The sequence below is a fragment of the Mchenga conophoros genome, linkage group LG6, assembly GCF_057382185.1.
Source record: "Mchenga conophoros isolate Kocher_MC1m ecotype Shallow Benthic linkage group LG6, M_conophoros_male_GT1.1, whole genome shotgun sequence".
NCBI lineage: Eukaryota > Metazoa > Chordata > Actinopteri > Cichliformes > Cichlidae > Mchenga > Mchenga conophoros.
Window position 1 is genome coordinate 4,990,032 of NC_140531.1, and position 55,207 is coordinate 5,045,238.

General features: G+C 40.4%; 1 protein-coding gene across 1 annotated transcript; it reads right to left on the bottom strand.

The window, feature by feature from the left end:
- Positions 1–615: 615 nt before the first annotated feature.
- Positions 616–29,740, bottom strand: gtpbp2b (GTP binding protein 2b). Its single transcript, XM_085275933.1, has 12 exons — positions 29,344–29,740; positions 27,531–27,557; positions 23,026–23,210; positions 21,197–21,308; positions 20,781–20,978; positions 19,464–19,638; positions 15,326–15,545; positions 12,206–12,341; positions 6,085–6,143; positions 5,659–5,830; positions 3,322–3,486; positions 616–3,243 (listed from the first exon to the last, which is right to left on the bottom strand). Exons 1-12 carry the CDS (start codon positions 29,530–29,532, stop codon positions 3,055–3,057), a joined length of 1,827 nt encoding a protein of 608 aa, XP_085132059.1. The 5' UTR covers positions 29,533–29,740; the 3' UTR covers positions 616–3,054.
- Positions 29,741–55,207: the final 25,467 nt, after the last annotated feature.

The window sequence follows — 55,207 nt, forward strand, 5'->3', positions numbered from 1 at the left end:
CGCTCCTAATTTTCTTTTTAAAGCTGCTAAGTTGCAGCTAAATGTTTTATTTATTGTTTTATTTATATTAAAGTGGGTTGGTTTTTATTTTACTTTTACACAAATATAGGAAGAACTTACATAGGCCTACAGTTCAGTTTAAGATATGTCAAAGCAGGCCTACAAATGCACACTGCACTTCTGTTGTTTTATTTAGTTTTTAATTTAAAAAAAAAGATAAAAACTTAAAAGTTTACAAGTTCTGTTATTTTTTGCGGCTCCTGACTATTTTTTTTTGGGCAGATGAGGGGGCAAAATGGCTCTTTTGATGATAAAGACCCCAGGATTAGAAGTTCCCAAGTCCGGATCAGAATCAGAATCAGAATGGGTTTATTGCCAGATGTTGAGGTTTACAACATTAGGAAATTGCTGCGGTGCTTCAGTGCCAGGATGGAGGAAACAAATGCAAAAGACTACCATGATATGGAAATGTTATGGAAGATTTTTTTTAAAACGGACAGACTGACAGCCATAACTCAGAAAAGCTGAGAAGATGGAGAACAAAACCATTTTTCATAGTACGATGTCTAAAACAAACATCCTCTGTGTTAAAGTTGCAAATTGATGAAAGCAGAATTTGCATTTCTTACTGTTACTTTTTTATTTCTCACTAAAAGGGACGGTCAGTAAAAACTAATAAATTCACTCCATAACATTTAAATGTTCAGCTTTAGCATGTCACACCTTTCAGTACCACCTCCACGTTACACTGTACTGCAGAACTGGTAGTCTCCAACATGCAGAATCAAAATACAAAGTGCGAAATCAACCATCACTCCATTAAACAGCAATAAGATTGAAATGCTACACAGGATCAAGGAAAGTACATTCAATATTTAGCTTTACAATTGCACAGAACCCCAGAAAAATGAAGTTTACCTGCATAAACACTCCACCACATGTGTGTTATACTTGAAATGTGCGATTGTTTTTTAATCACTCAAAGGGCATGCAGGTTAGGTGTAGCTGCAAAAGCTGCCTGGCTTCTAAAATGTACAAACTTCTAATACAGCCAACAAATATGAATGGAGAGTTGGAACAAACTGGAAACCTAGTAGCAAATATTTCTGCCATTCGTAAATGCAGATACTGAATGTACAGGATTTGATGGTTAAGAATTTAATACCAGTTTCTTCTACAAATTTTTTTCACCTTCTTGAGGGAAAAGGAACCTGTCACACTCCTGGAACACAGTGACTTATGATGCATTTAACTAACAGCTTAACTCCGGACGAAAATATATATTTCATCCAACATTCAGAAAGTAAATCATCCTCAAAAAATAACTGTAATGAAATCACCTGGTCGTCCTGCAGAAATAAGTATTAGCATGAAGTATGTTTTTACAGTTCTGAACACAAACTAGTACAATGTGATCTCAAATCAAAAGACCAAACATTTTTTTGAATCATCAAAACATCTTAGGCTACGTTCACACTGCAGGCGAAAATGCATCAAATCCGACTTTTCTGACCCTATGCGACCCATATCCGATCACAGAAACTGAGGTTTTGGACTTGATTAGCATATGGGGAGACAATTCAAACAAGCGAAACGACTCCGTGGCCATATATACCTCTGCATGGAGCCACTGGTCCAAACGAGGCCATTGTTAAAGCACGGGCTCTCTTTTTTTCTCAGTGTCGTTCTTTTCCTAATAATTTTTCAAAATTATGTCGGTTATGACTGTGCAGAAATTGATAGACTGCTGAAACAACACCTACTAGCTCTGTAGCAGCCATTTTTACTTCTATAAGCAGAGCGTGTTGTGTGTGACGTCTTCTTTTGCGTCTTCTTTTGTGCATGCCGTGAACACTAGAGCGCATTTGCTGTTGCATTTTATTTGTAGTGTGAACAACCAGACAAAAAAAAGAGTCGAATTTGATCAAAAAATTGGAATTTAGCATTAAGACCTGCAGTGTGAATGTAGCCTTAGTCAACCATTCAGCACATATAGATCAGTCATTGCAATAATTAGTCCAGCAGTCCGCAACCCCCAATCTGTGGCAAAACGTCAAATTAATCTTCAGGCTTAAGTCCACTATGGTCATCCAGCTTAAGTTAAGACACAAATGTTTGTTGGAAAACAGCCTGAGTCATTTCGTACCGCGAGAGTTGAGGCTCGGGTGTGAAATTGATGGTTTTCAGGGTTTTCTATCATTAACTCAGTTAACTGGGTCTTTTCCCTTGTTGTAGTTGTGTGTCTTATTTGGAAATATTTACGCATTATCATAGCGACCAGTGAGCATTAAGGGTCAGAGAGGAGGATGTTACTCTCAATGTTGTTGGCGCATTTCGGGAGGATGTTGCTAATGAAGTTACACACTTCTGGTGATAATTTGAAATCACAAATTAATAGTTTGCCCACCAATGCTGTCAGATAATGGCGCCTGATTCATCCAATGCTTTGTGAAAAATACCCCAGTCAATGGCTAGACCGCGAAAAAACCACGGCAAGGGTCTAAAATGTTTGGCATCATAAGCAGACTCCTTAGAAAGGAATCCACCTAAGACTAATGAAAATAAAGTATGTGCTAAATATAATCTTCCCTCACCAAATTTCTTGATGAGTTTAAGCGTGCAAACATGTCTCTGAGACAGTACGAAGAGCGAGGTCAATCCGTCGTGCACATCAAGAGAAACAGAATTACACCTTCACTCCACATCAGCAATGAGTAAGCACTATTCATGCTTTTAAAATACTCCTGCTATCTTCCAATGACAGCGGCAATGATAAAAAGGAACCTTTTAATCAATCTGTGGCAAAACTTCAAATTAATCTTCAGGCTTAAGTCCACTTAATGGTCATCCAGCTTTAACTCAAGATATGAATGTTTGCTGGAAAACAGCCTTTCTGACATCACCGCAGGAACGGATGAGGACAGAAACATAGATCCAAAACAGGTGGGACTCCAACATGATGTGCATGGCTAAATTTGATCAGAGACCTATGTTCCCCAAGCAGTCATCATTCTCACTGCCTCAACATCTGTCTGTTTGATGAAGGAGCAATTTTTAATAATCCTGCAGGTTCTGGTCGTGGTTCTGGTTGTGATTCTGAGAAGGGGGCAGCAGGCAGGTGACATGGCCGATGCCTTTGGTGACGCCCTCCCTGAAGAGAAGCTTAGCGCCCAGGCGCAAGTACTCGGGGTGTTTGATAAAGCGGAAACGAACAACAGCTCTCTCGCCAGTACGCAGCTCATCCTGCAGCAGAAATCCAAGGTTACATGATGTGGTTACATAGAAGCTTGAAAAATAATCATGTATTATGTAATTTCAAACCTTTCCATGAAGGCACTCCACAGTGGCAGTCTGCCTGACATTACCAACGTGTATGGTGACCTGTGACCCCCGACGGAAAGTCTTGGCATGGAAGAGCAGGACAATGGCAGCTTCAAACTGACAGCAGATGGTTGGGTTCATCTTGGGACTGACCATCACCATGCCCTGTAACACCAATAACACACTGATGTAACCACAGGTTGTTATCAGCAGTTGTAGAATATTTGCAGGTCTTACAGGTATCAAAAAGCAGTCCTTTATCCATTAGTGCGCAACTTGTTACGAATAAATTGAAATTTTCCTACAACTTGGTTGTGCACACTCTCAGACATTTCCAGGTGGTAGAATCCAAAACTAGCTTCTATCATCCATAAGTTCAAGCTCACAAGAGAAATGTTTCATTTTTGGATAAATAATATGCCCACCTTCTAATACACAGGTTGGTATTTGAAGAGCAACGCTGGGTTCACATCCATCAACATATACAAGTTGTCAAAAACAAATGTATCAGCAATTTAGCATAAAAACATTCGATGGAAAGACAATACACTTTCCTCACATCAAACTATGCAAGTTAAGTGCAATATTGTCTCCTGTTGTATTCAGTTTGAATATTGATGATCTTTCTGTCAAGTTAAATGAATGTAAGACTGGGTGTATGGTGGGTAACCTCCATGATGATTTGGTCATTTTGTCTCCCTACAGTCCTGGTTTGCAGTAGTTACTTAGTTTGTGCTAGTTATAGTGCCCGGTATGATATTGCTTTTAACCCTAAAAAGCATGTTATTGTGATTGTTACAACTAAGGAGGATGACAAGGTAAATTTTCCATCTTTTCATTTAGCAACCAAGTACTGGATGTGGGGAACAACGTATAAAACTTGGGTCATATCTTAACAAGTGATCTTTGTAATGATGATGATGATGTGAAAAGACAGTGCTGTGAAGGTGTACGAGCAAGCTAATATCTTGGCACATACATCTGGCACTTTTTAAGCCTATTGTACTTTAAAAAAAAATACGGGTCATTTATGGTGTAATTATAGTAAAGCCATAACCAAAGCCAAACTGCAAGTGGCTTTTCAGGATGCATTTAGAATTTTCCTTAGACCAATTTGGACACCTGCAAGTCAAATGTTTTTCATGAGCAACATCCCACCTTTTCATGCCTTACTCAGGAACTATATGTGCCAATTTATGTGTCATTTGAACGAGTCAAGAAATTCAATAGTCTTGTGAGTTTTGTCTTTGTTGTTTTTCTTTTAATTATATGGACAAATTTTCTCTGAAAAAAAAAAATACAATACAAAGCTACATCATCTCTCTGAACTTGTGTTCTCACCACTTGTGGTGTCTGCAGTTTCACCAATGACCTTAAAAATGTGCAGAGACCAAAAATGTGAATTTCTGTTTGGATCTGAGGGCTCAAATTACGGTCAGAAAGATTTTTTTGTTTTGTAACGTTGTAACCCAAAAAATCTGAACATGTTATGTTTGTGCATCCATAGATAAGAATTTCAGTGTTTGTAAAAAATAATTACAAGTTAAAGCTGAAAGGAAGAAATTTCTGGTCAAAATTTGCACTTTTAAGTTGAAACTCACACACAAGCGAGGGAACTTGAGCACAGAGTTACAACTACGCAGTCTGATTTACAAGTACAAAATATTTATGGCCACAGTTAGAGCCCATAGTAATCTGATAACAGCAGCTGTACTGACAGCAGTCCAGAGGTGCATGAGGAGATGACCTACAAAGGTACACTGTGCAAATTTAAACTGAGTGAAGTTGTTGAGTTTTAGAGTCACAGAAGAAGTCACTATATCAAGGAAAGATAAATTGATTGAGACACTTTGTATGTAGGGTTTGCAGAGTTTTTACTTCCTAGACAATTCTTGCATGTACGTTAGAACATTTTGGGTTGTCGTCTGTCCTTGCCAATTATAGAGATCCTTTCCTCAACACATTGGGGGACAATTCAAAACAACCGTTGCTTCAAGTTACCTCTTTATATTGTAAGGTAAAGATCCTGAACTAATAACAGAATACTCTGTATTTTTAGCATGAGTCTGGTCTGTGTTTGCAGAGAAATTAAACACCATTAATAAATTTGAAAAACTGCGACCATGAAGGTCGACTGCGATCCTTCCCTCTGTGTTTTCCAAATTTTCAAAGGAACTGCAAAGTAACTTCCAGTATAAATAAAAGAGAGCAAACAAAATATGCAATATACACACACAGAGATGTATGAATTTGTGCAAGTTACATTTAAAAAAAAAAACCTGAATCCCCCTTTAAATCATCTCCTACATCCTTTCATGTCTTTAGGTGGCCTCTAACCTTGCGCAATAGTGAACGGTCAAAGTTTCCCAAAGCCAGCGTTGCAGCCTGTCCAGCCCTCAGCACTCTGCAGGCAGAGCGGTTCCTCTGGATACTGCCCACCTTCAGACGCAGAAAACGGCCCTCATCAGTTGGACCCACCACCAGCCTCTCACCCTCCCTACACATTCCACTGAAACACAGACCGTCACACAAACACAAACTGTTCTTAGTGTAATGCACGGCACTTTCCATGATTACAAAGACCTGCTCTGTGTCCAACCAAGGACCCGTAAAATGAAAAGCTGCGATATATTATCAAAGATTCTATTCTTATAAAAGTCATGTGTTATATATATCTCTATGAATATTTGGGGTTCCCACTGTTTCAAGAATAAAATGTAAAATAATATTGACAACATATTAAAGCAGACAGTGCTATCTCACCTGTACAGAGTTCCTCCAACCACAGTCCCAACGTCAGGAACTGAGTAGATCTCATCAACCTTCAAACACAGAAACGATTAAATGTCAGTCTGCGCTTTCCACACTCCAGCATGCAAGTCACACACACGTCTCTACCACATTCTATTAGGGGCTGGTGTGTGTGTGTGGTGTGTTTTTGTTTTCTTTTTCCTTTTTCGGCGCAGGGTAGGCAGGGCGGTGATTCGCAGGATCACCAGCACACCTGTGGCAAATCAGGCCGGAGCTTTTATAGGGAGCTGACATCTGGTGTAAGAGTATTGCCTCTTCCACAAGTAGTAACGTGCGAGTTCGCTCTCTAGATTGGCATCTACGACCTGCCGAGTGTTTTAAGATCTTATTTTCCTTCCACCAGCCTGCCTCGCTCCCCGACTGCCTGTCTGTGCCTCTGAAGACTGTTTAATCGGTCTGAACTGGGAATCACCTTGCCTACCAATTCAATTACATTCAAATTCTTAATTACTTATTCCCCAAAGGGGAAATTTGTTTAGCAGCAAGACAACAATAAGAGTAAACAAAACAATAATGTTAATAATAATAATAACAATAATAATAATGATAAAAAGCCATTAAGTTATTTGACATTAAGGAGATGGGTTGCACCGCGAGCAGCCCACACACTCCACCTGCCTCAGCCTTTGTTCCAGTTAAACTTCTTTCCGAGTCTGTAACTCAGTTTGTGCCAAGTAAGCTCACCAACTCTCCTCCTAACTTATTTTCATCCTTGCCTTTTGTGTTCAGTCTCTAATTCTGTTCTCCTCCCATAGACCGGTCGAGTGCCCTGCCAGTTTTCCTGCACACCCCCGAACTGTGTTTGTGTTTTCTCTCTCTGTCACTGTGAATAAAACACAGTCACTGTAAACACAACACTGTCACTGTGAAACCCCTGGTGTCTGCGTGTTCTGGGCCCACCACAGTTACTACCTAACACATTCTTTACCCTGTGCCAGGGGTCAGCAACCTTTAAGACCCAAAGAGCCATTTGGACCTGGTTTCCACGCAAAAGAAAACACTGGGAGCCGCAAATACTTTTTGACATCTGAAATGAAGATAACACTGTATATATTGTTTTTTACCTTTATGCTTTGTGTGAACAACTAAGGTGTGTTGCTTATGAAATCCATGAAGTGCTACAGAGAAAATTACATTTTATTTATGTAATTAACACATTTTGAACTCTTAAAGAAATATAACCAAAGGAAAGACACCCAGCTGAATGAAAATGATCCAAGTAGTGAACAAAAACTGCTGTGAGCCGCCACCCTTATATCGCCTTTGGGCTTTTGGAGCCTTGACCTGATTTTTAAAAAAGCACTATGCTGCTAAAAGAGGAAAAATAGATATTTGCAAAATTCTGCCTAAATATGTATTTTTCCTGGTTAATGTGTGTGGCGGGGTGTGGTCTGCAGCGCCGCTGCAGGAGAGGCCGACGCACCTGAGCGGCACCCACGATCACGCCTCACCGCCTTAACGTCTGCGCTATCTATGCTGTTGTGTTGTTGTTGGTATATGTCGGGCTGTGAGCTGAAAAGCTACAGCCGGCTGTATGCGTCAGCAACCGTGTGTGAAAAGTGGTCAATAAAGAGATGCTGAAAAGCATGTTCATGCAAACATCGCCGGGTCTGCTGTGATATGTTTACAATGGGACTTCTGCTCCTGAACCTCTGCGCACAGCGTCTGCAAATCGGGGCTGTACGAAGTCACTTTCATCTTTACGCAGGACTGTAAGCTGTCCTCTGTGAGGCGTGAGCGGTGTTTGTTTTTAACGTAGTTCACGGTGGAGCTGCTGACATAATGTGGATCTATAATTGGCCTACCTGGGGTTGAAAGTCTCGATAAATGCGCGGCGTTTCGGCGGGTACACCGGCTTCCGCGAGTGTGACGCTTATTTTGAGCGATGAAAAAATAATAGAATATAATTGTATTTTTATATTTCAATATCACAATAATCTTCCAATTAAAAAAGAACTAACATAAATAAATTACACTTCAGCTAAATACTTCTAATTTGTTTGCCCAAACCACATGGAGCCGCACTACAAGGACTAAAGAGGTTGCCGACCCCTGGCCTCTACTTACACTGTGGTAAACAGATGCTGCACAATGAAGAGTGGTAGTAAGACTGCGAGTGCAGCTGCAGTAATGTAATAATTCATCTGCTTGCTTTCCTGAGTGTTTGGCTGCTAGCCTGTTCGTTACTCCACTGCCACTTTCCCATGCTGTGAAACTCAGTACTGTCATCATTACACTAATCCAATCATCTTCTTGCCCGCCTTCTTTAAAGCCAATCAGCCACTCTGTGTGGTTTAAATCTCAGTGCTCTGTCATTCCCTTTTTCAGGTTCTCATTCGTGTAACCCGATCAGAGCTCCATCTTCCTCACCACAACCATCTAGACTGGGAGAGGTCTTATCCTAACTCTTGTCACGCCTGAGAATCTTTTCTGCCATGATGGTCCATCAGAGTCTAATCGCCAAATACATTAGTTTATCTGTCACAGTAAATCATGTTCATATCATCCAAATGATCTCTAGTTATTGAACTGATGTTGTGGGGAGACATATCTGTTTTGGTACTGTGGGAACTCAACTTCTTTATATACACACGTATATAAGGAAATAAATATTTCAAATGTCAAAATATCTGTAAGGGAAATAATTACATTTAAGTTCAAACTTGGTTTGGTGTACGGTTATAGGAGGTTAAGTTGTGAGAGGTATCTCAATTCCCCTCATATGGTCCCCAGGCAGCTAAACTGTGGCGTGAAGGCAATAAAGTAAAATTAAAGTTAAAGAAAAGTTAGAGTTAGGTTAAGGTTAGGTTAAAATTAATAAAGTTTCGGGTACTAGGGCTGTTTGATATAACAATATAAAAATGTCTATCGTTTCCTATTATGCTATCGTTTGTTTCGTGGTGTCGCAAAATAAACTGTTTATGGCAATATTTTCATGATTTTGATGGTCATTGTAGTGGCTATATCAATTTCATAAAGTTCTCTCTTTCTCTTATGTTTAATATAACCACACCACAGATGGACAAGCAACTGTTTTTACGCGTTGTCGTTAGCAACAACGAGGTTAAAACCATGGCGTAGCTCCACCATCCGCTTGTTTGTTTTGCACATAAACCTTTCACAATAAAGTTCAAGATCCTGTTGAGACTTTTCAAAATAAACTGAATCCCGTTAAAGAGTGTGCAGAGTGTTTACAGATGAGAAGCAAAAAAGAGCCGCCAGGTGCTAAAAAATAAACCTTAGACTCAAACGTTAGAACAGGCTTTTCCCCGCAGCACGCCGTGTAATAAATAAACTTAAACCTAAAAATACCAGAATAGGGAGGATGGTGTCATCCTCCCTATTCTGGTATTTTAAAGAGTACTTAGCGGAAATATTAAGCAACCTAACCTTTTTCAAGAATAATTAAATAGATTCAACATCTTTCTTCAACAAATTTGCAGACTGCACAGATGGAACCTTCCCAAAGGAAAAAGTACTTTGGCTTACTAGGGTATATTAGACTTAATAGTTACTATATACAGTAATGGACTTCTATACATTTTACATCACATTAAAACTTTGGGTGTATGATTCAGATAGTTATTTATTAAAAGCTAGACATTTTAAATGAGAATAAGACAGAAAAGCATTTCATTGTGCCCTCCTTTTCCTGTTAATGCCCTACCTGCCCCCCTGGGGAAACTTTGCTAGACCCACCCCTGCACAGTTACCAGCCATCAGCTACGCAGAAAAGGATCCTGGTGTAATATTAAATAAATTCTAAGAACAGCTTATCAAGCTTAAACCTGCTGCTGTTGTTTAGCCTCTTTCTTGCGCAAAGTGGGCGATAAAGAAACAAGAGAGACGGAGTCGTGACAGAAAAGCCGATCAGCCGATTATTGATCAGTTTCATGATTGAAGTAGTGACAGGAGAGGGAGGGGGAGAGAGAGGCAGTCGCTCCATATATCGGTTGTTAAGCTTAACGTGGGAATGCTTTACAAACATTCAGAGATGAACTTATGAACTTGCTTTACTTCTCTCTGGGATCACTTTCTCGGAGATGAAATGCCGGTTTGGTAGTGAGGCTCCAAATACTCAACCAGACCACTGAGAGGTCTCGCACGCCACAGCCGCTCTATCACGTGACGCATACTGCTCGACGTGCTAAGGCTATGAGCCGAGTTACGCCATGTCACAAGTTTTGTGAGGTGCTTTTGTGATATTTAATGGATCGGATTAAATTTTTTATTTCTCTCCGATATCCGATCCAGTAATTTAGGTCAGTATTGGACCGATACCGATACGTAATATCGGATCGGTCCATCTCTAGTGTCATGCATCGGTTAAACCCAATGACTATTGGGTTTAACCGATGCATGTTCAATAATGAAGTACTGGGTAGAGTTATACTGAGGATAAAGTAAATCTCAAGGAAATTAATTTAAGTCAGGGCTATGTCACCAGAAGTGATGGAAAAATGTTGCTATATATCACTGACCCTACTAAATCATTGCCAAAAATTATGACAGTTCTAACTGAATTTGGGAAAATTCCTGGATACAAAATCAACTTAACAAAAAGCATATTGTTTCCGATTAGTTCTTTAGAAAAATTTGATAGCGCTACATTGATCTCGTTTCCTTTTACAATCTCAAATATCTTCAAATATCTTGGAATAACTGTAACCCGTGAATTCTCTGGCCTTTTCAAACATAATTTTATTCATTTATACCATCAAACTGAACAGAACTTGGAAAGACTGTCTAAACTGCCCATCTCGCTTGCTGGCCGAGTAAATATCATTAGGATGAGCACTTTACCCAAATTTTTATTTTTGTTTCGATGTATCCCAATATTGATCACAAAAACTTTTTTTAAGAAAATAGACCAGTTAATCTCTCAGTTTATCTGGAACAAGAAGACACCCAGAATAAAAAAGATATTTCTCCAAAGATCCAAGATTACAGGAGGAATGGGGTTGCCTTGTTTTCAGTTTTATTATTGGGCCTGTAATATACGTTGTATGTCATTCTGGGGCGGGGAACATAGACCTGATTGGGAACGGATGGAAAGTATGACTTTTTTCTCTAATACTCTTAAATCTTTGGTTCATTCAAACTCAGATCTGGGTAAGCATAAATGTAAAAATCCAGTAGTGTCTGACTCACTAAAAATTTGGTCTCAAATTAGAAAGCATTTTCATTGGCGTCAATGTTCAATCTTTACACCATTAATTCATAATCAAGCATACACATTGCTCTCAGGATTAACATTCCAGCTATGGACTTCCAAAGGGATACACACAATCAAGGATCTGTTTATTGATAATCTTTTTCCTTCGTTTCAACAACTTCAGCAAAAATTTTCCATAGAAAACAGAGATTTTTTCAAGTATTTACAAATACGTCATTTTATTAAAGAAACGTTTCCATCCTTTCCCAATGAACCACAAAAGCTAGTTTCAGATGATCTGTTCCTAATGAACCGGCTAAAGAAAGGAGCCATTTTTAGGATCTACAACCAACTTTTGCAAATAGACAGTACAACTACATTGGACCACTTGAGAAATGCTTGGAGTGAAGAACTGGCTACTAACATCACTAAAGATCAATGGACTAAGGCACAAGAACTGGTTCACTCCACTTCTGTCTGCTGCAGGCACGGACTACTACAATTTAAGGTCCTGCATAGGCTCCATCTGTCTAAATTGAAGGTTTCAAGGATGTTTCCAGGGGCTGACTCAAGATGTGATCGATGTGGCCAGAATTCTGCCTCATTGTCACATATGTTTTGGACATGTCCTAATATCGCTACCTATTGGTCTAAAATATTTAAAACTTTGTCTGATATTTTTAAAAAACAGCTCCCCCCAGACCCAGTAATGGCACTATTTGGTGTAGCTACAGTTAAATACTTGTTTGCTTTGGGGTTTTTTTTTTTCCCCTCTCCCCCTCCTCTGAATATACTTATTTAGGTATATAAATGTGTATGTATAGACATAGATATATGATTGTTTATAAAAAAAAAAAAAATGAAAAAAAAAAGAAGTGATGGAAAAAAAAGCACATGTGTGTACGTGGGTTTGGATACCTGAAACTCAGTGAGCTGCTGCATCAGCTCTTCCTGCTCCTTGCTGTTGCTCAGTGGAGGAAGGATGTTCAAAAAAACCTTCAGGAGGTCCAGATTCTCACCAGACACACTGGAAAGGGTGAAGATGGGTGTAATGCTGCAAATGTGCATCCAGCCAAACACACACACACACACACACACACACACACACACACACACACACACACACACACACACAGTGAAGTGAAAATTCAATTAAGTACATCATTAAGTGTAATATTTTTCCACTGTGGACATACAGATAAGTGAATTCACGATCATGAATAGATTGTGAATTCACCAACACAAAACCGTTCTTAATAGAAATACAAGTTGATAATGGGATAATACAGATACTACACACAATGTTACACCTCAGACACATAAAAGTTGTTGTGGAAATCTCTGACCAGTATCAATGGAGAACAAAGTAACTACAAGCTCCTGCTCCTGCAACAGAACACAAAGTGCTGTAATCAAATACTGAGCCACAACAAAAGACATAAAAGTATTTCATGTATGAATGACTTTTACTTTTAAGATTTACAATACAGTTTAGTGCAACTACTACATAGTCATTATTTTCCTGTGTAAATCGTTGGTTGTTATAATAAAAAATGTCAGTTGAACATATCATATAGCAGACACACACAGTGATATTTGAGAAATTACAGCCTCTAAACGCTTCCTGTAGGTTCCAATGAAAGTCTGGATTGTGGTTGAAGTTATTTTCGACCATTCCTCTTTATAAAACATCTCTAGTTCATTCAGGTTTAATAGCTTCCAAACATAGACAGCTCTCTTTAACTCACACCACAGATTTTCAATAATATTCAGGTCTGGGGACTGAGATGGCCGTTCCAGAACGTTGTACTGGTTCCTCTGCATGAATGCCTTAGTGGATTTTGAGCAGTGTTTCAGGTCGTTGAAAGATCCCGGCGCAGCTTCAGCTTTGTCACTGATTCCTGGACATTGGTCTCCAGAATCTGCTGATACTGACTGGAATCCATGTGTCCCTCAACTTTGACAAGATTCCCAGTCCCTGCACTGGCCACACAGCCCCACAGCATGATGGAACCACCACCATATTTTACTGTAGGTAGCAGGTGTTTTTCTTGGAATGCTGTGTTCGTTTTCCTCCATGCATAACGCCCCTTGTTATGCCCAAATAACTCAATTTTAGTTTCATCAGTCCACAGCACCTTATTCCAGAATGAAGCTGGCTTGTCCAAATGTGCTTTAGCAAACCTCAAGCGGCTCTGTTTGTGCTGTGGGCGGAGAAAAGGCTTCCTCTGCATCACTCTCGCATACAGCATCTCCTTGCGTAAAGTGCGTCGAATGGTTGAACGATGCACGGTGACTCCATCTGCTGCAAGATAATGTTGTAGGTCTTTGGTGCTGGTCTGTGGGTTGACTCTGACTGTTCACCATTCATCACTTCTGTCTATCCGAGATTTTTCTTGGTCACTTTCTTGCCACTTTGAGCCTTAACTTGAACGGAGCCTGTGGTCTTCCATTTTCTCAATATGTTCCTAACTGTGGAAACAGACAGCTTAAATCTCTGAGACAGCTTTCTTTATCCTTCCCCCAAACCAGTGGTTCCCAAACTTTTTTTGCTAGGCCCCCCTTTGTTTTACAAGAAAACTGTTCGCGCCTCCCCCTTCTCGCGCACGCACATGCACGAACACATCCTTCAACCACACACACCCATACTTTGCAGTTTCTTTCACACCTCAAACATTTAGTAAACAATTAAGCAAATACAAGTAATCTGCAATAAATGACAGGTAGTGATAAAATAAACTAAATAAATAAATTTATCGAGTGGAAAAAAGTTGGCGTTCATCCTCCAGCTTCACTGTGCTAATGTTATGCTAACATAGCTGTGTCGCTAGCAATCATGTAGCACAACATTATATACCAGGTAGTCCAACTTTAGTAACCCTGCAAACGCCACTGCTGTTTAGTTTTCTGTCTTCATTTATGTTGGAAGTGGTAGCAGAGCTGTACGTTTTAATTAGTTTCAAAAATCTCTCAGTCAGAACATGGTATGTCATGTTTAGGTGGAAACTAGCGAGCTAACTTCCTGTTAACTTCTAACTCCGTTAAATTTAATAAATTCTGTTTTCGTGGATGCCTGGATGTTAAACTTAATTGTTACACCTGCTAAAGCAGCAACGCTGATGATTTTCAGGGTTCGTACGGGTGCTGGAAATCCGTACGAACGGATAAGAGGAGAAATGATTCTCCTTTCTCTCAGTGTTCGTTTGACTTTGGGACCTGAAGCAGACGGAGTTTTGGACCCGGATTACTCCGCGAAGCTCCTTACTACGGCAGCCGTAATGCTCTGACAATCCATCAAAACATTTTTTAACAGATTTCTGCACGCCAAAATCGGTTCGAGGTCAGTAAGCACAACCAGAATTCATACATGAGACACACTCAATTTTTGAGAAAATTAAAGGATTTTAAGTGTGCCTTATAGTGTGGAAAATATGTTATACAGAAGAAAAGAATATATCGCGATATATATCGTTACCGCACGTGCTTCAAATTATATCGCGATATGGATTTTAGGCCATATCGCCCAGCCCTAACTGTGTGTGTCTCCTATATGATATATTTAACTGACATTTATTATTGTAACAACCAACGATTTATACAGGAAAATAATGACTATTAACAAGGTTGGCCAAACTTTTGCATCCCACTGTAGGTAGACCATGCAAGGTCACTATTACAGTGCAATATTAATATTAGTGTTCATTAGTTTATTTTCCTCCGTATTACCTGTTGGTGTCAGTCTTTGCTTTGGATGTGCATGAACAACAACATTGTGGTGATTACCCAAAATGCAATGCGATTTATGAATTCGACTTTAAACAAGTTTTCCGAAAATGTTATCATCCATTATAGAACAGTTATTTTGTGCTTTGTGTATCGTAGCAGTATTTCCATGACCTTCACTTATCATTTCTGCAGCACTATATACTGCTTTATCTATATATTAGTGAATTTTGTTTATACTGCTGTATACACTGTACAATTAAGCTATTCCCCACCATACACAGTAGCTGATAAGTATTGAGTATTTTTACTCACCATGTGGACTGGGTGAACTGCTGTGCTGCACTCACAGCATCGTCAGGGTTCAACACCACCATGGGCACCTTGTTGCAGCCTGGCTGCTTCAGAACTCGCTCTAGTTGTCTGACTGTTCGCTCCACAGTGCCTCGGGAACACAGGTCCACTTTACTGACTACAATGAAGATAGGAACTTTCAGCGCCATGGCCAAGCCCAGGTGTTCCCTAGTTGTACCAGCTGGATGAAGGAAACAAATAAAATACTCAATTACCCAGAACACTTGTCTTGTGATGTTTCGCATCTTATGTGCATAGGAAATCTAAACGTTACAAGGCAGTTGGATCCAAGTGAGAACAATTCTATTTAATTTTTAAATATTCAAATTATTTGTGCCTAGAAAGTAGTCAGAGGCCTGGACTCTGTACTATGAAGTGAGTTAAACATACCTAGAGTATCTGTCAGTTATCTGGATTCACTTACCCAAACACTGGTAACCAGGATTAGAAGTGGAGAGGGAAAAAATTACTGTATAGTCGATTATAGGGCTGCTCGATTATGGCAAAAATGATAATCACGATTATTTTCACTGAAATTGAGATCACGATTATTTGACGATATTTATTTAACCCTTTAAGACCTACTATAGAACCAAGTCCGCCAGAGCTTATATTATTTTTTTACATGCTGTAGTGCCATTTGTGGGAGCATTTCAAGTTGCTATACATCAATACAACTGTTATAGCCCATATTTTAATAATATGTATGCATTAAGTCCATAGTAATTACATAAATTGCAAAAAAGTGCAATAAACTACAAAAAAAATTGAAAATCGCTTTTGTTTTGTTTACATATATTTCTACTTGGAGAAATTTAAGAGGTTTATCCCTCAAAACTTTAAATACAATAAAGTTGCAAAAAATAGTTTACAACAACAGGAAATTTATTTTGAGTGTCTTCATAGTTTTATTTTGGAGATACAGCAATTTTTATATACTGCAGGAAAAACAAAAAACAATCCTATGATGCAAATTTGCAAAGAAAACAGCAGGTGCATCATTTCACTGTGGGAAGTGTTACGAACAGCTGATCGGATTGGCAAAGCGTGTTTCTGGAATATTATGTTTTTGTTCCTGCAAGCGATTTTTATGCAATTTTTGCAAAGCTATATGTGGAACGAAACCGTGACCGAGGACAAGCTGATGGCATCAGATGTAAGTACAACTCCTCCGGTTTCATATGCAAAACAAATTATTGCGCTAGCTTACACGGTTCAGGTTCTACAGGGATTTAACAATAGTTACGCAAAACGGAGCGTGCTGCTCTGACCGGCTTTAAAGGGTTAACAATGACTTTAAAAAAATAATATAAAATAGTGTGCAACACCACTGAAGTTTTTTTTTTTTAAACTCTCTTTTCAACCAACGGCAGTCACTCTCCAAATAACTTCTGCTTAGCTTTCCGAGCTTCCCTCGGGTCCTCTTAATCAGCGGTCTCCAACCTTTTTTGCGCCACGGACGGTTTATGCCCGACAATATTTTCACGGACCGGCCTTTAAGGTGTCGCGGATAAATGAGGGAGGGGCTAATAATCGGCTCAGTCATTTTTAATGATCGTTGAAAGCCCAGATCGTAATTGTGATTAAAATTCGATTAATTGAGCAGCCCTAGTCGATTATTGTTAAAATCACTCTGTGTCTTAAATGTTATAGGTTAGTAAGACCAGAAAAGAGGTGCTTTATCACTAAAGTGTAGCCTATTTGACACATGAAGGAAAGCTTGTAAAAATGCTGGGTGTGTTAACAGACTTGTCAATGCCTCTATCATTAAGTCACGGAAGAATCTGATGAGGTGTAGATGAGTATTCTGTTTGACTAATGTTTAAATTTGCATAAGACAGTTTTAGTTTTTATTCTTTCAGCTGCAGCTGCAGATGGTCGCATAATGGTCTGAAAGCAAGTAAAGAATAATTATAAAAACAAAATTCAAAGCCCTTTTTCCATTAGTACCTACTCAGAGCAAGTCGGCACGGTTTGCCAGTTTTTATAGGGTTTTCCATTAGTTCCTGTTACCAGGTACTTTTTAGTATCTGCTCGCCCGGGGTTCCAAGTGATCCCGACAGGTAGAATACAAGTGTGTTTGGACAGACAACACATCTCATTTGTTTCTTGTATCTTTTATACCACGTCATGACACCTCTTTTATCCAACTAACTCCTAGATAATGTCTTCATCAAATGAAACCCTACACAATCAAAGAGAAACCTGCTCTGTTCATAACGTTCAGTGGGGCAAAAAAGTATTTAGTCAGCCACCGATTGTGCAAGTTCCCCCACTTAAAATGATGACAGAGGTCAGTAATTTGCACCAGAGGTACACTTCAACTGTGAGAGACAGAATGTGAAAAAAAAATCCATGAATTCACATGGTAGGATTTGTAAAGAATTTATTTGTAAATCAGGGTGGAAAATAAGTATTTGGTCACCTCAAACAAGGAAAATCTCTGGCTCTCACAGACCTGTAACGTCTTCTGTAAGAAGCTTTTCTGTCCCCCACTCGTTACCTGTATGAATGGCACCTGTTTGAACTCATCATCTGTATAAAAGACACCTGTCCACAGCCTCAAACAGTCAGACTCCAAACTCCGCCATGGCCAAGACCAAAGAGCTTTCGAAGGACACCAGGAAAAGTATTGTAGACCTGCACCAGACTGGGAAGAGTGAATCTACAATAGGCAAGCAGCTTGGCGTGAAAAAATCAACTGTGGGAGCAATCATCAGAAAATGGAAGACATACAAGACCACTGATAATCTCCCTCGATCTGGGGCTCCACGCAAGATCTCATCCCGTGGGGTCAAAATGATCATGAGAACGGTGAGCAAAGATCCCAGAACCACACGGGGGGACCTGGTGAATGACCTGCAGAGAGCTGGGACCAAAGTAACAAAGGTCACCATCAGTAACACACTACAACGGCAGGGAATCAAATCCCGCAGTGCCAGACGTGTTCCGCTGCTGAAGCCAGTGCATGTCCAGGCCCGTCTGAAGTTTGCCAGAGAGCACATGGATGATACAGCAGAGGATTGGGAGAATGTCATGTGGTCAGATGAAACCAAAGTAGAACTTTTTGGTATAAACTCAACTCGTCGTGTTTGGAGGAAGAAGAATACTGAGTTGCATCCCAAGAACACCATACCTACTGTGAAGCATGGGGGTGGAAACATCATGCTATGGGGCTGTTTTTCTGCCAAGGGGACAGGACGACTGATCCGTGTTAAGGACAGAATGAATGGGGCCATGTATCGTGAGATTTTGAGCCAAAACCTCCTTCCATCAGTGAGAACTTTGAAGATGAAACGAGGCTGGGTCTTCCAACATGACAATGATCCAAAACACACCGCCCGGGCAACAAAGGAGTGGCTCCGTAAGAAGCATTTGAAAGTCCTGGAGTGGCCTAGCCAGTCTCCAGACCTCAACCCCATAGAAAATCTGTGGCAGGAGTTGAAAGTCCGTGTTGCTCGGCGACAGCCCCAAAACATCACTGCTCTCGAGAAGATCTGCATGGAGGAATGGGCCAAAATACCAGCTACTGTGTGTGCAAACCTGGTAAAGACCTATAGTAAACGTTTGACCTCTGTTATTGCCAACAAAGGTTATGTTACAAAGTATTGAGTTGTATTTTTGTTATTGACCAAATACTTATTTTCCACCCTGATTTACGAATAAATTCTTTACAAATCCTACCATGTGGATTCATGGATTTTTTTTTTTCACATTCTGTCTCTCACAGTTGAAGTGTACCTCTGGTGCAAATTACTGACCTCTGTCATCATTTTAGGTGGGGGAACTTGCACAATCGGTGGCTGACTAAATACTTTTGCCCCACTGTATCAGTTTGCGTTAAGGCACTGGAAGAGCAAAAGAACCCTGCTACAATCACGTCCAACTAGAAACAATATTCCTACAAAATTTACACATAGAATTTTTATCTTTTGGACATAGTGATGCAGTTGTTAAGTCTCTAAAAAGGTTCTTGGTATTCCTGGGCCATTTTTTCTGGAGTTTGCATGTTCTCAATTGACTGGATATGTAAATCTGTGGCTTACCCACAGGTTTTAGATATTAAAAAAACACAAAAAACAAAATACAGGCTACTTACCAATACCAGTGTTAGCGCTCACCACCAGCATGGCAAAGTCAGGGCAATAACTTGTGAGGCCGAAGATGGTGGTCTTTAAATACTTGTGGTGTCCTGCAAGGTCGATGAAGGTGATCATCTTGGAAGAACTTTCGCAGATCTCCTCAGCTGTCCTGGACTCACTGTAGTTCACAACCTTTTACAGGTAACATACAAGACAGGCTGCACCAAAGGACAGAATTGAAATAAAACACGTCTTTTGTTTTGTTTTTACAGTTTGATTGTTTATTGTCAGGGATTGTTTACAAATATAAATATGCTAATACCCTGAGTTGTGGTGTGCAGCAATGGCAACAACAACCACAAAGTGTTTTTTCTCTACCTGACTGATTTTTAAGAGTCAGGTAGAGAATCAATTAGGCAGCACATTAAAAATATACTTGCCAAATTTCAAATGCTGTAGTTCTTCACTGTGTCTGACACACTGCATTTAACACTATGGTGAGAGGCCAATCTACAAAGCAGAAATATGACCCATGAAATAAATTAGTCAATATCTGATATATAGTTGTAATGAAAAGTTTCCATACACTCGTCATGGGCATGATGGTAATTTTGGGCTTCTAAAGGTGAAATTGTTATACACCATAAATCTTTATTATTATTTTTTTTTCAGGATTTCATTAGAGATTGTGAAGGCAAAATATATTTTAGAACCTACTAATAAACAAAAGATAACAGAATACAGTCCTTAACATATCTAAATAATTTAGCAATGGTAAAAGAAGAGCATTATGCAAAATTTCAAACTGAACTTTAAATAAAGTTGCAAAGCTGTTTCAAAAAACAGAGCAAACAAAAGTTAAATGTCCCACATTGACCAGATGCTTCTGGCAGCAATTAAAAAGATCCTGGCCTACTTCTGGCTGAATATTAGACCACTCTCTAGAATTTTAGAGTATTTGAAGTGATTTTCTTGAAATCAATTTGGCTTTTAAGCATAGTCCACAAATTTATATTTTTGTGTTGAGGGTGTGGCAAAGACCATTCCTTGAAGCTTAATGTTGGCCTGCTTTATCCATTCCAAAAGCATGCTCCAAAAATGTGACAAGAAATTTATATCAAGTTAAAAGACACTAGAACCCTCTACACCACTTGTTAAAAGATTTAAATTTGTTGTTTATAAAGTCATTAAAGATGTATACTGTACAATCATTCCACCCTGGAAAAAGCACAGTTCAAAGAAATCACTAAAAGCCTCAAGGTAGCATGAATTCATGTCCATAGTGAATGTAAACTTCTGAATATTGCTAATATCCTAAGTGGCAAAGGAATTACCTCTCCTTTGCTGTTGAAGCCCAAGATCTCAAAGCTGATACTGGAGGTGCGTCCGGTCTGGATCTCATGCAAATGTCTGAAAAGGTTGAGCCGTGCACGGCCTCGTCCATTGTCCAACTCGCCTTGTGTCAGGACACCCAGCAAGGTTGACTTCCCAGAGTCCACATTGCCTAGCACTGCCACCCGCAGATCCAGGAACTGTTGCAGACCAAAACAGCAAGACAGAAAATGGGATCATATTTTCATAACCATTAAACAGCACTGTTTAAAAAAAGAACCCTTGGTGCTCTCTATAGTTAAAGCCTAAATGGGCAATGCTGTGATCCTTTTTAGAGTATTGCTGTGACACCACTGTTGTTTTGCCAGATTCAACTGGACTCTTTTTCCTCTACCATGTGTAACAGACAGACTCTTACCTGCTGATCATCAGGAACTTTTCGAACAAGGACTTCTGCAATTTTGCGCGTGTTTCTGTCTGAGTCGTAGTCAACCTCCCTCTCTCGGAGGAGAGTGATGTCAGCCCCGACTCTGAAATGAAAGAAAAAGACTTAAGTTTTATCATTCAATTTTCATTTAGTTTACACTGATCCCAATCAATTTACTGAGCAAAGCAGTAATAATTTTTCTTAGACGGCTTCTCCCAGTTTCAATTTATTTCAAACAGTGACTGGAAACCTGCCTAATGATTGTAGATTTATGTACCTAAGAAAATGTAATTAGGCATTCTGTGTCATGTGTGGAAAGTTAACTACAAAAATTAAAAGTGCTTTACATTACTATCAAAAAACAATTAAATAAACAAACAAACATTAGAACATTCAAGATTAGCAAGACTGCTAATGGTGAGTACAGCATAGAGTTGGGTATTTAGTACTTTAAGTAAGATTGCGATGGGATATGTCGCATTACATATTTAATAATCAATACTGATATACTGAACCTTCTCTAATTCCAGAGCTTAGTGTGTGTTAGAAAGTGCTGAGTTTTGGACAATGCCTGCCCAGGGGGTTCCTGGACATTCTGAACAGGGCCCGACTGCAGTAATCCAGCCAGGTGGTGACAAAGCCTTAATGGATGAAGTTATCTGAGTCAGTGAGTGATGGCCAAAGTTGAGAGAGATTGTGGCAGATTGGATATAAGCCTGGACTTAAAGTGCAGAGTCCAAAACAACACCCTGGTTGTGAACTTCTGGGGAAAGTGAGAGGAGGCGTCTGTCTGCGACAATGAGTGGAACACCAGTTTTCCACAGTAGGGCTTTGGGGGCCAGAACCAAGAGATCAGTTTTATTACTATTGATGCTGAAGTAGGTTAGATGACATCCATGTTCTGAAGCAATGCAGACATTTGACAAGCAATTGCGGGGGGAACTGGGTGGAGGGTTTGGTGCTGAGATAACATTGTGTGTAACAACACAGGCAGAGACCATCTGACAAACTGTGTTGGGTTGGAGAGGTAGGACTGAAAGCAGGAGATTACAGTACCAGTGAGGACAAGATATCTGGATATATGTGAAAGCTGGATGGTGTGAGAACAAGTGCCAAAAGCTGCAGAAAGATCTGGGAACTTGAGGATACTGATGTGGCCAAAATCATCTGTCATGATGTCATTAGCTATTTTGATAAGAGTAGTCTCAGTCCTGTGGTGTGTTCTGAAGCCAGACTGTACGGATTCATGGAGCTCATGGTTTGACATATATTGATGGAGTTGGGTGGCTCCTTCCAAACTTTTATGTCATGTCAAGTCATGTCACCAGATGAAGCACTGTTGCTGATAAATAAATTTGTTAATCTAGTCCTGATGTTTTTGTTAACAGTTCAGTTATTTAGGAGGGGCTCAGATAGGCCGATACTACTTCACATTGAAAGGAGCCAGCTGAGACTGTCGCCTCCTGGATAGTTTTCAGGCTAGGCATGTCCAGCATAGACCCAGGACCTACTGGAGAGATTACATCCAACAGATGACCTGGGAATGGTTCGATGTTTCCCCAGAAAATCAGGGTCAGTAATCTACATGTTACACTGATCCATATTATGAATGAAGCTTGCTAACCAAGCTTGCTAAGCTTAACAGATACTTAGCATGCCACCCTGTCCTCCAAACATAGTAATTTCTGGCTGCAAAAGAACCAGCATGACACTAACATTGTGGAGTCCAAAACTAATGAGTGACAACAGAGTGAAGACACTTATATATATTCTTTGGTGACGTCTTAATGTCAGCAAATAAATTGTACAAGATGACCTACTTCTCTGCCATCTTCTTTAAAGTGTTGAGTGAGGCCTTCATGTCAGCCTCAGTCAGGCCGACTAGCAGACCATTGTCTTCTACTCCTATCTGGTAGACAGCTTCGCCACGGCCCTCCTGCAGTCGCCACTTCAGCTGTGTGGCCAGATGCTCAAAGCGGTACTGTGTGGGGTTGACCAGCTTCAACTACAGTATAGAAAATACATAATGATACAGGTAGTAAATGGCCACAGTTTAACTAGAGCACTGCTTGCATAGGAGTTCTGAGGTAAAATAAAAAAAGTCAGCTACACTAAATCCAAGATTTTCAAAACTGAAGGATTTAATTCTTTAATTCTGATTCAGAAAGTCCTGATTATATTCAATTTAATTTTGACTCTGTCAGAAACATATACTTATGGTCATTTATCTTGGATACGTACCGTCGAAAGCACCCTCGAAACCTTGTAAATTACAAATATTTAATTCCAAACTATGTGACACTTTTTCTGCAATAGAGAAATAGTGTAAATCTAGGTATATAAATAAAGCTAACACTTCTGAGACCTCATCAGCATCACAGCAGATGCCATTGTGTCAAAGTAACTGATGATTAAACACAGAAAAATATGAAGGAGATTTTCCTGGCCATGTCTTTTTATAGCAGATACCCCCCCAAAGAAAACCATGAATCAACATATAGACATTACTTGTACAAACATTGATACTACTGAAAGTGAAAACCTACATAAGGGTTGTTGTTAATGTCTCTGACCAAACACTCAGAAACAGACTACAGGGTGGGCCATTTATATGGATACACCGTAATAACATGGGAATGGTTGGTGATATTAAAGTCCTGTTCAAGTTACGTTGAAACCAAGCACACCATTGTTTTTCTTGTGACATTACCAATAAGTTTGATGTGTCACATGGCCCTCTTCCTATTGAAAAAACAAAAGTTGTATCCAAGATGGCCGACTTCTAAATGGCCACCATGGTCACCACCCATCTTGAGGAGTTTGCCCCCTCACATATACTAATAACAGGACTTTAATATCACCCACCCTCTAGTGGTATGTGGGAAGTCTGCCCCACAAATTTTTAAGATTAAATAATATACCATGTTCTGACTGAGGGATTTCTGAAAAATTAAAACGTACAGCTGTGCTATCACTTCCGACATAAATGAAGTCAGAAAACTAAACAGCAATGACGTTTGTAAGGTACTAAAGCTGGGCTAGCGTGCATATAATGATGTGCTATGTGATGGTTAGCATAATATAAACACAGTGAAGTTGGAGGATGAATGCTAATCTTTTTCCATTCAATAAAAGTTAATGTGAGGGTTCCCCATGGTTAGGGACCAATACAACTGCATGGCAGGATGCTGTAAACAAACCAAACTTTAGTCAGGAGAACAACTGAGATTATCCATCCACAATATGAGGTTAGTTTTACTGCTGCATGGGCTGGGCTGTAGTTATGTCATAAGGTTTTAAAAACTGAGCTTTAAAATGAACAGTGGTAATAAAAACGGAGAAAGGCCGACAGTGATCACAGCCTTTTTTAGGGGCTTGTTCATATTAAAGAGAACAAGATCCAAAGCAATAAAACATGTTAAAAACACAACAGCCTTAATAAACGCAGACCAATTTGGACCTGGAAGTAGGGTTCATACTAGGGTTGGGCGATTGGACGAATATATCTACTATCGACAATAGGCTGAGCCCATCAGCGATCGTTTTTATAAGAGCGATTTATTTATTTGTTTGCCCATGAGTAAGTTTGCTAATAATGATGGAGCTAACACTGTTTTAACTCTTTCATCTGCGAGCAAATGCACCCTCCTCAGAGTGTGCCCAAATGCTTGTTGATGGAGCTGCAGAAGCTGGTGATAGCCTAGCATACTCAGCCAGATGGTGGACACGTACCTGCTCATGCAAGTTATGCGCGCATAACACGTCTGTACAAGCAGCACACTGCTTTGATTACATCCTTAGGTTTACCTCTTTCATCCAGTTAAAAGCCAAAGAAATCCCAAATTGGCGAGTTTATACTTAATTTTTTTTTAGTGCTGTCAGCTTTAATGTGCCGTCATCATGACTAACGCGATTAACAATTAACCCATCTGGAGCGCAAACTGAGTCAAAATCCCTGAAATGTCTCTGTCAACACACTTCAGGCAGTTCGTTCAAAGGTTTTTCATTCTGCTGTCCAGATTGGTTGAGCGTGTTAAAAATTTTAATCACGTTAATCGTGACAGCCCTAATTTTTTGGGGGGAAATTAGTTTGTCCATGTCAGTCCGTGCATGACTACATTGCTCTGCCCATCAAAAAGTCTGCGCATGCGCGGATATTTTGCCCATCGTCGATTATTGGACTGACGAGGTGGTACTCATTGTGAAAATTTTGAGAACCACTGCTCTAGTGGGCCCTGCCCAGCACAGTGGAATCCAACTGGCATTTGCCATAGAAAATGCCATAGAATACCAGAATTAGCAGATCCACCACTGGCAGACTGCAGTTTTCACAGATGAGAGCAGAGTTACCCTGAATACATGTGACGGTCTAATTCAGCACAGCTATCCAGCCCATAAACAGATGACAGAGATAAAAAATCTGATGTTTTTAAGTGGGCAGTAATCAATTTTAGGAACTGTAAGGAGCTTAGGAAGAAGGATGCCTTTATGCCATTAGGCTAAAATCAGACAAAATTCGGGTTCCTTCCTGCTGGTTCACCAAGTTTATTTCAAAACTTTGAAGATATTTTAGGAACCTAAAGAAAATACCTATAATAAGAATATACAGCATTTAACAACAACCTCACCACTGGGTGACAGTTTTGATGACCACATTTTTAGTGTAGTTATCAATACCTTCCTAGTATGTTAAGCATTTTATTAGCCCACTGCTGAATTAATTATTCATAAAATGGTTAAAAATATGGAATCACCCAATATTTGTCCATTTATGTGCACGAACTAACTAATCAATCTAAGATATGCAACATAATTTTCCTAGTCTTTTCCACAATTATTTAATCCTTTCTCAGATAGCTGTTTTTAGTAGCACCAATTGAATCTTATTTTTTTTATTTTTTTTTATTTGTAGCCAAACATGCTCTCTGTCACACAGTTGCTGCTGGTGGTAATAAGTTGGACTTTCTCTTGAGTTATCACATTCACAAGATTTTCTAAAAACTTGACATCTGACCTTGAGGTCAAGGCTACTGAGATTCAAACTCATTCGAGACTTTTAGCAGACATCAAACTGAAGCTAAATCCCTTCGTTCATGAGTTATCGCGTTCACAACCTTTTGTGTTCACGCCATCTGCTTGCTCATCGCCCAGCAGGTGATGGCAAGACCTTTTATGGCTGAGGGTTAAAAAACTTTAACAGCTTACAAATGAAAAGAAGTTCATCACATCATAATAGCTGACCCACATCCACCCATCCACATTAAGGGGACGGCCGTGGAGCGTGTGAGCAGCTTCAAGTTCCTGGGAGTCCACATCTCCGAGGATCTCATCTGGACGACCAACTACTCCAAGCTGGTCAAGAAGGCTCACCAGGGCCTCTTCTTCTTGAGGACTCTGAGGAAGAACCACCTGTCCTCAGACATCCTGGTGAACTTCTATCGCTGCACCATCGAGAGCATCCTGACCAACTGTATAACAGTCTGGTACAGGAACTGCTCTGCCTTGGACCGGAAGGCGTTGCAGAGGGTCGTGAAAACTGCCCAGCGCATCGCCGGAGCACCACTTCCTGCCATAAAGGACATCTACAGGAAGCGGTGTCTGAAGAGGGCTGGGAAAATCATCAAAGACCCCAGTCACCCATCACATGGACTCTTCACCCTCCTGCCCTCTGGGAGGCGCTACAGGAGCCTCCGGACTAAGACCACCAGGTACCGGAACAGCTTCTTCCCCACAGCTGTCAGACTCCTGAACTCTGCCTCCTGACATCTGACCCACGTTAACACACGGACTGGACATACACACACACACAACCACCTACATACACACACAATGGACAACTGTACCCTCAAACACACAATAATAACATGGAGTGAACCACCACTCACAACCACTAGCACTTTATATAGCCTCTTAACTGCACTACTGCATAGTTCTGTGTAAATAATCATACGATAATTTTTAATTCTACAACTGTTTACAACTTGCATAGTTCACATTTCTGTATAGCTGTATATCTCATATTTCTGTATAGTTTTTTTTTCATATTTATATCCTGTTCATAGCCTGTACATACTTATAGTTATAGCATATTCATAACATACTTCATACCGTGTACATATTACATACCGTAATAGACCCATTTCTGTAATATACTCACATATCTATATCATTGCTAATATATATTGTAATATATCTATATCACTAAAACACTTCTGGATGGATGCAAACTGCATTTCGTTGCCCTGTACCTGTGACATGTGCAATGACAATAAAGTTTAATTCTATTCTATTCTATAATTTGGATAAGAAACAGAAGGTTAGTTACCTTATATTCAATGTTCCCTTCTTCAGCCTGGAAATGTAGAGAAATGTAGGGATAAGGTTAGTTAACACATTAATGATATGAACAAAACTGTTCTAACTATAACATAGATCATGTAGTCAAAGGTATGTTGCCACCCTGGCAACAGTTTTTCAATTTTCAAATCCAGAAGAAAGTGTTCAACTCCCCAGAATGTTGGTAACAGAGACACTCAGCCGTCATTCATCACTGCCAGGATGAACTAAAACACTAGAAGTCGCCACCCAGAGAGGTCACTGTGGGTGTGTTTCTCAACAGCAGGTATATAGCATATAGCAGCAGAATTGTGTCTCAACTACTTGTTTACCTACAACATGCTGTTGTCAGTTTCATAGTATAGGTCTTAGCATATGTATTGACTTAATGTGTTTTCATGTTTGAAAGGTTTTCTTTGTATTTGTTTGTCATCTTATACAGTCAGAAAAACACATACATATATCTCTGAATCTGCAATTTGTCATATTTATATGCTGTATTCTACTTATTGGAGGGCAGATTACTCTTTATATACTCCTTACATCTTGGATCTTTCTCTGTATTAGACATACAGACAAAAACTAAGAAACAAAATGATTTAACTACATCGATCTGCTTTTTTCAAGATTTAGTGGACAACCTCAAATTCTGCTTTTTCAACTTTTCAGGGCCTGACATTTTTTGGGCCATTTTCTTAGTTTCTCTTCGCACACTTTTCATTAATCTAGTAATGTATGTATTCTGGATGTATTCATATATGTGTGTGTGTATTCTCATTAAAATCTTGCTAATGTATTTATTTAAGTGAAGCATCAACTCTAAACAAACACTATTACTACAGTCAGGTTTCCAGATGTGCTGTTACATATCACTGTGTTAAGAAAACATACTTTTAGCTAAACATACTTATGTGGCCCCTCCTACTGCATGCCCTTTTCTGCCAACCGGATTTAATAATAATAATAATGGATTGCATTTATATAGCGCTTTTCGAGACCCCCAAAGCGCTTTACAACTCCACTAATCATTCACACACTGGTGGAGGCAAGCTACAGTGGAGCCACAGCTGCCCTGGGGCAGATTGACAGAAGGGAGGCTGCCATATTGCGCCATCGGCCCCTCTGGCCATCACCAGTGGTGAAGTGTCTTGCCCAAGGACACAACAACCAAGACTGTCCAAGCCGGGGCTTGAACCAACAACCTTCCAATTACAAGACGAACTGCCAACTCTTGAGCCACTGATTTAGTGAAATCCTCCTGCAATTTCAGTTTCCTGCGATAAATTACATTGTGATTAATCACAATCTAATGGATTGCTCAGGCCACTTCCTTTATTAAGTGGATTAGTATCTCAATTACTAGTCAATTGCCTTTGCACTGCGTACTTCATTTTAATATGTTTTCTCAACGGTTTGCTATTCCATATATCTCCCACCATTCTTAACTTTGCTCCAGTCGAGCTAAAACGTATTTGACTATTATAAAAATGTAGAAAAAAACACAGATTATTTTGCTGAATTAGTATTGCTGAATTCTTCACTTCACTTTATGAGAATGCGTCAAAATCTCTGGCCTCTGCGTGTGGAATGAGTTTCCTTCAAACCAGACAGCGGTAAAATATTGTTGTGTAAAATCAAGGTCATATAAGAGTATTTTCCGCCATGTTATAGGTAGCTGTATGGTGTAAACAAAGTGTAGCCGCAAATAACCTGCGCTCGACTATGGTTTGCTACAGTATCACTAGCTAGCTTAGCGGGCTGGAGGTCCCATAATCATGCCCAGGCTATAGAAGGGTAGCTACCTCCGGTGGTAAATACGGCGGTGGCGTTTTGTTCCTGTTGTTCTTTTTGTTCCTCCTTCTCTTTCCTCTTTTGCCTCTTCTCGTTCGCGACTTCTTCGACGTTATCCTATCATTATTACCCGAACCTGATCCCTGTCTGTCTCTGTTGTGTCCGACTGACACTGCACCACCTTCGGACAAATCCACCATCGCTAATCTTGGAGTGTCAGCTCCTAGCTTAGCTTGAAAGCGTAGTTTTCCGTGTAAGAGCAACTCACGGCAGTCAAGTAAAATGTAACACTGCTCGGCGTTGTAACATCACAGCGTATAAAACACACGGCCTGTGTGTGTGAAAACCTACAGTGAAGGATGCTCTCTCCTCAGCATCCCCACAACAGTTGGCAAATCTACTCACGTTTCCGGCTGCAACTTTCAAAATATTTCAGTGGGCGTAACCAGAAACGAACCTAAACTTCAAAATAAATTCATTTTTTGTTTAATGTTATAGTGTAAATTGTGTACTTTTTTTAATTTATTGTATATTTTGAAAGCTTATCAGATAGTTGCTGGGGTAAAACAGTCCATAGCACTGGACAGAATTTTTTCCTTAAGTCCGTTACTCTAATAAAGGTAAAAGAGATGATATATGAGCAGAATTCCAAAAGAGAAGCATGAAGGAAAATAAATATCATGGTCCTGGGTCGGTGACCCAGTGTTTTTGGTTGTTGTACTTTTTCTTTTGATATTGTTATGTATTATGCTGTTGTTGTGTTTTGGTTTCCCAGGGTTTCGTTTGTGCTCTCTCTGTTTGGTGTCATCCCTGCCTGCCCAGGGGCGGAGCGTGGGGGTGGCTTACTGGGCTTAAGCCCGGGTTGTTTTGTCAGAAGCCCGGGGTCTTTTGGAGTGTAATTTTTTCATAGTTAGATGTCTGGCTGACAACTGTATAAAACAAAAAGTACACACAATATTCGAAGCACATAGTGCACACTGTGGGAATTTACGACTGTGCGTGAATCCCCCCTGATATTGGTATGATCCGAGCTCAGGCACTAAGTGACTGAGCGAGGGGACGGGGCAGCTGCTGCCTGTGTGCGCTGTTGGAGAAACGGAGCCAGCCATACTAAGGAGAGCTTAAGTTTGACCAGTTACCAAAGAAAATCATTCATACCGTACAAATAATGTAAATATGACGGTGCATCACGAAAGATTGATATCAAACTGATCACTTGACCAATATTACGTTACTCGCTCTTCAAGTGAATCAACAAATGGCGAAATGAAAAGCCGAACAAATGCTTTTTTTTTTAGAGTCTTAGCTTACGTGTGTTTATTTCATATTTTCAGTTCTTACCCTCCCCGACTAAATCGGTTTCAGTTATGTACTGAAATATAAGAATGGACATTAGAGGCTTCTTTCAAAGAAAAAACTCAGGTAAATGTTATTTTGTATATTATGCTTTGTATGTTGTTCAGTATATTTCTATGCAAAACAAGAGGGGTTTCAGTACACAGCAGGATATTCACATTTGTTTTTTTTTTTGTTTTTTTTTTTTTGTTTTTTTTGGAAGTGACATCAGAAACAGCAGCATGTGACATCACCTGATGGCGGAGCTTCAGTTCATCCTTTGTCATCCTTTTTTTTTTTTTTTTTTTTTTTTTTTTAATAGGACAGGGGGAAAGAAAGAAAGAAAGAGGGGGAGAGGAAGAAAGAAAACCAAAGGGGAGAAGAGACGGTGAGAAGGGGGGGAGAGAGAAAAAAAAAAAAAAAAAAAAAACTCCTGGGTCACCTGTATGGAGAGAAAGAAAAACAAAAAAAACAGGGGAGACAGCAAACAACAAAGAGCAACATAATAATAAAATAAAAAAAAAGCACCATCACAATAAACTAGCTAGTCATAGATATCAATAGTTACTAAATAATAAACGATATTGTGCAGCACGCAAGATAGACAGCGCACAGTGTGCTTTGAGGCAGCAGCCAAGAAAGCTGTAGTCCGCATCTGTGGGATATTCACATTTGTAACCAGATATTTACATACACTTTAGGGAGAAAACATAAAACATTTTTACTGTACAACATCAATTTAGAGTAAACTTTTGTTTTAGATAAATATTGAAATATCTTTTGAATTAGTTAAATGTCAGAATAAAGAGAGACAGAGCTGTCTATTTTTTATCACTTTGATCAAATTTAGGAGTACATATACATTAAGTTTATTGTTAATTAGTAAGAAACTCCAGACGATTCCATTCTGAGCTGAAGAAGCTTCTGATTGGTTAGTAGAGTCCATGTGAGTAAACTGGTGGCACAGCTGTGGATGCATATAAGGCAAAACACAGAGCCTGTTTTTTTGAAATGGGAAAATCAAGAGATGTCAACCAAAACACCAGGAAAAGAACTGTGGAGCTCCATAAGTGTGGCTCAGTTTGAATACAATTTGGTGCCATTTGCAATTAAGAAATACAGATAGTTTCTCTCTTTACTCTTAAAGTTAACAAATATGTTTTTTATATTTATCAATCTAAAAAAATAAACATTTAGTCCGATTTGATGTTACAATTAAAAAGTGTTTGTGTTTTGATCTGAACAGTACATAAATATGTGGTTTCAACTGTATATTTGATGATTGTCAGCACAAAGAGGGAGAGAGAGGAACAGAGAGGGAGATGGAGAATGAGGACAGAACAGAGATGAACAAGAGCAGGTGAGACACACATGTTAGTCAAATGGTCATTTGCCAAAAGTATCACCGTATCATAGGTCCTCATGTATCTCGTACCTAGTGTTTCTTTTTAGGTTTGCTATTTTTCAAATTCTATATTTATTAAGTTATGCAGGCTTGTTCGCACAACAAGGATAAATAATTATATAAACTTTTCTCAATCTAAATATTGTACTTTGGTGGAATTAAAAAATAAGTGTAGTGCAGGTCTATGATGATTTTTAGTGCTACTATCATCTAGTTCTGATTCTGGTTCTGTCTTGGTTAAGTCCTCAGTAGTCCTGATTTTGAACTGTTGTAGTCCTGTTTTAATTCCGGATCAGTTCTTGGTCTGGTTGAATTGGGGTTTAGTCCCTGTGTCTTGATACAGCCCCGACTTTGTTCTGCCTTGCTGCTTAATTAAAAAACTAGTTTAAGATGTCCTGCACATGTGATATATATTTTTCCCTATATGAAGTCATTCTTTTTTGAACAAAACTCAAAACAGAGCCTATTAATCTTTCAGTCATTTCTAACCCCCCCCCCCCCCCCCCCCCCAAAAAAAAAAAAAAAAAAAAATACCACATGCATACTACCCTTTAGGGCTAAGCCCCGGGTGTTTCAAATGTCTGGCTCCGCCTCTGAGTCTGCCTGTGTATCTTCCTCCGTCTCCCTGTGCATTCTCCCCGCGCTGTCCTCCCTGCAAGGTACCCTCACTGACGTTCAGGTTTTGTTGTTTAAGTTTTAGTTTCCCCAGTTTAGAGTGTTTTCAGTTCTGGTTCTCGCCACCCTTTCCTTTGTTTGGTACATCACTGTCGCAATAAAGCTCGCTCACTTCAGAAGCCACCATTGTTAATTCTCTGCGAGCAGTGAAGAACCAAAACTAGGACTTGCAAGTTTTGCCGTGCCCCAGTGGCCAGAGCGAAGTTGTGCTGCAGATCCCAGCATGAAAGCTGAGGGACCAGTCAGCCGGCAGAAAGGCCAGTTGATGCCTCGACAGGCTGGCGTTGCTTATGCATAAGAGAAAAGCAACAATACAGCGTGCTTCACTGCTCCAAGACATCCGCGGTCCTTTCACACGGTAAGTATGTCTGTTATAGCCGTCGCTTCATAAATGGCTGTCAGCGCTAATTATTCAAACCCTGTTTAAAAGGCGACTCATTTGTTGTCCAAAAACATTTCCTCTAAATTTGCAAAGTTACTGATTTAAAAAAATATATTTTCGATTTTTAGCTGGATGCAACACACGATAGACTCTTGAGTATATTTAAATAGCAAAATTCACAATGGTATAACCATGTTAAACAAAAGATGCCCAAGTGTGCACCAATGCAGTTTAAATGCAAGCCTTTAAACTGTATGCTGATAAGTGCATGAAGTATACCTTTACCTCTATAGCTGAAAAGACTGTATTCATAATTTGTGGATCTGCTGATTTGTTTTTATGATTAATGAAAGACCAAGACAGACTTTTAATTCATTTGAAAGCCTGATGCTTAACATTGTCCACCCCAGTTGTAAAACTCAGAAACCAGTCTTACTTGTTATCATCTATCGTTCACCTGGGCCTTACACAGAGTTTCTGTCTGATTTCTCAGACTTTATATCTAATTTAGTTCTGAGCTCAGATAAAATAATTATTGTGGGTGATTTTAACATCCATGTAGATGCTAAAAATGACAGCCTCAACATGGCATTTAATCTGTTATTAGACTCAATTGGTTTCTCTCAAAATGTAAAAGAACCCACCCACCACTTTAATCACACTCTAGATCTTGTTTTAACATATGGCATAGAAACTGAACATTTAACAGTGTTTCCTGAAAACCCTCTCCTGTCTGATCATTTCCTGATAACATTTACATTTACAATAATCGATTACACAGCAGTGGAGAGTAGACTTTATCAAAGTAGATGTCTTTCTGAAAGCGCTGTAACTAAGTTTAAGAATATAATCCACCCACTGTTATCATCTTCAATGCCCTGTACCAACATAGAGCAGAGCAGCTATCTGAACGCTACCCCAACAGAGGTCGATTATCTTGTTAATAATTTCACCTCCTCACTACGTACGACTCTGGATACTGTAGCTCCTGTGAAAACTAAGGTCTCTAATCAGAAGTACCTGACTCCGTGGTATAATTCTCAAACACGTACCCTAAAGCAGATGACTCGTAAGCTGGAGAGGAAATGGCGTGTCACAAATTTAGAGGATCATCATTTAGCCTGGAGAAATAGTTTGCTGCTTTATAAGAAAGCCCTCTGCAAAGCCAGAACATCTTACTATTTGTCACTGATTGAAGAAAATAAGAACAACCCCAGGTTTCTCTTCAGCACTGTAGCCAGGCTGACAAAAAGTCAGAGCTCTTTTGAGCCAACCATCCCTTTAACGTTAACTAGTAATGACTTCATGAACTTCTTCACAAATAAAATTCTTATCATTAGAGGAAAAATTACCAATAATCATCCCACAGATGTAATATTATCTACAGCTACTCTTAGTACCATTGATGTTAAGTTAGACTCTTTTTCTCTAATTGATCTTTCTGAGTTAACTTCAATAATTACTTCCTCCAAACCATCAACGTGTCTTTTAGACCCCATTCCTACAAAACTGCTCAAAGAAGTCCTGCCATTAATTAATTCTTCAATCTTAAATATGATCAACCTATCTCTAATAATCGGCTATGTACCACAGGCCTTCAAGCTGGCTGTAGTTAAACCTTTACTCAAAAAGCCATCTCTAGACCCAGCAGTCTTAGCTAATTATAGGCCAATCTCCAACCTTCCTTTCATATCAAAAATCCTTGAAAGAGTAGTTGTCAAACAGCTAACTGATCATCTGCAGAGGAATGGTTTATTTGAAGAGTTTCAATCAGGTTTCAGAGCTCATCACAGCACAGAAACAGCTTTAGTGAAGGTTACAAATGATCTTCTTATGGCCTCTGACAGTGGACTCATCTCTGTGCTTGTCCTGCTAGACCTCAGTGCAGCGTTCGATACTGTCGACCATAATATCCTATTAGAATGATTAGAGCATGCTGTAGGTATTACAGGTACTGTGCTGCAGTGGTTTGTATCATATCTATCTAATAGACTCCAATTTGTTCATGTAAATGGAGAGTCCTCTTCACACACTGAGGTTAATTATGGAGTTCCACAGGGTTCAGTGCTAGGACCAATTCTGTTTACATTATACATGCTTCCCTTAGGCAGCATCATTAGAAGACATAGCATACATTTACACTGCTATGCTGATGACACCCAGCTCTATCTGTCGATGAAGCCAGATAACACACACCAATTAGTTAAAGTGCAGGAATGTCTTAAAGACATAAAGACCTGGATGGCCGCTAACTTTCTGCTTCTTAATTCAGATAAAACTGAGGTTATTGTACTCGGCCCTGAAAATCTTAGAAATATGGTATCTAACCAGATTCTTACTCTGGATGGCATTACCTTGGCCTCCAGTAAAGCTGTGAGGAACCTTGGAGTCATTTTTGACCAGGACATGTCCTTCAACGCACATATTAAACAAATATGTAAGACTGCTTTCTTCCATTTGTGCAACATCTCTAAAATTAGAAATATCCTGTCTCAGAGTGACGCTGAAAAACTAGTTCATGCATTTATTACTTCCAGGCTGGACGGCTGTAATTCATTATTATCAGGAAGTACAAAAAACTCACTGAAAAGCCTTCAGCTAATCCAAAATGCTGCAGCAAGAGTCCTGACAGGGACTAGAAAGAGAGAGCAGATTTCTCCTGTTTTGGCTTCCCTTCATTGGCTTCCTGTTAAATCCAGAATTGAATTCAAAATCCTGCTCCTCACATACAAGGTCTTAAATAATCAGGCCCCATCTTATCTTAATGACCTTGTAGTACCATATCACCCTATTAGAGCACTTCGCTCTCGCTCTGCAGTCCTACTTGTTGTACCTAGAGTATTTAAAAGTAGAATGGGAGGGAGAGCCTTCAGTTTTCAGGCCCCTCTTCTGTGGAACCAGCTTCCAGTTTGGATTCGGGAGACAGACACTATCTCTACTTTCAAGATTAGGCTTAAAACTTTCCTTTTTGCTAAAGCATATAGTTAGGGCTGGACCAGGTGACCCTGAATCCTCCCTTAGTTATGCTGCAATAGACGTAGGCTGCCGGGGGATTCCCATGATGCATTGAGTTTTTCCTTTCCAGTCACCTTTCTCACTCACTATGTGTTAAAGACCTCTCTGCATTGAATCATATCTGTTATTAACCTCGGTCTCTCTTCCACAGCGTGTCTTTTATCCTGTCTTCCTTCTCTCACCCCAACCGGTCGCAGCAGATGGCCCCGCCCCTCCCTGAGCCTGGTTCTGCCGGAGGTTTCTTCCTGTTAAAAGGGAGTTTTTCCTTCCCACTGTCGCCAAAGTGCTTGCTCATAGGGGGTCATATGATTGTTGGTTTTTTCTCTGTATCTGTTATTATAGGATCCACTGTACAATATAAAGCACCTTGAGGCGACTTTTGTTGTGATTTGGCGCTATATAAATAAAATTGAATTGAATTGAATTATTATACCTAGAACAAGAGAGTCTGATAGGTGTCTATGTTAAGAATCCTTAACAGCGGTTCGTGTGTTGAAACAACACTGTTCTCCCAGAAATTTGTCAGTTTCTTTTTCATTTTGAGTATAATTTTAAAATCTTAGTTCAAACTGCTTGAAAATGTATTTGCATAAGAAGTTTATTCTATCTCCTATAGTCTACTAGCAGAAAACTGTCTCTTAATGAATCAAACCTTTCTTTGTGAAGATGCATAAAGAGCCTTTATTTTACCTAGAATAAGCGATTCTGACAGGTGTCTACCCTAGGAATCCTTAACAGAGATTAATGTGTTAAAATGACAGTGTTCTCACTTTTAAAATCAAATCGAATCGATATTGAAATATTGATTCTTCTGATCCAGATATTTATGTTCTAAAACAGATTTTTATATTAAAATATTAATATTGCAGTCATTTGGGCTAAATTTTTGGTTGTAGTTAACAGGAACACAGTGGAAAATAAATATATTATTTGGATCGTCTAAATGATTGGTAGGAACTACTTCTTCCTCTGTCATTGTGATATGTGAAATATGCATGTGTAAATGCATCAAGGCTTATGTGCGTTCAATCCCTCAGTTGACAATAATGGCTGATCATAAGCATACGCATAAGCGGAGCTTTTTCAGCTCCATAAACAGCCAAGACTTGGTTTGTGACACGTGGCAAGACCACAAACCTTGTCATATACTATCAAAAGCAAATTATAACACCGAATATGATGAGATTATGATGAGGCGAACTGAAGAGAAGGAGAGGGACAGGTGCTGTAAAGGGCAAGTCTGACATTGCACTATCCAGGTACAGAGGGAGAAAATGTGGAGCTGTTGGCGACGTGTAGCACTGTTGATAAATTTTGGAAAATGATTAATGTCTAGGCTTAGGTTTTTGTGTCGAGTTTTAGTAATGTTAATTCACTTCATCCTTAAAACTACTGAATTCCCATTTGTTCAAATGTACACTGATTAACATGGTTATGAAATAAGTAATGAAATAAATACATGCTATAATACAAAGATGTATGAGTTTAGATTGGAGTGTGTCCCAGAGATCACCTCACATCAATCCAATTGGCTCAGATTTAGTCAGGTAAGGTTTAAAGTGGATTATATAGGCTAGGTGTCGTTAAAAAATACAACGTACATGGGGTAAAACAAGGTTTAGGTAAGGATAGTAAGATGATAACATGTATTTATAAAATGTTTCCCAGCTTTATTATTATTTTCAGTCAGTCACATGTGTTTTGAGTGATTGTTAATTAAATATTTTTAAATATAACCATTGACTTTTCAGATTTTTTATTTCTTGTATGATAATTTTTCATAATTAAAAAATAAGAAAAGGTAGTATGATGTCTTTTATTCAAGGTATAATTTGAAATACACTTTTTTATTTTGATTTTCAAAGCACATTAAGTTACTTGGTATCAGATTAGAAGGAAATGAGACATCACTCTTAGTTCAAACTACTTGAAAACCTATTTGCCCACAATGTTTCTTTTATCTCCTTTTCAATACAATTCAATTTGATTATATTTATGCAGCACCACATCACAACAACGGCTGCCTCAAGGTGCTTTATAATGTAAGGTAAAGACCCTACAATAACACAAAGAAACAGAGAAAATCTTAACGATCTAATGACCCTCTATGAGCAAATACTTTGGCGACCTCCTGCAGAACCCGGCTGAAGGAGGGGTGGCTGTCTGATGTGGCTGCTTGGGGAGAGGAGAAAAACAGGACAAAAGACATGCTGTGGAAGAGAGACAGAAATTCATAATAACTAATAATGGCACACATAGTGAGGTGAAAAAGAGGACTGAAGAAAAAACACTTAATGCATCCCCAGCATGGGGAATCCGCCAGCACACGTATTCCAGAGTAACTGAGTGAGGATTCAGGGTCACCTGATCCAGCCCTAACTATATGGTTAATCAAAAAGGAAAGTTTTAAGCCTAATCTTAAAAGTATAGAGGGTGTTCTATATCCTAACTGGAAAGCTGGTTCAACAGAAGAGGGCCCTTAAAGCTGAAGGCTCTGCCTCCCATTCTACTTTCTCCCATTCAATTTCTACTTTTATATACTCAAGGAACTACTAGTAAGCCTGCAGTCAGAGAGGGAAGTGCTCTAATGGGGTGATATTGCACTATAAGGCTATTATGACAAGATAAGGCCTGATTATTCACCAGCTTCTATGTGAGGAGCAGGATTTTAAGTTCATTTCTGTATTTTTTCCTGCTCTGTCTTTTTAGCCTGTCAGTAGTCTTGCTCCAGAATTTGGATCAACTAAAGGCTTTTCAATACATTTTAAGGACATAATAACACATTCCAGAATTCCAGCCCAGAAGTAATAAATGCATGAACTATTTTTTCAGCTTCATTTCAAATTTGAGAGATATTGCACAAATGGAAGAAAGCAGTCCTAGATATGTTGCATTGAAGCACATATCCTTTTTTAAAAAACCCATTTACTGAATTTTTTTTCAAAGTAAGCACATCACTACACCACACATCAGTAAGACCATTTCTCAGAGCTCATACCTTCTACCGTATGATATTTTATTTCTCAATGGATCTGTTGTTACAATAGGGACTGTAAACTTATTACCCAAGCAGAGAACCTCACAAACTTTAATTTTCTGATGTTGTGAGAGGATTTTATTATGTCAGGAAAAGTAATTCAATTCAATTCCATTTTATTCCATATAGTACCAAATCACAGCAAGTTGCCTCAAGGTGCTTGTGTAAGGTTCCAAAACTTTTTCTATGGAAATATGAAAAAGAGTTGTCCTCCCAAATTTACCTAAAACCTATAGGATGTAGTCTGCAAATGTTCCTCTAATAGTCAGGTAACAACTTAATGTTACTTGAGTGCGTGTCTTGCAACGACAGCACAAGTAATAAAGCAACTGTATTATTTGCTTTACTATTATTTGCAATGTTGTGATTATAGATATGACTAGTATATGTATTTTGCTCCTGTTTCTCAGTCTAGAAACTGAGAAATTTGTAAATCACCTATATATGAATGTGCTGATGTTCACATTTTCTTGGTTTGTAGGGCTCCGTACTTTGTGGAAATGAGCTAATTGAAAAGTTTTAATCTGACATAAGAATGTGAAGCAAGAGTTGATGCCCATCAAAAAGTTTAGACAGCAGGGTATGAACACAATGTCAGCTGTATTTGGTCTACTAAGAGTTATTCTCTGGACAGGAATAATGTAGAATAATTTAGAAGCTACCACCATTAGCGTCTAATGAGCCAAAACAGATGCATATTTGAAGAAACAGGTGAAGTTGGTAGTCCAGGTCTGGGTCTAATAATGATTAGTCCGGAGGTTTCAGTCTGTGTGGTTTATCCTCTAGCTTCATTCTGTTTTGTGGTTCTCTGATATTAGTTCGTTGCTGGGGCAAAGATCCAACACACAAGTCTTCTTTTTCTTTCTCTTCCGTATCCAGGAAGTACATCCTATCCTTTAAGGACTGAGGTGAAGTGGGGCATTCGGCTGCAGGTTCTGGAAAAAGAAAGGATACCTCATCAAAGTTTGTCATAGCTAGTATTCTTTTTTTCACAAATACAATCAGCAAGATGAACAGAAATTACTGACAAAAAAGTAAGAAAAAGTACATGCACAATCAGTAATGAAAACATGAACCCCATTAACATCAAATAAAGAATAATGAAATGACTGTGTTGGAAAAATGGAAAAATGGAGCCGCTGGAGACACTCTAGGGCAGGGGTGTCAAACTCAATTGCACAGGGGGCCAAAACTCAAGGCACACTTTAGGTCGCGGGCCAAACAAGATAAACATTTATTGAACATACTAAAAAAATGTTTTTTACATATAAATATGAATAAAAACAGACAGGAATATTATTCCAGAATAAATAAACTTGGAAAAAATAAACTTTTAACTTCACCTTTAAATATTTTGCTCTCTATAAAAATATATCCTGTAAAAATTATGCAAGTTAGAAATATGAACATGCTGCCAAAAACCCCCAGAAAAAATGAATGAAAATTGTGCTTTTAAGTAAACGCTAAAATAACAACAAATCAAAACAATCAAAACAATGAGATTTTGTTGCTATTATGCCATATATTAAAAAAACAAAATAAACTTAAAATATTTTGCTCTTCATAAAAATGTCTCCTGTCAAAATGATACAAATTCAAACTATAAAATATGAACATGATGCAAAAAACAAATTGTAAATATAAATAAAATTTCTGCTTTTCAGCAAAAGTTAAAAAAAACCCCAACAAATCATAACATTCAATTTTCTTTGCTCTTATGCCATTTTGTCAGAGCTAGATCAGAAGCTAGCATCTTTTAAGATGACAAGCTCGTTCAAGTTTGGTGTGAGGTCTTGTGTTGTAGAGATTCTCAGGATGGACTGCAGGTGTTCATCAGTGAGACAACTCCTGTGTGCTGTTTTGTTAACCTTCAACACTGAAAACAGCTTCTCACAGAGATATGTGCTACCAAACATACATAAGGTTTGAGCCGCATGTAGACGGAGCTGGGGCATTGCTTCAGGAATGGAACAGTAAACTGTGCGGGCCCTTCAGTGTCATACTTTGTCTTGAGTGTGTCCCATTACACTGCAGCTCCATCAGCTCCATCTGAATCTGCACAGGTGCAGTTTCCATGTCAACTGTAAATGGGTTGCGAAGCAGTTCGAAAATCTCTTTTTGTGCTTCTCTCACCCCAACCGGTCGCAGCAGATGGCCCCGCCCCTCCCTGAGCCTGGTTCTGCCGGAGGTTTCTTCCTGTTAAAAGGGAGTTTTTCCTTCCCACTGTCGCCAAAGAGCTTGCTCATAGGGGTCATATGATTGTTGGGTTTTTCTCTGTATCTATGAAGCGCCTTGAGGCGACTTTTGTTGTGATTTGGCGATCGTGGCCCAAGAGTTGGGTGTTCGTCTTGTAATTGGAAGGTTGCCGGTTCGAGCCCCGGCTCAAACAGTCTTGGTCGTTGTGTCCTTGGGCAAGACACTTCACCTACCGCCTACTGGTGATGGCCAGAGGGGCCGATGGCACGTTATGGCAGCCTCGCCTCTGTCAGTCTGCCCGAGAGCAGCTGTGGCTACAACTGTAGCTTGCCTTCACCAGTGTGTGAATGTGAGAGTGAATGAATAGTGGTATTGTAAAGCGCTTTGAGGGGTCCCGAAAAGCGCTATATAAATGCAATCCATTATTATTATTATTATATATAAATAAAATTGAATTGAATTGAATTGAATTGAACCAAACCAAAGTGCCGTGCGAACTCAGTGCGCAGTGCACTCAATTTATCAGCAATGTCCGCATTTGGGAACACTGTTGCACTGACTTGGTTCAACATTACTTGGCTACAGGGAAAGTGAGGCAAGTTGCACTGGTGCATTTGTGACTCCCATAAGAGCAGCTTCACTTGAAATGTCTATACTGCATCATACATGCCATGTCCATGAACTGACAGATTTCCTTGCTGAGCTAAAAAACTCTATTGAGAACTTTCCCCAACTCAGCCAACGGACCTCTGTATGATGAGAAATGTCGGCAAACTCTGAATCTATTTCCTCCATAAAAGACTGAAATTGCTCGGATAAAATTTACAGTTTGTGTTATGGTGCTCATTACATGCTCCATTTTTAGGACTTTACCACACAGCGTTTCCTGTTGTATGACACAGTGATATGCTGTTAACTCACCAGTACAGTTCTCCACCTGCATCTTTACTTGCATCCTGCCGACTAGTCCACTTTTTTGTAAGTCCAACAAGTTTGTCCCAGGGCAGTTTCATGTCAGTTACACTTTGACATATGTTTTCAAAAATGTATTTTCCTGTCATTGTCCAGTGCATTGATTTAATGTCCTCTGTAACGCGCAAATTTGAGTCCACTCCACGGATGAAGATGGTCAGCTGTGTAATGTTCATCATGTCTGTACTTTGTTTCACAGCAAGAGAGTATGCAATAAAGTCTTTGCTTCTTTCATACAACTGTGTTCTTAAATCAGTGGCCGTCTCACAAACCCAATTAACAATCGTATTTCTGCTCAGGCTCACATTTGCCAAAATCTGCGTTTTGTCTGGACACAACACGTCACACACCTTCATCATGCAGCTCTTCAGAAACTTTCCCTTGGTAAATGATGGGGTTGATTTGGCTATCTCATCTATCACAGTAAAACTTGCTTTCACAACAACTTCACTTTGTGATTTTGCTCTGGTGAAAAACGTCTGCTGAGATGTCAGATTATTCTTTAGTTCTTCTACTTTCTGTATTTTCTGTTCTGCATTTAGGTTTTCTGGCTTATCCCGATGTTTTGTCTCAGAGCACCATCTTAAATTTAATTCCACATTAGCACACAAATAAGACACGTGGCATTAGGTACTGGTGGTAGGTACTGGCAGGCCAAGCGGAACACGGCTCGGGGAGTGATGAAAACAAAACGCGAATTTGGGAGGAGCAGGCCAAGGAAAAAGACTTTCAGGCTGCCTCAAAGAGATTTTGGCAAACTGTTAGATGACTTAGGAGTGGAAAAGTTCCAACTAAGGATATTGTTATGTAATGTAAGGAATACTGTGAGGACTTCTTCCCACAGACATGTCTTCCATAGAGGAATCCGATTATCTGGGGACTAGGGGTAAGGCTCGTTTATCACTGGGGATCAGGTCACTGAGGCAGTTAAACAACACCTTGGTCTAGAGCCCCTGGGTTTGCCTCTACAATGTTCATGGAGATGGTGAGTCCCATCTTCAGAAGGATGACTGTAGGGCATGCTCCAACCATCGGAGGACCACACTTCTATGCCAGGGTGCTTGAAAGGAGAGTCTCTGTTAGTTGAACCTCAGATACAAGAGGAATAATGTGATTTTCATCCAAGTCACCGAACATCGGACCATGTCTTTACCTTCTCTAGAAAATTTGAAATATGTGGTAAGTTATTATCTTAGTTCTATAGATTCTATACGTTCCAAATTATTATGCAAATTGTGTTTAAGTGTCATAAATATTAAATAAGTTGTTTTTCAATTAAACCCATGGATGGAATTGTGCTCTTTGGATGATTGAAATCAATATTAGACACCTATGATCATTAGTTTGCCAGGTGAGCCCAATTAAAGGAAAAACTACTAAAGAAGGATGTTCCACATTATTAAGCAGACCACCATTTTCAAGCAATATAGGAAGGAAAAATGATCTCTCTGTTGCTGAAAAGCGTGAAATAGTTGAATGCCTTGGACATGTAATGAAAACGTCAGCTATTTCACGAAAACTTAAGCGTGATCACTATAATGTAAGAGATTTGTGGCTGAGTCACAGCACACATGGGTTCGTGCAGATAAAGGCACAACGAGGAAGGTTTCTGCCAGACAAATACATCAGGTTAAGAGAGCAGCTGCTAAAAGGCCATTACAAAGCAGCAAATAGATATTTTGAAGCTGCTGGTGCCTCTGGAGCCCTGCGAACATCAAAGTGTAGGATCCTCCAGAGACTTGCAATTGTGCATAAACCTTATATTTGGCCACCCTAACCAATGCTCACAAGCAGAAACGGCTGCAGTGGGCCCAGAACTACAAGAAGACTAATTTTCAAACAGTCCTGAGTGCCGTGCAACCCTGGATGTGCCAGATGGATGCAGTGGTGGATGGTTGGTGGACAGCTATCATGCCTCAACAGGGCTGCAACATCAGCAAGGAGGTGGTGGAGTCATGTTTAGAGCCGGAATCATGGGGAGAGAGCTTGGTGTGAAAAAGACCTCTGCAAAGTATGTGGAGTTTCTGACTGACCACTCTCTAGAAGAACTGTGCCTTCTGCAACAAAACCGTCTTCATGCAAGACAATGCACCATCTTATGCTACAAGGAACCTCTGCATCTTTGGCTGCTATCGGCATAAAAGAAGAGAAACTTATGGTGTGGCCCCCATTCTTCCCTGACCTCAATCCTATTGAGAATACGAGGGTGGGAGGCAGTTCACATCCAAACAGCAGCTCTGGGGGGCTGCAAAGACATTCAAGTAGAAACTTTCCTAAAAACTTACAAGTTACATGGATGCAAGAATTGTAAAACTGATATCAAACAAGGTGTCCTATGTTAATATTTAACTTGACCTGTTAAGATGTTTTTGATTGAAATAGCTTTTGATTTCAGTAAAATTGATCTACTAATGCTGCAAATTCAACAAATGACCATTTTCAATTCTTTGCAACTATAAAATGTTTTGAAACTCTGTGTGCTAAAAAAAATCGACTGACTGTACTGCTGTCTTTATTGGCCTAGATTCTTAAAAAGAGAGATTTCTAATCTCACAAGTCTTATTTTTTCTTCCATGTCAGTTATTAATGGCCCGTTGGTATGTGTAATTTACAGCAAGGCTGAAGAATCCATGCCGGCAAGGGTGAGACTTTATTTTCATGGGCACACTATGCGGCCAATCACATCCAAAGACAGACTGGTATCATATCATTATGTGAAAGAAGGAAGGGGAGCAGACGCTCCAAGACTGCAAGTGTAGTGATACAGGCTGAGTACACAGAGAGAAATGGGAGCAGGGCCATTTTACAGTTCAGTATTGAAATACAATATCCCAAAAAGCTGATTCATCTGGACGTAGCGTTTTCAGTGGGAGAAACGTTTCGTCACTCATCCAAGTGACTTCTTTGGTCTCAGCTGACTGCAGGTTTCCCCAACCTTATAAACAGTACATTTGCATAATGACTGAAACTAGAACCACTAGGAGTGGAGCCAAACCCGAATACGGTATTCAGAAAGGTACAAATAACGTGTTTTTTTAAGAATACTTATTTTGAACAAATACTTTAAAAAATATTCATATTCGGGAACAAGAAAAACTTTATATCAAAAAGCTGAGTTTCCTTATGAGACCGCTGTGCATGACTAGATGAGTGATGTGTAAAAGAGGTGACTGACATGGGCTGCTCCACACAGCAACAGAGAAGGCTCGGCTGAGCGAAAAAAGGCTGAACTGCATCACTATTATTGTTGAATAGATTTTTTTATACCTTAACTGAGTTCCGGAGGTGGTTTATAACTTTCGCGAAGATCGGAAGATTATTCTATTACGCTGCATTACTGAAATAGGCTGTTGACAGAGTAACGTTAACGTTCGGTTTAAAAGGTTAAAACAATGCTTGTGTAGTTGTGTTGAATTTTATGCACTTGTGGGAGTTATATGGTACGTTTAAGTTAGTTTTGCAGACAGCAAGATGTGGGCTATAGAGTAATTAACTTTAGCATAGCTTCCTGTCACTCATTAACTTAGCTGAAACTCCCCACATGGATTTGGGCAATCAAACAGAAAAGAGTGTTGCTGTGTGGAAGCATTTTACAGCCAGTACTGCAGATTAAACCAAAGTGATATGTAATGTGTGCAAAAGTCAAATCAGCAGAGGCAGATATATCAAACATCTGGCAACATCTGCATAATCACATGCACTTAAAGCATCCTCTCCTGGTACTGTCTGCCAACTCCCCCCACAAGCATCAATCCCCCCACCAGCACCAATTCATCATCACAACCATGTCCTGCCCCTGCAAGTCAGTTTCGCTGTCTGTTCAGTGTCCTCCAACAAGGAGGTGGTGGGGTTCATAATCTTCACAATGGTATTTTATCAGTTGGTGGTTTAATCATGGATGAGGCAATTGCTGTTATTTTCTTTTCGATGATGTTCCTTGTTACATATTCATTGCTGGATTTATGGAAAAACATCAACTAATATTGCATATCCATAATTATTATAATGGATATAATTAAAGAACACTTACACTATAACGTTAATTCGAAGTTAAACGCAAAAAAACTTGATTATTATGCCTATTTAGAATTTTACTCGAATGCACATACAAATACTTTTCCACCCTCAACAAATACAAATACGCCTGCTTTGCACATCTCTAAGAACCACTGAATAAACAATCGGATGGGAGGTTAGTTCCTTGATCATTAGTATGCAGATTGTCATGACCGTTGATGAACAACCACTGATCAACACTCACTCATCAAATGCCACTGATCAGTGGCCATGAGTACCATTCACAGAGAGTTGGGGAATAGCTGAAATCACAGCATTGTAAGATGGTGAAAGATGTACCCTTAGGTCCCCTCCTCGATTCAGAGATGGTCTTTCCCTTTTCACGTAAATGGCCTCCTTGACTCTGCGCTCAAACCAGCGTTCCTTCCTGTCCAGGATGTGTACATCCCCATCGCTGAAAGAGTGTCCACTGGCCTGCAGGTGTAAATAGACTGCAGAGCCCTGGCTTGACGAGGTATCTCTGTGTTGTGACATCTGCTTCGCCGGAGGTTGTTTGGTTTCCCTGATGTACAAGCCAGTTCTCAATAAAAGGCACTATAGTTTGCAAAAGGTACCTGAAGGAATCTTAGACCAAAACAAAATGTTCAGGTCTAATGAAACAAGAATTGAACTATTTAGCCTGAACGCAAGCATCAGATCTCTAGGAAAGTCAAAGTCAAAAAAACTTTATTTATCCCCAAGGGGCAATTAAGAGAGGAGAAACCCACTCATCACCTGGCCAATACCATCCCTACAATGAAGCATGATGGTGGCAGCATCATTTTGGGGATTTTTTTTTTTTTTTTGGTTGCAGGAGCTGGGAGACCAGTCAAGGTTGAGTGAAAGATTAATACAGTGTAGTGGGGTTTGGTTTGAGGCTCAGCTGCAGGGGAGGGGTACAGCAGCATGTTCAGAGGACAGCTTCATTGCAGGTTGTGCAGCAGTGTTGGTGGTGGGGGCAGCTGGGACATTTTCCCAAGGAATACACGCTTACAGAGGTCAGGCAGGTGTTCTGTGTTGCTGAGGGGTCAACACCCTCCCTCAGTCCAGGAGAGACGTGCAACGTTCTGGTAAGATGCTAGGTGGTATGGACTATGGTGGATATAGTGAATATAGCCGCCAGGCTATGATGGATTTGGGTTGCATGCAGACCCTGGTTCACCAAACCCTGGTTTGGCCCAGGACATTATTGGAGACGGAGTGGGTGAAGGTTAGGTTTATGTATGGAGAGATTCATGAAACAAATATTAGGGCAAAAGCTAGTTGGGAAGTCAGCACATAGCCCGTGCCTGACGCTTCCTATAATTCGGGGAAGAGATTCGCCGGGGTTCAATAACTTGTTGTGGGAGGGCATGGGGATGCTTTAGCAACCTTTAGTGGAGTGTTTGTGCTGCTCACAGCATCAATGTGGTGTTGGGCGACACTGACTCTGAGGAGGAGCAGACAGCGGGGCCTTTTTGCTCCACAGAAGATTTTCCACTGGAGCAGTCTTGACAATACCCTAGACTCACCCTTCCACCAAGTGATAAAAATTTATGGTCACTTGGTGCGCCCTGAAGCAGCACGCACCTACTAGCACTTTAATATTGATTAAAGATAGGCTGTATCAAGTGAGTTGTGACACTCGCACAGAAGAACATACAATGTTGTTGGTGCCTAAAAGTCGCCAGGAAATTAACCTCTTTTTTTTTTTCTATTTTTTTCAGTACAACCCCACGGCAAGGCACATTGGATATGTTAAACACACATAGATATCACTTATTATTTGCTCTGGTAGACTTCTGGTATCTGCCTTTTTTTAATGAGGGACCACAATATTCATAGCTCTATGCAATGAGGATGTAACACTACTTCTAAAATAGTCTGAAGAAGCAAGATTTATGTAATTGCTCTGCATTGTGTTGACACTTGGCACTGAAAAAGACAATAGTGCCAGAATGACTTCTTTAAACTTGCTTACTTTACATAGATGCACTCTAATGACCTTTATTTCCCACTGCTGTGTAGTCAATTACTGTAAATTTACATTTTATTATTAAATAATCAGCCAACAGAGGATTTACAGGGAATATTGTTATAGTAAACCACTAACCAACCAATAATAGAAAACCTGCTGTACCTCCTGAGCCACAGCCATGCAAAAAACAAAACAAAAAAAACATGTAATGCATGCACATGTAACTACTGGTCCGATCAGCGAGAGAACCAGAAAAATAATAGATTCCAACACTGTTTTAGCAATAGCCAGTCTATTGACATTTATTTCGACTGATAAATGAAAATTGAATGAATGACAAAGATAAGAATGTTGTCACCTGATTGGATCTGTAAAAATATAATCTTATTTTGCTGTGATATTTTTTCAATTTGTCACCAGTTGGTTCCAGCATTTCTCCATGCAACATAAACTATATTTACCGCTTACGTGGCCTTTGCTACTTTTGTGCGCTTCATCCTTTTCCGCCTCATGAGGGTCACCTGAGGCCTCTTCAAGCCTGCGATCAGTAGCAGCAACCTGGGCCGCGACTTGGTGAGCCAGCTTCTCAGTAGCGTCCCCTTGGGAAACCTGTAGAAATAGCAATATATTACAGCATGGAGAGCCACACAGCACTTTTTCATGCTTTCTAATTTTTTCTTCTTTTTAATACATAAAAGATTAACAAAAAAAAGATAGTATAATGTTTTTCCAAATCTCTTTAGCAGCATTTATTTAGTATACCTTAATTCATAGATGGATAGATAGTAAAGCATGTAAAATTTATTCATATTTGGGCCTGATCCTTGGGGTGGACCAATTATTTGGCACGGCGTGTTATGGGGTTTAAAAGCCACAGAGATCTACAGTCCTTCTGATTAATTGCTCCTTCCATAATTCCTCTTCTACACCACTGCAATCGGGAAATATAAAATATTTAGGTATTAATGTTTCTCCCAAGCTTGAAGATCTAACTAAATTAAACCATATCCCACTTTTAAAGAAGGTAGAAGATGATCTGGCTAGATGGAAATGTCTACCCATATCACTCATGGGAAGGGTTGCCGCTATAAAAATGATGGTCTTACCAAAAATAAATTATTTATTCTCAATGATCCCAACTAAACCACCACAAGATTGGTTCAGATCTCTAGATTCATGTATGTCCAAGTTCCTTTGGAAAAATAAACCTCCACGTATAAGCTTAAAAACACTACAGACCAAGGATAAAGGAGGACTAGAACTGCCTAACTTTCAGCACTACTTCTTAGCCAACAGGCTTCAGTTTATCTCAGGATGGCTAAAACATACCCTCTTAGATGAACCTTGGCTAGATGTAGAACAAGCACTTTCCAATAATCTAGAGCTTATCAGCTCAAACATCCAACGACATGAATGCTTCAAAAGCGTCAACATCAGCTCTTCTCTGACAGCATGGTGGGAGTTTCTAAAATTGACGGAGTCTTCATTAATCCCATGCAAACGTACACCTATCTGGAACAACCCTGACATATTATAAAACAATAATATGATAAACCTTTCAGATTGGAGTGGTAAAGGAATCAAATATTTAGAACATATACTAGAAGGAACAGAATTTATTCCATTTGACAGACTGGTTACACAATATGGGATCAACAAGAAAAGATTTTTAGAATATCAACAAATTAAATCCATAGTAAAAAAGAAATTTAAACCGGGTCAAGTTGAACTACAAACACCACCAAGTGTGGTTCAATTTCTTACTCTTAAAACCCCCAAATTACTATCCAAAATATACAGAATGCTTTCTAAAACAGATGAATCAATATCACTTCCTATTGCAAAATGGGAAGCGGATTTATCAGTTAACTTAGACCAAAACTTCTGGTCTCAGATTTGCTTAAAAACCTTTCATCTAATCAGAAATCCCAGTCTTCAATTAATTCAATACAAAATATTACATAGAGTGCACTATACAGGTCATCGGATGTTCAAGATGGGCTTTACGTCTACCAACAACTGCTCACACTGCCAAACCAATTCAACGGACAATTACATCCACGCTCTTTGGTTCTGTCCACCAGTTCAGAAGTTTTGGCGCGAGATATGTGAAGACTTATCGAAGTGTCTGAAATGTAACATTCCAACTTCCCCCTTAGTGTGTTTGTTGGGCAGCTTAGATAATGTCACTACAGAAAAGAATATAGCCCATATGGTTTTCACTGCCCTATGCATAGCCAAGAAAACAGTCCTCATGAACTGGAAAAATAAAAATAACCTTAATTCTAACCAATATAGAAATTATCAATTAGATTACATTAGTCTTGATACAGCCTCTGCCACCACATCAGATCAATTGCTCTGGGCTCCTTTGATCAGCTCCATCACCTAGCGGGGGTGGGGGGTCATAGTTTGATCCCGCCTATGCTGTTGTGATTGGTGTGGGGGTAGGGACAGGCTTAGGGCGTCGGGGGGTTCCCCAGGAGCATCTTCCTTGGAGGGCTCAACCCGGGGTAGCGGTCATGGCCTATTAAGGGCTCTGTTGGCTCTTAGGTGACGGTTTCCTCGTGGATGCGTGCAGCGGGGCTAGGGGAGGGTCTGTGCTGACGGACGTGGGTTACTGACCTGGTAGCCTGCCCTGGGGGGGGAGGTCCGGGACGGACGTGGGGTTGTAGGGGTGCTCCGTCTCCGGGCTGGGGCCCTGGCTGGGCCTCGGGGGCTTGGGTCCTGGTTGGTGTGTTGCCGGGGTTGTGGGCGGGTGGGTGTATGGGGGCCCAGCCCTGGCGCAGAGTGCCGCCGGTGCATTGAGCCACCTGGGGGGCTCTTCGACTGGTGGGGGAGGTTGTTACATCTTGCAGGGGCTTTCCTCTCTTCAGGAACTCACTCTGCAGGAGGGGGAGATACAGGAGAGGTGGAGGAAGATCTCAGGCTGGGCGTCTATTGTCTTATGTAGTCTGGAAGATGAGTGGAGGAAGGGGTGGGTGCAGTTTTCTCTGTGGTGGGGTCAGGCGGCGCTGCTGTACTGGGCCCCGGTCCGGATGGGCCTGGGCCCCCTTTCCCTGGTGGGTTGCAGAGTATGGGGTGCCTACTGGGGTCAGCGGGGGAGCTGGCCCCAGGGAGGGGTCACTTGCCCCTCCCTTCCTTCCCTCCCCATCTCCAGCTGCCTCCCTCTTCCCGCTCCACCACAATCACCCACACATGCAGGGCCTTTCCGGTAAAGATATGTCACCAGGGTGCAGGGGAGGTATCCCCCCCCTCTGTCCCCTTCTGGCTGCCTTTGCCTCAATTTTGTCTCACAACTTAGACATTCACATTACTCACTATAGGATCTTGGGGGTGGGCACGCTACACGGACTCCAAATTACCATCAGGGTGTACACCTCACCCCTGGCGTCGTTGCCCACCTCTCAATTTTAAATACACGTAGACATTGAGAGCTATCAGGAGGGGCTATGCGCTTACCTGCTGCTCTCTGGCAGGTAGCTCCATGCCCTCCTGGGTTTTAAATGCACCTTAGAACACACATGCATCAACAATACATATGAGCGGGTGGAGAGAGGTTTGGAGTCTTCACACACCCCCGTTCTCTGCGGCCTGCTGGAGTCGGGGCAGTCTGCTTCTCTTCACCCCAGGGAAAAGGTTAACACTACCTGGGTCTGGGTGCAGTTTCCCCCTCCAGGGGCAAGGGTACCTAGACCCGGGGCTTAGAGTACGCTTGGGGAATGTGATTGTGTGTACAGCGTCTCTTCATGTCTGTCTCCACGTTGGGTGAGTGTTGAGTAATTGCATATGAGAGCATGAGGGTGGGAATGGATGTTTGCATCTGTGTGTGCCTGTATGTCTGTGTCTATATGTCAGGTCGGGTATCAGACGCCACCTCTTTGGGGACATCCCAGGCCCTCCAAGGTATGGAGGCCTATCTCCCCCACCACTCTCCCTGCCAGTGGCAGACGCCCTCAGACATCGGTGCGTTGGTGGGTCTTTGTGTCCGGGGATGGGCGTCCAGGTGCACACCGGCTCACTCCTTGGTGGCTGCTTATCGGGGCCTAGAGCCTGGGGCTCGCTCGGGCCACTTCGGGGGTGGGGTGCCCTCGGCCTCTCGGCCTGGGGCTCGGTCACTCAGGCACAGCTGGCTGCCGGCGGAGCTCACGGGCACGTCACTGCAACCCCCCCTGGCTTCTGCTCCGCGGCTGCTGAGTGACCCCTCATCTGGGACTCTCCTCAGCTCTTTCCGGGACAGTGGCGCGGCTGCCCCTCTGTTGGTCTTCCTTGGTCTCTTGTGTTCTGGGGGCCTCTGGATGTCTGGAGTCTTGATCTCCTCCATACCTGCTTCATGCCCTGGTGGACGGGGCTGAGGCTCCCCACACCCTCTAACAGATCATTACATGAAGCAACCTTTTAAATACATGCAAGTGTACACACGGGTGCTCACACACACAAATGACACCCTTTTTGGCTCCTACCTCAAAGCACACTGTCGATCTTACGTGCTGCACAATAATGTTTAATATTTAGTATTTACCGTTATATTCCCATATATCACAGGTGTCGAACTCCAGGCCTCGAGGGCCGGTGTCCTGCAGGTCTTAGATCTGTCCTTGATCCAACACAGCTGATTTAAAGGCTAAATGACCTCCTCAACATGTCTTGAAGTTCTCCAGAGGCCTGGTAATTAACTAATCATTTGAGTCAGGTGTGTTGACCCAGGGTGAGACTTAAAATCTGCAGGCCCTCGAGGCCTGGAGTTCGACACCCCTGCCATATATCATTGTGATGTTGTTTATTCTATTGCTCTCGTTTTCTTCTGCTTGTTTTCTTTTTTCATTCTCAACAGGTGAAATTAAAAAAGTATCTACTGTTATCTACTGTTATTGTGATGGTGTTGTTTTTATTATGTTGCTCTTTGTTGTTTGTTTTCTCTTCTGGTTTTTTATCTCCATACAGGTGATCCAGGTGTTTTGTTTGTTTTTTTTCTTCCCCCCTTTCTCACCATCTCTTCTCCCCTCTATTTTTCTTTCTCTCCCTCTCTTTCATTCTTTCTCCTTGTCCTATCCCCCAATCATGTCTGTCCCGTCTTTAAAAAACGAAAATAAAATAAATACATAATTATAATAAAGGTCAATCAAATGGACCAATATGGCAAGGCCATGATGATCCACTTGGTAAGTAAATCCACTTGGCATCTTTCTTGGCCTTCAGACAACAATTCTGATGGCTAAAGATCCAAACGGGACAGGCAAAAAAAAAAAAAAAAAAGCCACCGTGTTTATAAAAAATGCATCTCAGCTGCTCCGATACTCCTGACACATATGGGATCACTACAGGTTTTCGCTTAGGCAGCGGTTGTCCTTCTCTCCTGGATCAGCTGGAGCTTTCTTTGGTGCTTTCCCAGCTTTGACAAATGTCCAGCTGGGATAACCACATTTACTCAGGGCCTTCTTGATGTGATGTTCTTCTGCTTCCCTGTCTGCTGTGTCTGTTGGGATGTGTTCGCTCTGTGTTGTAGCATCCTGATGACACCCAGTTTATGCTCCAGTGGATGATGAGAGTCAAACCTTAAATACTGATCCGTATGTGTAGGTTTACGGTACACATCAGCTTTTAGATGTCCCCCATTACAGATGGAAATCTCAGAGTCTAAGAAGACTAACCTGCCATTTTTCATATCCTCACTGGTGAATTTGATGTGTCAATCCATGGAGTTAATGTGATCCGTGAAATGTGGTACATCCTGAGATTTGATTTTACCCTGGTGTCACCCTGAATCAATGGCTTGGTGGTGTTCCAGGGTAGGATAGCAAAGCCCTCTTTTCCACTTCTTCCATGTACAAATTGCCCACGATGGGTGAAACTGGGGAACCCATGGCACACCCATGTTTCTGCCTGTAGTACTGACCCTTGTATGTGAAGTAGGTGGAATTAAGACACAGTTCATAAGGAAACACATTTGGTCGGTGCTGAGAGTGGTCCTGTTGCTGAGGTTGGGGTCATCCTGTAATTTTTTATGGACTACCTCAGTGACTGGAACACAAGTGAAGAGAGATGTAACATTGTCCGAGACCATAGTTTCATCTGCCACCATAATGACACCTCTCACCTTCTCAACAAAATCCAACGTGTTCTGTTGCTATGTTCAGATGGTCAATTTTGGGGAGTTCAAAACCAGTTTTTTTAAGTAATGCTCAAGCGACATTGAACTGTCAAATATGACATCCAGTTTCCTGAGATTCAAAAGAACCCAAGAGCCCAAGAAGCTTGGTATCACCAAATGTCATCAGCATCACTCAGCTATCCTGTTTTCCCTGCTGCTTGGGACAATCTGCTGGCGAAAGCTCTCTGAGGCTACACTACTTTCAGCTGCACCGTCTAGTGGACCCTGGCTAGCTACAGGTTTTTCAAGGGTGTGGAGCCGGGTCTCCAATTCTTGTGTCTGTGAAGGTCCTCAGTCATCCAGGTCATAGTAGCCATAGGACCTTGGAAAGAAAAGCATCTGGACTTCTTTAAATCCTCCATACATGGTAAGGGGCTTTCTTATGATGTCAGTGGCATCTTCTTTGCCCATCTTATTATCCCAGCAGGGGATCTGATGCCTGTCAGGGCATAGGTATTGTCCAGATCTTGTTCTTCCCATGACTCAGGACTTGGCTTCCTCTCTACACATATATGGTTGGTGCAGCCTCTTCGTGATTTCCTTTTGCCTACAATGATGCCGTTTGGTAGAATGATCCATTAGACTACACAGTCTACAGCAATGACATTTCAGTGTTGTCTCATTTTAATGTGACATTTGTTGTATTCTGTATCCATCTCTAATAATCGGCTGTTTACCACAGACCTTCAGAGAG

Excerpts from the sequence above, each read along its gene's own strand:
- gtpbp2b (XM_085275933.1), bottom strand. The coding sequence starts at position 29,532 with ATGGTGGATTTGTCCGAAGGTGGTGCAGTGTCAGTCGGACACAACAGA. Across the intron at positions 21,309-23,025 it reads TTAAAGAAGATGGCAGAGAA|AGTCGGGGCTGACATCACTC; the intron begins GTAGGTCATCTT and ends CTTTCATTTCAG. Across the intron at positions 19,639-20,780 it reads GCTTCAACAGCAAAGGAGAG|GTTGTGAACTACAGTGAGTC; the intron begins GTAATTCCTTTG and ends TACCTGTAAAAG.